Consider the following 68436-nt stretch of genomic DNA (forward strand, 5'->3'; position numbering starts at 1 on the left):
ATAATAACACTAAGGAGGTTTTTAGTAGAGTGAGTGAAAAAGATGAGGTTTGGAAGAAAAGGCAGTGTGTGTGAGATGATTCATGATGTCTGAAAGAGGTTAGAATATTTAAAAGTGTGCATGAAATAAAGGTGTATTGTTTGTAGATTAAGATTTAGTAGAATTAAAAAGGGTCTGTAGACTATAAATACAAAGAAAAAACAAAAGAGTTAGATTAGTTTGAAGAAACAGGAAATATGTCTCTGTGTGCCTGCTGTGTGAGAGGAAGTGGTGGTTGTGAGAGGAACTTTGCATGCCCATAAAAGGGAAACTCACTGTGACAAGTGTGCACCCAGAGAAGAGAGACAGGCGAGTTAAACTCTTGGTAGATGAAGCAAATGGAGGTTTTAAGAAAAAGAAATGAAAAGAAGATTAATTGTATGCTTTAGCGTGTTAATACAGGTGGACTTCTCTCAACCTGGAACTTTGAGTACAGCGACAAAAAAGGATAGAGTAACAATTGGGAAAAACAGGCCACTTTTTGGCTAAAATTTATAGCTTGACCTGCCAATTGGTCCTTCGACCCTGAGAAGAAGCTCAAAGGCCAGTTAATCTCTTGATGAAGACCAACAGAACATTGTGGACTTGGAGACTTAACAGCAGTCAAAAGACAGTGCAAAATGAAACATAAGACTGACTGACGACCCCAGCAGTAGCATGTAAGAAAGCACGTGATGCAACATGTACTGTGAATTACAGGCTGGGCAGTTGAACAGTGGGATAAAGAACTGTGGAAGAGCACTGGACACTGAGTGTCATATTTGTCATGCGGGGACTTAACCTAAAGGAAAAGACTGTAAAGAAGAAGACAACAGCTGAGTTGAGCCTGTGTTTGCTGGAGATTTGAAGGCCACACAGGACACTGTGAAGAAGAAGGACCAGTGTCAGGTGAAGCCGCACGAGTTTGACTGCGAGGATACAGGGTATGATTGGGTTGAAATTGAGGCTGAACTCATGATTGTTTAGAGATGTCCACCATGTCACAAACGAAAGAAGGTAAAAATAATGACAGAAATAATTGACAACTATATTAATGAATAGACAACACATACACAAATTGTTATATGTGAAATTATTTTTGGAAAGAGTCAGGAGTGAGAAAGAGTCGGCGATAAGATGCTTAAATTAAACCTTATTGTAACATACACTTGCAATGAAGAAAGCAGCTTACACTCAATTAATATGAACGCAAAGCCTTGATGCCATAGGCATTTTGTTTTTGTTTTTGTTTGTTTGTTTTGTAAGTTTGGAAAACAAATTTGTGATCATACTTGTGGATCACAGTGACATATAATGATTAGGCGCATGATTTAACAATGACGAGTTTTAGAGCTGTGAGCTATGAGCTATAAGCAATGCAAAGTTTTTCCTAACTTAAAAGTTTGACATATGTAAGATGTATGAATTCTTTGAAAAATAGGAATTGCCTAAAATTCCTTAAGTCAAAATGTAGTGTTGCATCTACAAATAAGAAAGCAGAAGAAGCATTCAGTAAGCTGGTTTCAGTGATGTTTTTGTAGACGGTTTAGCGACTAAAAATAGCCTAGGACGAAACTGTGTAGGTTATGCAGTAACTACAGAAGATAGAGTCATAGAAGCGAAACCGCTAACATCCTCATACCTAACAGCAGTGACACATGCATGTGAATTGCACGTAGGCCAAGATATAAATATATACACTGACAGTCAGTATGTTTTTTCGGCAGCATCACTTTGAAGAATTTGGCAGTACAGGAGAAATGGTTAAAGTTTGGAGCACAAATAGAATATGATCTGATACTTAAAATTTTGAAACTCACAAGGCAATCATCCATTTCACACCATTCACATGGACTTTATTGAACTAAGTGAAAGTCAAGGCTCTAGTGATTATAGACGTATTTTCAAGATGGCCAGAGATTTATCCAGTGAAGAAAGCAGTATCCCTACTCTGATAAGATCAGATAATGGAACACATTTTGTCAATGATGTGATTAGTAAAGTCTCTGAAGCACTAGGATTCAGCATGACAAACCATTGTGCTTATCACCCACAAAGTGCAGGGTTAGTAGCGAGAACTAACGGCACCATAAAACAGAGACTCAGAAAATATATGGCAGAAACAGGAAGACCATGGCCTGAATGCATAGGCCTAGTAAAATGTGGATGAGATTAACACAAGGCTCTCAAAAACTTACACCTTTTGAGGTTGTTCATGGGAGACCTTTTCCACTACCAGTGAAAAGTGAACCCTTTAGAAAAATCCGTCAGAGAAACGACTCTGGCAGAATGGATGGCAAAACTACTAGAAGATAAGGATATTGTTTTGAACAGTAAACTGCCGTACGAGTCTTCTCCAGTCTCTTGCAGGTTGAAACCAGGCGATTGGATCCTATTACGGGTGCTCCAGAGGAAAAATTGGAGTATGCCCCGATGGGAGGGTCCACACCAAGTGTTATTGACAACACCCACAGCCTGTAAAATTGCAGAGAGACCCTCCTGGATACATCAGAGCCACTGCAAAAAGGTTGAGGTCCCAGGAAGCCCCATCACTAAGGAGGAAGCACATTAGGAAGGCCTCACCTACGTTTGGTTGCTTCGGGGTGAGGGGGGTAGTGCGATTGGGCCCCCATTGGGCAAGCCTGCACTCCACTCTCTATCCGATCAACTTTAGGGCAGCCAGGTGCAGGTGTGATGGACCTATGTGCAACAATGTGAAGGGGAAGCCTCCTGGTTACCTTGACTACAAAAGCTCACCCTTACAGGATCCCAGCTGATGCCAACAGCAGCCGAGCCACGAGGCGAAAAGAGAAGATGGACGTATGACAACTTACACCTAATGGACATGACACAAGATCACATACATCCTTGGATGAAAAATGCCTGATACGGATATGTGTTTAACAGAACTACAGAGAAAGACTGTTTCGTCTGCTCTCACATGCCGAGCATTAACAATGCACAGAAAACACTGTGGAACAAGTACACTGATTCTGATCTCTGATCACACTTTCAGAATGATTTTTGCAAAGTGCACAACAACATCATCGTCATTCTGATTCAGGAAGAAACGCTGAACTTAAACAGTCTGACCACATGACTTCAGATTTTAAAGAGATTGTTGATTGTCGTTGGACTTTTACTGATTTTATTTTATTTTTCTTTATTTGAGTTATTCCTTGTTTAAAAGCTGTAACTTCACAGATGATAAGTTTATCGTTCACAGCATATGCAAATGTACTGGAATCTATGAAAATGATGAAGACTTCTTTTTCTGTTTGTTTCATGAAGATGAAGTGTAACTAATGATGTAGTAACTGAAAATGTGAAAAACAAGTAGTTACTCACTGATAAATTGTACATTTCATTTCTCTGATAAACAGGGCCGGATGTCAGAAGATAATTATGTTTTGATCAGCTACATGAAATGTATTCTTTATATTTATCAGTTAAGCATATTTCTACACGACCTTTTGCCTAGTAACCTGTGTGCTAAACTTCTGCAGATACTAACCGCATCCTGTTGTTCTGAACATTTAGATGTAGAAGAAAACCAAGCTCAGCGCTTTTACGAGAACATACAGATGTAGAAAAGGGGAAGTCCCGCTACTGGAGTGATGTTATCTATGTACAACAGACACACACACACACACACAACACAGACAATCTTGTATAAATAAAGGTCGCAGACAGTCGTGGGACGCAGTTCGTGCGTTCCATGACTGCCCCTCGCGAGTGAAAAACTTCTGCAGTGATGTGTTTTCTGACTCAGCCGTCTCAGCTGAAGAACGGCAGGGTGATTTAAAGAAATCCTCTGTCACTGCTCCAGGATTACAGACAACTTGACATTAACCAAACAACTGCAAATAATCTTTTAAATCTTACTTTACTGACCCTTTACTTTTGTCTAGAAATTTCAGGATACGTGGTTCAGTCCTTGCAGAACTCATAGGCCAGCAACTGTAATTCTGGAGGAGTGTCTACACAAAAGGCTTTATTCTATCAGGAAGAAGAATTCAGCACCAAATGAACACCAAGAAAAGTTCCTCTTGCCTGGTACTAGAAGATAGATTTGTTTCTGCTTTTTGCAGCAATCTAAGGTCTGTTGATGGCTGCTTCAAAGCATTTTTTGTTTGTGATGCAGGTTACTCAAAGTCATGTGCACAGGTTTGGGAATTCCTTCACACTGTCATCTACCCCAGGAATAGATGAATCCCAGGACATGAAACAAATATGATCAAATTAACGAGGGTTCATTTAGCTATGATGGAAGCGTAAAATGTTGCTCATAAAGGTGCATGAAATGATCTGAGAGGGAGATTCCCTCTTGCCACTTTTCCAAAGTGTTGATGTATGTTAAGTACTGAAAAAATTATTAATTCATCAGTTTTTTAAAGTTAAAAGTTTTTACATGTAATTTGTTCTGAAAACAGAGCCAACTTTACATAGCATGTCTTCATGTGTATTAACATGTACATGTACTCTAACCAAAGACTGATTTGAAGTGATGGATATAATATAGTGAATTATATACTTTATTTTTACTTGCATTTTACTATCTTTGATATATTTTGTATGAATTTAGCTGTCTATGTTCTATGTATCATATGGCAATAAAAATATTTTTTTGAGAAAATCTGTCTTGAATCTAGTTTTTGTATGCTGAATTTTATAGTAAGTAAAAATCTGAGCCCAAACGTTAATGGTAATATAACCATGTGAAGGGTTCTGAGTTTTTGACCTAACTTTTGGTAACCTCAGCTTTAAACATTGGTCAATTTAACCCAATGTTTGGATAGTTATCCTAACTCAGTGTGCTGTGTCAAACCAGTAACCCAACCCTGTTAAGTTGAAACAACCCAGCGTTGGCTTGGTCCATAATCGACCCAGCGTTGCATTACAAATTGGGTCATTTTTAACCCAGCATTTTTAGGGTGTATGTACAGGTATGTAAGGTGCATTTAAAACCCAGGAGGGCATGGAGCTACCTGCCAGAGAGCAGCAGGTAAGCGCATAGCCCCTCCTGATTGCCCTCAATGTATAAATGTCAAGAGATTTATTCTAAGACACTTCTTCAGCTGAGAAATCAGAGAGGAGAAACACATAGTTTTACTTGCAAGCAAGGGCAGTCACAGAGCACTCGCACGAGAGTGAGGGCTCAGGGACTCACGCTCTGCCACTGCCCTGGTCTTTATTTATACAAAGGTAATACAATAGTGAATATGTTTGTTCGTAGACAGAGGAATGTCAGTGTGTATGTGTGTGTGAGAGAGATTCTGAAGAAAGCGGCCCCTCCTCTTGTTAGGGAGTGGAGATAAGAGCGTTCAGCTCTCCTCTTCCTGGTAGGGAGTGAAACTGATTCTCAGCTCTTATTATCGCTGTGGGAACAAATTTATAAAACAGAACAAGTCTTGTAGTGAACAACAGTCTAAGTCATCAAAAGGTCAACATGCAGTATTCTATCATATGTAGACTTATATCATTAAAAGCTTATACTGACTACTAAGTACAATTTTCCATTGACAATACGTGTATTTAAAATTGAACGGCACCAGGGGTGAGGTTGTACACCCTATTGGTCTTCTGGATGCCGTGTATGTGTTATGAGAGTGTGAGTAATGTGAATGTCTAAGTTGTGGGATAAAATTGAGGCACAGGCAGCCAGAAGGGGACGGGGGTGGGGGGTTCCTCCCCTGCACCCTGGTGACCAGAGATGGGCAGTAATGCATAACATGTTACTGTAATCCGATTACTTTTTTCAAGTAACGAGTAAAGTAAGGGATTACTATTGCAAAAACAGTAATTAGATTACTGTTACTTTCCCGTAGGAACGCTACGTTACTGCGTTACTAAAACCGTGAGTTTTTTGTAGAGATGGACCGATGCGATATTACGTATCGGTATCGGTCCGATACTGACCTAAATTACTGGATTGGATATCGGCGAGAAATAAAAAATGTAATCCGATCCATTAAATATCAAAAAAGCACTTCACAAAACTTGCGACACGGCAAAACTCGGCTCATAACCGTAGCGCGTCGGAGCAGTATGCGTCACGTGATAGAGCGGCTGTGTGTATTTGTAGCCTCGCTAGCAAACAGGCATTTCATCTCCGTGGAAGTTATTCCAGAGAGAAGTAAAGCAAGTGTGTAAGTTCATCTCTGAATGTTTGTAAAGCGTTCCCATGTTAAGCTTAACAACCGATATATGGAGCGAGTGCCTCTCTCTCTCGCTCTCCTGCTGCTACTTCAATTGTGAAACTGCTTAATGATCAGCTGATCGGCTTTTCTGTCGCGAGTCCGTCTCTCTTCTTTGTTTTTGGCCCACTTTGCACCAGAAAGAGGAAACCAGCGGCTGAACAACAGCAGCAGGTTTAAGCTTGATAAGCTGTTGTTAGAATGTATTTTATATTAATTTCTGCACCAGGATCTTTTTCTACGCAGCTGACAGCTGGTAACTGTGCAGGGGCGGATCTAGCAAAGTTTAGCCAGGGGGGGCGATAGGGCATGAACAGGAAAAAGGGGGCACAAAGACATACTTTACTTTCTTATTCTCATTTAAACTATCTAGCTTTTAATAAATAATTATCTGAATCTTACACCCAAAGTTTTAATCTGATGTAAAATGTATAGAAGTCCATTACTGTATATAGTAACTGTTAAGTCTAATATACCCTAGTAAGCTATACTACTTTTTCCTTTGGGAAAGTACCATCTGTGAATTCTGCAATTCTGTTGAAGAAAGATGTTGAATCTATTTGATTATTCTTGAAAAATAATTTATTTCTGTGCATTTTGTTTCACCCTGCATCAAATTAAAGTTGATTACGTCGATTAAGCATCATGAGGTGGAGGATGGGGGTGGTTCCCTATTTTTTTTTCTTTTTGCTGGGAGTTTGCAACCCTATTAGTTAGGTTGCTTAATATTTCTGCTAAGTACTCTTTAAAATACCAGAATAGGGAGGATGGAGTAGGTTTAAGTTAGGTTTTAAGTTAGGTAAGGTTTATTAGATTGATCAGTGTTGCTGAACTATGAAATATTTTGGGCGCAGTGTATTTTTTACACACAGGTATAACAGAATAGCTTTAGTGTTGTTGTGTATTTAAACTTAAGTATGAACTTATACAAAATGCAGCAAGATATTAAAAAAAAAAGTTTTATTGATTAAAAAACACAATATCGGATTCATATCGGTATCGGCAGATATCCAAATTTATGATATCGGTATCGGTATCGGACATAAAAAAGTAGTATCGTGCCATCTCTAGTTTTTTGCGAGAATGTCTCATGAGAGTGACGTAAGCGAGTGCGACGTTCGTGAAAACAGCTGTGTGCAGATCAACAATGGATAATATATCAAGTGCGAGAGATAGTGATGTGTCGGTCGCGAACGAAACGGCTCTTAGAGCCGGATCTTTGAAGTGAACGACGCGAGCCGGCTCCTTATCGCGAGCTGTGTTTTGTTTTTTTTTCTCTCGCCCTTTTTTTCCGCTTCACTCCGCATACGAGCCTTGCCTTGCGCTGGGAAGAGGGGGGAGGGGCGGTAGTTACACTCTCAGTAGCACAGGAACAGAGCGGGAGGGAGAGAGAGAGAAAGAGAGCCAGAGACAACAACGTCACATTAGAAAGGTATAGTAATCATCCACAACTATTTTCAGTTGCAGATGATAAAGGATTCAGAAAGTTTATTCATGCAGGACTATATGACAGAGAATGTGCATCTTCTTTTTGTTTTCATATTTTAATTTATATTTAATTTTGTTGTGGTTTGCAGTGTTTTGTGATGTTTCACTTTAAATTTGTCTAAAAGGAAAAAGCTGAAAATTTAAATAAAAGTTGAAATGTGAATAGTTGGTTTTGGTATTATATGATTTATTTATTACATTTTATGTGGAGTGAATAAATAAACGTATATTTACAGTGGCCCCTAGAGACAAAGCAGCACATACAAACTCCAAAACACGTAAAAACTCCATAGCACGTACAAACCCCGAAGCACATACAAACTCCAAAACACATAAAAACTCAGAAGCATGTACAAACCCCGAAGCACGTACAAACCCCGAAGCACGTAAAAACTCCAAAACACGTAAAAACTCCAAAACACATACACAAGACAACAGAAGTGCTCCAGGATGCTAGGTGCAGTGTTGAGCTTTTGTTAACTAGTGGCTACACACGCCAGCAAGTACCAACGATGGTGTGGTAGTAACAGGTAAATTAACTTTTTTTTTTTTTAATTATTTGAATATATGTCTTGATGCATTCTCAATCATCCAGGAAAGTAAATCTCCAAAAGTTGAATCTGTTCATCTGGACGTAGCGTTTTGTGGGAGAAACGTTTCGTCACTCATCCAAGTGACTTCTTCAGTCTCAGCTGACTGCAGGTTTCCCCAATCTTATAAACAGTACATTTGCATAATGACTGAAACCAGCCCACTGAAGGAACAATGGGCTGGGAGGTCAGTTCCTTAATCATAATTATGCAAATTCTCATGACCATTGATCAACAATCACTGACCAAAACCCACTGATCAAAGAACACTGATCAATGGCCATGAGTACCATTCACAGAGAGTTGGGGAATGGGTGCAATCACAGCATTGTAAGATGGCGAAAGATGTACCCTTAGGCCCCCTCCTCGATTCAGAGATGGTCTTTCCCTTTTCACGTAAATGGCCTCCTTGATTCCGCGCTCAAACCAGCGTTCTTCCCTGTCCAGGATGTGTACATCTTCATCATTGAGTGTCCACTGGCCTGTAGGTGTAAATAGACTGCAGAGTCCTGGCCTGACGAGGTAGCTCTTCTGTGTTGTGCCATCCACTTCGCCAGAGGTTGTTTGGTTTCACCAATCGGGGAAACCAAACAACCTCTGGCGACCTCTGGCGGTTTCCCCCGATCGGGGAAACCAAACAACCTCTGGCGTTCATCCTGGACATTGTTGATCAATGGTCATGAGAATTTGCATAATTATGATTAAGGAACTGACCTCCCAGCCCATTGTTCCTTCAGTGGGCTGGTTTCAGTCATTATGCAAATGTACTGTTTATAAGATTGGGGAAACCTGCAGTCAGCTGAGACTGAAGAAGTCACTTGGATGAGTGACGAAACGTTTCTCCCACAAAACGCTACGTCCAGACGCTAGTCTTTGAATTTATTTATTTTCTGCTGTGTTTTACTTGCATCTATTTGAAAGAATGAGTGTAAACACAAAAATATATTTTATTTTATGTGCTGGAATGTGCAGACAATAGGTTTAAATGTTAAACAAATTTCTTCCAGTCAGAGAATGTTGCATATAATTAAATTTTTGCTTGATGCATAAAGTTAAAAGATTAAAACTAATAAAACAAGTTTTAAAAAGAGATTTTTCCATTTGATTACATTTTATATGATGGAGTATGCAGAAAAAGTAGAACTGTGCTGAAAGATCTATCACTTTATTACCTATTCAGGTTGTAAATCGTGTTTTTAAAAAGTAACTAAGAAACTAAGTAATTAATTACTTTTGAAAATAAGTAATCAGCAAAGTAACAGGATTACTTTTGGGGGGGAAGTAATCAGTAATTAGTTACTGATTACTTTTTTCAAGTAACTTGACCAACACTGCTGGTGACACACCGTTACCCCAAGGCCCTGCATGTGTGGGTGATTGTGGTGGAGCGGGAAGAGGGAGTCAGCTGGAGATGGGGAGGGAAGTTGAAACAACCCAGCGTTGGCTTGGTCCATAATCGACCCAGCGTTGCGTTACAAATTGGGTCATTTTTAACCCAGCATTTTTAGGGTGTATGTACATAATATCACTGGTGTTGTAAATAAACCCCTATCTGATTGCAAATTTCAGAGTCTTACCTCAGCATCCTTGACAGTTAGCAGTAATGCAAATGTAATACATGATTTTTTTTCCCTGTTTCCAGGAAAATGTTGCTAATGTTAGGATAATTGAATCCACATAACAGAGAGATACACAAAGTCACTCCAAAGTGCAGCACGCTGATGTTTCTCCACTCTTATCTCTGCACATGTGTTTTGACAAATCCTTTTTAGGACATTGTTTGCTTGGTTGTTGGATTTATTGCATCTAAAACACACCAAACAAGCTTATTAGCATTCTTAATCTTCTTTTTCCATCACTTTTCTCTCAAAGCTTCCTGGTTAAAAAAAAAAAAAAACTACACAAAATGTTTCCATTTTAAGATTACTTTTGCGTTTGATTCATAGGTTAAAGGTGTTATTTGCTTTAACTGTGTCACTCATCACCCCCTCATCTGACACAGACTCTACACAGATCCATATTCAGGATAACTAAATAAATTGCAACTTAAAAAGTATCTCTCTGAACAACCAATTCTGATGTTTGAAATTTTGAGCATTTTAATGTCATAGCCACCTTCAAATGTTTATCAATAATCCAGCTTTGACAACAGCTTTTGGTTTGTGAAAACAAGGAACAAATGGTAAAGCAACCTCTTTAAGATTTCAGAAAAGTAACATTTTTCCTAGTTCATAAAATGTGGAAAATTAAAAATCTTGCAAATCTTTAAGGACATTTGCATTGTGTCCTGCACTGGATGCAGCTATATTAATTTTGTAAGACTGAAGAGTATGAAGCATGAACAAACTGCGAAAATGAAAACACAGAAAGAAGAAAACACAAAAAGAGACTACTGAACTGGAAGGAATTCAAACAGATCAGATTTCATCTTGCTCAATATGAGGAGTGACATGTAGTTTAAAAAAAAACTTAAACACTGTCGAGCAAACTACCATTTAGCTTCAGAAATTGTTTTGAATCTGGTTTCAGTTTAAACACTGTTTACTGTTGTGGTTATGTAGCTCGTATAGTTCCTGATGATGCTGTAGTGCTATTTTGACTTACAGTTGTTGCTGTTGTTGTTGTTGTGGTAGAAAAGAGATGTTGTATCATGAGTGAAGTTATGTACGGCCTACCTTGGAAGCACAGTGTTGGTCTTTTAATGTGTAATAAAAGAGGTTGCTCCTCATACCATCTCTGGCATGATGATAATCATCATATGAATACTCTGCTAGTGTGACCTTTCACAGTATAAGAAATATTTCTTACTGGATTTGTGTCTTTTTGGTCTAAAACTAGATTTAACGCATAACCCACGATACAAGTTATTAATCACCCATCAGTATGTGGGAGCAGAATTCCTCCCTTCTCAGAATCAATGCAGGCAAGAATAGGACTTTATTTTGATGAGCACACCATGCAGCTGGTCACATGCAAAGACATAGTGGGGTCATACCATTATCTGTAAGAAGAAGGGGGAGATGTTCCCAAGACAGCAACTGTAGCGGTACAGGCCAGGTACACAGAGAGAAGGCGGAGCCGGATTTAAATGCAAGTGTTTTGGGAAAAAGTGAAGAAACGAGTAAAAGCGTGAAATGAGAAGCACCTGGCTTCATTTTAATGATACTGGGTGTCCGAGTGTCTAAATGAGTCTCACAGGACTGAATATTTTTTTTTAATACATTTTTATTCATCTACAATCATAATATGCAAATAAACATATACATCCCAAAGCACTTCTCAATTGCATTTCTTGGTTACAAACAGCCATTAAACTTTCGTCTTATGTAAATTAATTTGTATACTTAATGGCTATTTTTTTTCATGGGCACCATCACCAGGGGAGCAGAGGAAAGGAAAAAATGGGGGAAAAAATCAAACATTATCCATTGTCCATTATATGAAGTAACGGATCTAGCATCTTTTCCTAAAAAACACACAACATCCGTATAAAAAAATGATTTAATGCTGTAGATCAACTTACCACAAAAGCATATAAACATCTAGAGAAATAATATGCAACAAACACAGCAGTACTATTAATTCAAAATGCTCCATGTTTCATATAAGTGAAGAAAAAAAATACTGACATTAATTTTCAGGTGCTGACACTTTTTGAATGAATATCGTTTCACTGCCTTTTATACTTTTTACTCAAAGGACCTGTCCTCTCAGCATAGCAGTAACAAACAGTACAACAGTCTGTAATTTGTGCTAGATTTGTATAGCGTAAGCTTCTTTTTTACATTATCTGCAAAATAAGGAAAAAAGTTAGACACTAAATATTATTTCATCTTTTCCAACACTACCTGCATTCCAAATGTTGTAGAGGTGTGGGGTTTAGTGCAAACTGTAAATGAAAAAAAGTTGCACAAAATAGTTTCCAAACACAGGAAAAGTATTTTCAGTGTCTTTATAATTAAATTTGAGATATACTAATTCTTATAAACCTTTTATAAACAAAAACAAAATAAATATTTGCAAATTTGCATAATAATTTCAAAATTGCAAATACACTTTGCAAAATACAGCATGTGCATCAAAATAAACTATTTGCAACAGTACAATTTAAGTTTTAAGTTTCCCAGGAACTATACAGAAAGGCATAAAGTCAGACATGACTTTCAGTACCACCAGTGAACCTTTTGAAAGGGCCTGTAGTGAAAAGAACTACATATCCCGCAAAAGTGACCTCACTTCCAGTTTTCAAAGGTAATGGATGTGATAGTTCCTGCTGACAACGTGATGACATTTATTCCAACTGTGAACAGCTGATCAGATCAGCAAAGCGTTTTCTTGGGTTATATTGTTTTTATTGTTGCATGGGCTTTTTACACAATTTTTGCAAAGCCATTAGTGGAAGGAAACGGCGACCTGGGACAAGTTGAATGCATGATATGTAACTACAACTTCTCCTTTTTCATATGCAAAAGATTTTTTTGCTCTAATTTATTTGGTCGCAATTCTGCCGGGACTTAAAAATAGTTGCACAAATGGGATCACAGCCACTCCCATTTAGAAGGGCTAAATAGCTCTGTGTTTTCTGTGAGATATGTATACCAACCCAAAATGATCACAGATCCATCCTGGCTACCCCACTAAAAATTTCCTGGCTGTGCCAAGGCTCATGGAGCCTTAGAATTTTCATCATTTTTCTTCACGTTTACACCACTTTTGGCTGCATGAATGACATAAAAAATTAAGCTAGTGCAAGTCACTTAAATGATTAAAAGTCTTTATAGAAAATCTGTCAAGTTTACATAAACAAACCAAAAGAGTTAAATTAGAAATAGAACACTATATAGACGGTGCTGTGATGGTCTCTTGATTGAGTCTCACAGAGACTTCAGTGCTGTTCTCAGGAGCTGTAAGGTCCACAGAAAAGAAGTGCAATATTAATAAATCATTGTTTCATATCCAGATTTTGCAGTGTTAAGTGCTTTACAATCAAACTTTCTATTAAATATGAAAGAAAAAAAGCATATGCTATGCTGCAAAAATAATATAACTGAGCCGTGCACTGCAGCTGCTCACTGACTGATGAACTCAGCTTCTTTGAATTGCTCACCTTTCTTCTTTTTGTAAATAACAAATCCAACGGCAGCAATGCAGATGAAAATAAGAAGAACAACCACTGTAGCAATGACTGGAGCTGTTGTGTCAGAGGGATTCTCTGCTCAGTAAAAAACACAGAAGATAAAATGTGGTGATTAAGCGGGTTAGAATAGAAGAAGTCCACCCTGTATTCATCTAGCTACTATAAAAACCACATACTAACAGCTCCCCAAATGTAAATAAGCCAAAAATAAATAACCAAGAGAGACACTTTGATGAATTTTGAAATATAGAAGTTCCAAAATCACTCTCAGAGTTACAGGGTCTAACAGTGAAATTTAATATTAACCCTAGTAACAGTTTGTATATGATGAACCGCGAAAACACATCCATTGAAAATTAAATTAAACTACAATTAAACTATAACAAGTTTCTTGTTTTTCTTCTCTGTTGTGATCTTCATTAGGTTTTCTTATAGTGATAACTTCAAGATTGGAGTCCAAAGAAAAAAACACAGGACAAATGATTCAACCCACAGTATCAGCAGACAAAATAAATCAAATGTGTTTCTCCCAACTTAATCATTACCAGTTCTCTCTGCCCAGTTGGATCTGATTACTGTTCTATCCGGTTTGGTGATGATGTTTTTAACACCAGAGAGCTGAAACACACAGTTGTATCTGCTCCAGTCTTCAGGTGTGACTGATGAAACATTCAACTCAACACTCATCTGGAAAGTCCCATTATGGTTGGGGATGATTTCTCCAAGATCCACACCTTCATGAATCTCCTGGCTCTGTCCGGATAGAAACCTGTAGAGTAGCAGCTAACTGGAGAGGAGGGAGTCTTCTGGAGGAGAGACACTGATGGAAGAACTGGAGAGAGGGAAGATTGGAAACAGGTGGAGTGAGAATGGATGGAAGTAAACATGAGAGAGGAAAAATGGGGGATGACAGAAAAGAAGAACAAAGATAAAGACATTTAATATGACAATATAAAAGAAAAATATATTTTAAAAGAGAAGCATCCACAGTGTATATATTAGATGAAAAATAACACAGTAGCAGTACAAAATATGTGTGACTGGAACTGAAGAACCAATTGGAAAAAAAGAAAAAATATCAATATGCAAATCAAAAATTCAAATTACTTTAGTCATTAGTGTTAGGGGCTGGGTCTGTGACCAGGCATTTTGTAATTTTCTTATATTATATTGAATATGTGCTTACTTCTTGTATGGCTATTATTAGTTAGGATTTAGTTAAGTTTCATTTTAATTTAGGTTTCCATATACAGCCCCTTCTGAAAGTCTGTTCTTGTCTCTATGTAGTATGTGTTTAGTTTTACTCTTCCCTGTTTCCCCATGTTTCCATTTTCCCTGATCACCTCCTGTGTGCTTTTAGTCTGTGTGTTTTTCACTCAGAGGAAATTTCTTTTTGTTTTATTGTTTGTGTTGTCTTGATCTTATTGTGTATTGGTGCGTACAGTACTGATTTTATTTGCATGGTTTTACCCTGATATTTATATTGCATGTTTTCGTGTTGTTGCATGATATTCTTGTAATTCACTGTGGACTGGGTGGACAATAGCAGGCACCTGTTGAGGTGTGGACATGCTCTGAAGCGACCAATTACCCACCAAACTGACTTGTTAAAGGAGAGGGTGAGCACAGAGACGGAAGGAAGGAACTCGTGAAAGCCAGCGTGGGAAAAGACGGACCTGCTGCCTGAGCATGGGGTTCGTCGGGTCATTTGGAGACGGACCACCTAGCGTAAAGCCGTGACCCAGTCCCGACAGCAAGAAGGGCGACAGTGAGAGACGATGCGTATAATCGATAGCAAGGCAGAGGTACACATGGACGACGCAACAGCAATTCTTCCCATTGTACAAAAATAAAGCCAAAATATCCCGCTTGTGGGAGTTGCACTTTTGTAGCCATAGTCTGCGCAGTAGTGACTTGAGGTGGAGCGACTTCATCAAGCTCCTCACGCCCCTGTACACTTTTGACATAGCCTGGCTTCTCAAGTTTATATGCTGATGGGTTAACCGCAACTGATGAAACATTCGTACATACAATCCCATCACTATTATGAAAAAGACACAGCTCATCATCTTATAGTCGTACAACATCTGAAATCACATGAATTTGTTTTCTATTATATTTACTGGCTTATTGATCCTATTATTAGTCAAGCACATTAGAGGGCGCTGCTATAAATAGTAGTTGTCATCTGAGCGTGTACATGTCGCTGCTGTCTCAGCCTAAATTGGAGGTACTTGTGTTGATTGGTGTTACTCATGTTGCAGAGATCACCAGAGATTCCTGAAGTCTCCATCACGGCTGGTATGTGTCTATTTGGTGCCATATGTATTTTATTTCACTCAGTGGTAAACCAGTGTTGTTTATAGGTCGTAGCGGCAGAAGCCTCCTATGAGCCACTTTGTTAATAAATCGAGTGATGCCGTTTGATTGGTACGTAACTATATTCACAATCTCTGCCTTTTATTGTCTTTTATAGTAAATACTCATAGTATGATGCATTGCAGGAAATGTGGGCCTCAGTGGGCAGCTGATAGCCTTACAGCAGGGCAGCTACTGCTTTTCCAAGCTATGCTGACAGAACTGCTGCTGCTTTGTCTTCTCTTTTGAGTTTCCTTTTTGTTTGTCTTTTCTTTCCGCGTTGCTGCCAGCTCCCTAGAAGTGGACATTTTAGAGAACAGTGGAGACATACATGCCAAATGTGGAAACTTGTTGATGTACATGTTAATGAGCTCTATAATTCAATTAGAGCAGTCGGATGGAAAACGATTTGGCATCATGCTGTGACGCCAGCTGCTCTAGATCCAATGTTTAATTTATTTTGATGTATATTTGTCTTTTTTAAAGTTTTGATTTGTAAACTTTTGTTTTGCTTTACACTACTGGAAGGTGAAAGCAAACGGCCCGAACGACTGAACCTGGGAGGGAGAGAACAGGCAGAGGAAGGTCCATCCTGTGAACAAGGCTGGTGAAGGCGAGCAGGAAAGGCAGAAGGAGGCTCAAACGCCGGTGGTCCGGGGGTAGTCCTGGGGGGAAAACCAGAGTCTGTCAACCCCATCGAAGGAGGGCGGCCACGGCGAGGGGCCTGGGCCGGCACTACATTACTGTCCGGAAGAACATGTGCAGGTTTAAGTCTGTCAGCACACATAGTCTCCCTTCGACTCCCAAAATCCAAAACAAAATGTTTCTGGCCCGGTTTGATAACCCTGAATGGGCCGTCATACAGCGGCCGCAGCGGTGTCCTGTGGGCATTGTGCCTGACAAAAACAAACTTAGCAGTCTCTAAAGTCTTTGGAACAAAAGTGTCAGGCACGCAATGGTGCACCGGACCAGGAACCCGAAGTGAATGCAAAAGTGGGTTGAGAGATAGCACCGCTGGATCGAAGCAGGGGGGAGGGTTCTCGGGCAAGAATTCTCCAGGCACGCGGAGGGGCTGACCAAACACAAGCTCAGCTGGGGAAGCGCCGAGATCCTCCTTAAGCGCAGAGCGCAGCCCAAGCAAAACCCACGGGAGGCGGTCAACCCAATTGCCATCCTTCAAGGAGGCGCGAAAAGCAGCTTTAAGCGACCGGTGGAACCGTTCACACATCCCATTAGCTTGTGGGTTGTATGCGGTATAAGGTAAAATCTTGTGACTGCGGCAGAGGACCCACCAGATCGACATGCACATGATCGAAACGTTTGCCAGGTATGAAGAACTGCTCCAGAGGCGCCTTGGTGTGATGTTCTTCCGGTTGAGTGAACGCTGGCGCGACTTGCTGCCGCTACTCACCGCTATCTCTGTCGCTCGGATTCCTGTCCTGTTCCTGTCTCTGCGGCCCACCGGTGTTTCTGTCCGGCTGTTCCTGTCCGTGATGTGGCCTCTCAGGATCTATGCACTGTCTGTGTGGGTCTGGATCTTTATGTCATCGATCTACCGACTGGGCACTGGGCTCCATCAGTATACAGCTGATGAGCTCCTCCGGCTCCGCTTCTCCCTGGCTGCCCCACCGCTGGCTGCTCTTCATCTCCACACGGACATTGCCTTCCTCCCTCGCCGAAAGTACGTCCATCCATCGGGCTCCCGCCGGTATTTCCATCAGGATAATTCCAAGCCAATTCAGTCCTTCTGGTCCACCTCTGGTCGCTCTCAACGGAACCCCGGCAGGTCCGTTGACCACAATGTTTTGGCTAACCTGCCTAGGTCGGTCAACACTCTTATCCAGTCTGACAGTACTTCCGTCAACTTTGGCCTACTTAATATCCGTTCGCTTACGAACAAAGGACATCTCATCCAGGATCTCCTAACAGACCGTAAGTTTGACTTTTTCTGCTTGACTGAGACATGGCAACAGCCCAATGACTTATTGCAACTCAATGACTCCACCCCCCTGGGGTTTGTTTACACCTGCCAACCTTACGAGTCCGGTCGTGGTGGTGGCCTCGCGGTAATTTATCGCGAGAACTGGAAAATCTCGCCACTGTCGGTCCCTACCTACAGCTCCTTTGAATCTGTTGTTTGTCAACTTTCAGGACCCACTCCAACTGTCATAGCTGTCATTTACCGCCCCCCAAAATTTTATTCTGTTTTTATAAGTGACTTTGCTGATCTGCTGACCAACCTAGCTACTGTTTCCCCTAATATAATATTGCTGGGTGACTTCAACGTCCACGTGGATAACTGTGATCATCCTCTTACCAAGGACCTTTTATCCTGCTTTGATAGCTTCAGCCTTAAACAATACATAAATTTCCCTACCCACACTAAGGGCCATACTTTGGACGTAGTCTGTTGTTCTGGACTTACCCCCTCCAACTGCACAGCTGACGAGCTGCTAATCTCGGATCATCTACTTCTGTCCTTTAATGTTCACATGACTTTCTCTATAATTAACAATCCTCGTATTATTTCTTTCCGGAATATCAAGAATATAAATCTTGATATCCTTTCTTCTGCTCTCTCTAGCTGCTTGTCTCCTAACAATTTGGCTATTCAAGACGATCTAGTATTTTATTATAATCATAGCCTTAGTAGTATTTTGAATTCTCTTGCTCCACAAAAAAACAGAACTGTACTCTTTTCTCGCTCTGCACCCTGGTACACACCTGAACTCTGACTATTGAAAGCTAAAGGTTGACAGCTTGAACGTCTTTATAAGAAAACTGGCCTTACTATTCATAAGGATATGTTTAATAACCATGTTCTGTTTTATCAGGAATGTATCAGTCAAACTAAATCTGCCTATTATTCTACCATTGTCTGTTCAAGTGAGAACTCCACCAAGACCCTATTCTCTTTATTCAACTCCTTTAACAGGCCACCTGATTCTCTGCCTGCTCATCTCTATTCATCTAACTTCTGCGACTCTCTAATGCTATTCTTCACTGACAAAATTCATAAAATACTCCTAGATTTGGTCCCTAATGCCCAATGTAGCTCCTCTGTCTTAATTCCACCCCCTTCTCACTTCCTCTCGGTTTTCCAACTTCCATCTTTAACTGATATTGCTGATCTCATCCACAAATCAAAGCCTTCTACCTGCCAGCTTGATCCTATACCCACTGTCCTTGTCAAAGCCTATCTACCCCCTCTCCTTCCCCTCATATCTGCTATTATTCACTCTTCACTCACCAGTGGAACTGTTCCTGCTTTTTTCAAAGTTGCCGCCATTACCCCAATCCTGAAAAGAAAACAGGTCTAGATCCCAACAACTTTAACAACTTTCGCCCTATCTCCAATCTACCATTCCTTTCAAAAATTCTGGAAAAAATTGTTGCTTCACAAATCCATCTACACCTAACTGATAATAACCTTTACGAACAGTTCCAGTCTGGTTTCCATCCTCTGCATAGCACCGAAACTGCTCTTATAAAGATAACAAACGATCTTCTTATGGCAGCTGATTCTGGTCTCCTCTCCATACTTATTCTCCTTGATCTGAGTGCAGCCTTTGACACCGTCTCTCATCCCATTCTTCTTTTCAGATTAGCTTCTATTGGTCTCTCTCATACTCCATTAACCTGGTTCAAATCATACCTGTCTGACCACACTCAGTTCATTCAGTTAAAATCCTTCACTTCTCAGCCTTCTCCTCTATCTACTGGGGTGCCCCAGGGATCTGTCCTTGGGCCCCTCCTTTTCATCATTTACCTTCTTCCACTCGGACACATTTTTCGTAAATATAACATTCAGTTCCACTGCTATGCCGATCACACCCAGCTTTACCTCTCTACCAAACCCGATTCTACTCTTCCTCCACCCTCCCTCACCCTCTGCTTAGCTGAACTCAATTCCTGGTTCTCCTCCAACTTCCTTAAACTCAACAGCAATAAATCTGAACTTCTCCTGGTCGGCACTAAACGATTACTATCCAGAATTAACGATTTCTCTCTCACTATCAATAACTCGTTGGTCCCTATCTCTCCCTCTGTGAAAAGCTTGGGTGTCATTCTCGATAGCACATTATCATTTAATTCACATATCAATAATGTCACACGTGCAGTATATTTTCAACTCCGTAATATCAATCGCATCCGCCCTTTCCTCACTCCTCATGCCACTACCATTCTCGTCCATAATCTTGTCATCTCTCGGATTGATTACTGTAATTCATTATTATTTGGTCCCACACAAAAATCTATTAACAAGCTCCAACGTGTCCAGAACTCTGCTGCCCGTATTATTACTAGGACTTCTGCTCCCGGTTAAATTTCGCATCCATTTTAAAATAATCCTTTATACATTTAAGGCTATTCATTCCTCTCTCCACCATACCTCTCTGATTTAGTACAGATGAACCTCCCATCCCGGTGCCTCAGATCTTCATCTTCTCTTCTCTCTGTTCCTTCCACCCGTCTGATTACAATGGGGGCAGGGCTTTTTAGTTGCTCTGCCCCTCGACTTTGGAATTCCTTACCCCTGACCTCAGAAATATTAGTTCATTCCCTCTTTTTAAGTCCACTCTCAAAACTCATCTGTTTAAAATTGCTTATGTCTAAACCTCTGTAACTTTTATCTGTTATTCTTATTACTGTGTATATTTCCAGTTTTGTGTTTTTATTCATTGTACAGTGTCCTTGGGTGCTTTGAAAGGCACTATTTTTAAATAAAATGTATTATTATTATTATTATTATTTATGAACCTTCGCACGCTGGCAGGGAATGCACGCCGACGCCCATTCCTTAACAGATTTGCGAAGGCCTGGCCAAACAAATTTAGAGCTGACCAGTTGAACAGAGGCCCGGACCCCCGGATGAGAGAGAGCATTTACCGAGTCAAAAACTTGACTCGCCAGGAAACAGGAACCACTGGGCGAGGGCGGCCAGTGGAAACGTGGGTGGCTGTAGCTCAGGTGGCAGAGCAGGTCAGCCACTAACTAGAAGGTCGGTGGTTCGATCAGGCTGCTCCAGGCTGCATGCCAAATATCCTTGGGCAAGATACTAACCCCATGTTTGCCTACTGGTGGTGGTCAGAGGGCCCGGTGGCGCCAGTGTCCGGCAGCCTCGCCTCTGTCAGTGCGCCCCAGGGCACCTGTGGCTACAATGTAGCTTGCCGTCACCAGTGTGTGAATGTGTGTGTGTGAATGGGTGAATGACTGAATGAAGCGCTTTGGGGTCCTTAGGGACTGAGTAAAGCGCTATACAAATGCAGGCCATTTACCATTTACCATTAACGTCACAGACCAGGAAGGGACCACTGTCCTGCACGGGTCTGTCCTCCAGTATGAGGCCCGTCTGGGTGGATTTAAGCGCGAGGATGTCCAGGTCAAGGGTCTGATTGGCAGCCATGGCAGAGTAGTCAAGGAAAAAACAGTCAGCCACATGATTGGATTTACCATTTACCATTAACGTCACAGACCAGGAAGGGACCACTGTCCTGCACGGGTCTGTCCTCCAGTATGAGGCCCGTCTGGGTGGATTTAAGCGCGAGGATGTCCGGGTCAAGGGTCTGATTGGCAGCCATGGCAGAGTAGTCTATGCCGAGAAAGACGGAAGAAGCCAGCGCAAGGAAAAAACAGTCAGCCACATGATTGGATTTATCAGCCACGTGCCGAATGTCCGTGGTAAACTCAGAAATGGCTGCCAACTGGCGCTGCTGGCGTGCACTCCATGGATCAGAAACCTTGGACATGGCAAACGTCAAGGGTTTGTGGTCCACGTATGCGGTAAAGTGAAGACCCTCGAGAAAAAAACTGAAATGACGAGTCGCCAGGTGGAGCGCCAGTAGCTCCCTGTCAAAAACGCTGTAATTGCGTTCGCTGTCACGCAGCGTACGGCTGAAAAAGGTGAGCGGTTGCCAGACACCCAAGATTCGCTGTTCCACCGCTATGTCCAACGCATCGGTGGTCAACGAAATCGGCGCTGAGGGGGATGGGTGGGCCAGAAGGGCAGCATTAGCTAACGCTGACTTAGCATCAGAAAACGCTTGGATGCTTTCCGGAAACCAGTCAACTGAGTCCTTAGCCTTCTTACCTTTTAACGCCCCATAAAGGGGCTTCAGCAGATGTGCCGCTCTGGGGAGAAAACGGTTGTAAAAATTCACCATCCCCAAAAATTCCTGCAGTGCCTTAACGTTCGTGGGACGCGGAAATTCCGAAACAGCTCGGACTTTGTCAGGCAACGGAACCGCGCCCTCGGCGGAAATACGGTGCCCAAGGAATTCGAGAACCGGCAACCCAAACTGGCATTTGGACGGATTAATAATCAGTCCATGCTCCACCAAACGCTGAAAAACCTGACGCAGATGGAACATGTGCTGCTCCTTCAAGCTGCTGGCCACCAGTATATCATCGAGATATACAAAAACAAAGGGCAGCCCGCGCAAGACCGAGTCCATCCGCTGGAAGGTTTGGGCAGCACCTTTCAGGCCAAACGGCATGCGCAGAAACTCAAAAAGGTCAAAAGGTGTAATTACGGCGGTTTTGGGGACATCCTCCACGCGCACGGGAACCTGATGATATCCCCGTACCAAATCGATCTTCGAAAAAATCGAGGTCCCCGCAAGATGGGCGGAAAAATCTTGGATGTGGGGAATGGGATAACAATCGTTCTCTGTCACATTATTAAGACGGCGGAAATCCCCACAAGGTCGCCACCGACCATCAGATTTAGGCACCATGTGTAACGGAGAAGCCCGGGCACTATTTGAACGCTGCACAATGCCCAGACGCTCCATGGTGGCAAATTCTTCCCGAGCGACAGCCAATTTGGGAGGGTCGAGGCGGCGCGTGCGCGCGCCCGAACCCCGGGGGCCCTACAGTAGTTACGTAATGCTCCACCCCATGCTTCGTCACAGTGCTCGAGAAAGTGGGGACAGTGAGTGAGGGAAACTCAGAAAGCAAACACTGAAAAACGTCACCTGAATCTACTGAGCTAGCATGCACCACGGGCTGAGCACCCCGAGTCAAACAAGGTAATGAGGAAAATGATACAGCATCAATTAAACGTCTGTTAGCAACATCAACCAGCAGTCCGTGAGCACAAAGAAAATCAGCGCCTATTATAGGCACAGAGCTAGCAGCAACAACAAAGTTCCACTGAAAGTCACAGTCATGAAAGCAAACAGTCACCAACCTTTCACTGAAGGTTTTGATGGGAGAGCCATTAGCCGCTGTTAGCAATGGCCCGCAGCCCTCAGCTAGCCTGTCCGAGCCAGCCGGGGGAAGAAGGCTCTTCTGTGAACCGGAGTCCACCAGGAAACGCCTCCCCGAGCATGAGTCCTCTAAGAAAAGCAGCCTTTCCTTGTTGCCAGCGGTCGCAGCTGCTACCGAGAGCTGACATGCCCATTTCCCTAGGTCTGGAAACTGCAAGGCGGGAGACAGCGCCGTGCCTTCGCTCCAAAACGCTGGTGATAAAAGCAAAGCCCTTTTCCGCGGTACCGCCGTGCAGCGATTCTGGCCACCGTGGACGAGTCGGAGGGCCCCTGAAGCATCGGTGTGGGGGCGGGGGAAAACGAGTCCTGAACAATCGCCTGGACGCCGAAACTCCTGGTAGCCAGGAGGATGCCTCTTTCGCCAGGGAGCGGTAATCCTTCGTGGCCAATAGCGGGGAGTTGGCAAGGCCAGCACGCACTGGAGCCGGCAGCTGTCGGAGAAAGAGGTGGGTGAAGAGAAATCCTCTGTCGTCCGCGCCCAGCAAGGACAGCATGCTCTCCATGAGCTCGAGGGCGGTGCCGTCACCCAGGCCCGCGAGGGAAAGGAGTTTCTCAGCCCACTCAGCATCAGAGAGGAAGTAACGCCGCAGCAGCAGCGCCTTGAGGGCGGTGTACTTGCCTTGGGCTGGGGGTTCCCGGAGGAGAGTCATCACGCGGCGGGTTGACAGCAGGTCAAGTGAGGCCACCACATGGTGGTATTTAGTATCGTCGGCTGAAACTCCATGAAGAGCAAACTGAGCTTCTACGTGCACGAACCATGAAGGAAGATCGTCAAGCCAAAAATCCGTCAATTTAAGTGCCACAGCAAATGCAGCTATCGGCGGAGATGAAAGTCCGGCGGCAGCTGATGCTTCCAGGCCGGAGCTGGCTTCGTTGTCGAGCCTTAGCATGTTCGCTACAGGGGTCACCAATGTGGAGGTATGTAACAACGACAGGAGAGGTCTCAGTGTCTCACTCCAACTTTAGTAACTGACTCTCAGAACTTCACATACAGTAAGCGCCAAAATCTCCACCCCAGCACTTCCCTTCAACTTGGGTGTGAGTGGAGCCACCTGGTGGTCCGCCACAGTGTAATGTTATAAATACTTGGATAATCCTCAGAGGGTCCGGATTTTTACATAAAGATATTTTACTCAGTCCTGTAGAAAGTTATATATTTAAAAATATATGATCCTCTCTGGTTATTCTGGTATGAATGACTCTGCATTACTTTATGGTAAATAGCACACTATTGGCAAAAAACAGTGAAAGAATTCCAGATCAAAAATTTTTAGTTCAACGTACAAGTGATGACCTTTGACCTTCATCGGGTTTTATTTAATTGTAAGAGATTACATGTTCTCTTCATGCAGCCGCGTACATTCAGTGTTTAAAACAGAAACTGCAGGTCTGAAATCAGCAGGTTTCTGAAACACCCAACTGAGGTACTGTTAATGCTGATATATAGTGACACAGTTACATGGGTGATTAATCCTTTTGACTTTTTGTCTCTAACTTTATCAATAAAACAGCTGCAGCTTTCACTGACAGCACATGTGGTACTTTAACCTCTGTACTGTTTTCATGAGTTAATTTTGCAGTTAACATGTGAACATGTTGGATGATCTGTCTGCTGTCACTTGGGCTGCCACAAACGATTATTTTGATAGTCGACTAGTCACTGATTATTTTTGCAATTAGTCGACCAATCACATCATGCATCCATTGGACGTAAAACGTACAGCTTATTGCACCATCTGTTCTTATATAACTATCATTAGCTTACAGCTTGAAGTTAAGGTATGTGCTAACTAAAAATAAAGACATGATGATAGTCTTTAATCAAATTTGCAGATTGTCTCGGTGGAGCTTAATAAACTCGGCCATCTGCTCCTTGCTATCTAAAATATAACAGGACACTGGCGTAAATTTTAGACCATCTCACACTTCTGTTTAATCAGTTTTCTGTTTGTTTGTCTAGCAGTGTGAAAACTATAAGTTTTCAAACTATAAGTTTTCACACTTCTCAGTTTAATCTCAGCCAAACCGATTTCATTCAGGAACAAATAAAACACTAAAAAAGCCAAACAATAACTTTTTTAAGTTATCTAAGTGACATATATATCATGTTTAACCTGAGTAGCCAAAGACCACAGGGTCCGAAAACGATGTGCTGGGAGTTCACTGTTCTCGCCAGCTCTAGTGAACCTTGAACCCCTGGCTAGCTATCGAGCAGGTGGGTAACAGACGTCTCCGAAAAAGTCAGGGCACTTTTGCAAATATGTGATGTCTTGATAAGTCGAGCAGATATTTGAAGTTTACACAGCTACATTCTTGCCTGAAAATATGTTCAAAGTTTATTTTGTGACCCAGAAAGAGTAATAAGAGTAATATTAAAACTAAGTAGCTGCCGCCATTGTTAGAAACTGGAATTGGCTGGGCCGCGCTATGAATTCTGGGATAGCTTGGGCCACGAAGGATACACCTGACGCATCCTTTAAATCTGGGGGAAAAGAGGCCGCATTTGGATGAGTCTTTGAATTTGATGACCCTTCGTTGCCTCGCTGTGACATGATAGGCCACAAATGCGGCCACTGAAGGATACTGCCCCTAAATTTGGACAAAGCTACGATACCGGAGACTGCTTAATCCTCTTCTTTGGCACTTGGCGCAGCTGGCATCCTTGTACATGCAGTGCTGCCATCTTCTGTGTCAGTCTGTTATTACACTCTCAAATCCTACTACTTACTAAATTAGTCGTCGACGATTTTGAAAGTCAAATTGTGACTAGTCGACTAATCGTGGCAGCTCTAGCTATCACTGGGTGGTGCTGAGGTCTGAATCTGAGGGCAGCTCCTGTAATCACAAAGTGAACATAATCACCACAAACTGAAATATAAAATCTACCTCTCAAATCTAAAGTAAAGCTGACCCTTCCCTGTTCTCACACACTCAGGATCTACTCTTCTACTCTTACATTTTTTCAGTTGTACAATTCTGCTGACACCTGACATATGAGCAGTTTATTTAAAACTAAAAGGACAAAGCCTTATATACTATTTAAACAACATATATAAACAGATTTTCCAGTATAATGTTTACCTTTGAATTGTTGGCGCTTTGTTAAGTCAAGTCTCCAAAGATGAGATGATGGAGCAGGTTTCAGTCCTGGTTCCATCTGCTTCTGAACCATGGTCACCAAAATATGGAGGTATTATCAGCAGTGTTTAAGCTGCTGCCTGAGTACGGATATTATGAAATATTAATGCTTCAAATTATCTCTCTTAAAGGACGTAACCTGTACGGAGTACTGCACATTTAACTTTGTGAACATACCTATGGGCTCAAATTGTGGTCATAAATATTTCGTACTTTTTGTGAACGGAGTTTTGTAACCTTGTAAACCAAAATATCTGAAAATGTTATGTCTGTGCTTCTATAGATGAGAATTTGTGTGTGTGTGAAAAAGATTTGTGTTTGTAAAAAATATTTACACAAGTTACACATTTTTTTTTGTTAAGGTCCGTTTACAGATACAAAGCAAAAACCTACGTGTAAAACTCTGCACTCAAGTTCCCTACATGTGTGTGAGTTTCAACTTATGAGTGTGAATTTTGACCCATTTTTTCTTCCTTTCACTTGATTGGTCAATGTCATGTCAATCACAAATTTAACAATCCAGTCAGAGAATAGATGGGTTTGGCTGTCGGTGGGATGCTTTACTGAGCTTTAGGTCCTGGAAGGTTAAATGCCCTTTCACATGCCAGTGTTTTACTTCATCACCACAAAGGAAAACTGTTTGTGTCTCAGTTCGATTATTTTTTTGTACCACAGGTTTACATGCTTATACAGGGACCTCCTGAGCCTTTTCAACCTCGGGGTGGGGGGGGTGGGGGGGGGGTGGTGGTGGAAATGACACACTCTTCACTAGACAGGATACTTACAAAGCTTTCTTCGTTATGAATGAGCGATACATGTTTTAATTAACTTTTCAAGATAATACCACACAAACTCTTGTAGAGGATACAAAGTCAAAGAAATACGTGCTTCGAAACGACAAGGAGCAGCACATAAAGCTGCTGCACAAAAAACGACAGAGTGCAGCGACCAGAGCAACAAAGTTTGGATCCTTCGCTCTGAGTTATCGGTGAGCGCAGCGCATGCTGCGTCCGTTGTGAAAGGGCCGTTATGCTGCACAGTGTAACTCACAGCAATTGTCCCGGGTTAGCCCTGACTTTGTGTTAAAGTAATACTGAAGTAATAATGGTATTTCTGACCACTGGCATACCACAACTTTATCCTTTCAACAGCTACCGAAACTTAAGGGACCTAGCTTGCATGAGTCTTATGGGATATTCGTATAGAGATCCTACAGCTTCAAACTGTATTACCCGTCTAGCACCTGAAGCTCAGTAAAGCACCCCACCGACAGCCAAACCCATCTATTCTCTGACGGGATTGTTAATATTGTGATTGACATGACATTGACCAATCAGCTGAAAGGAAGAAAAATTAGCTAGGTCCTGACACCTAGCTAACATCTCAGGGCCTAGCTAAGTTCGTTAGCTACGGATTAGCTTACAAACAGATTTAACTTATCGAAAAAGTGCGTCGGGGCCTCAGGTCCCCGGGTTGTCCAGTTTACTGAAAAACACCTTAGCGTGTCAGGATAAAACAGTCGGTCGTGGTTTTGTGACGTAAACGCTGGAGCTCCTCTCAGCGTCCCCGCTCTATCTGCCATTCCCGAATACAGATACGCAAGTTTCTCCGTAACTGCAGCTGCCAGTCAAAGCTGTTATGATGACATTGCACCCCAATTTAACAGCATAATAGTAGTAATTAGAATCAAACTTATAAGAAAGGAGACCCCTTAAACATAAATCAGCATGATGAGAACTACTTATAATGAAAGAAAGCATCTTTGGATCTATTTTTGCATCTATTTTAGTCTGACCCCAGTCCCATCTGCTCACATGGAGGAGGCGAGGTTTATAAACTATACTGCAGCCAGACACCAGGGGGCGATAGAGATGTTTTGGCTTCATTTTTGGGGAGCTGTTGCATCTTCAATGTTTTGTACATTGATCCTACCTCACAAACCATCCTACCGGTTGTTTCTGCTCATGTGCTGTGCATGCGCACAACACAAAATTAAATGGCAAACCATCCTATCTTTGTGAATATGAGCTACAAGTATATTTTGACGGGTAAAATTAAGTCCCAAACTGTCCTGCCTTTATGAATATGAGCTCTGATGGGTAAAGTTAAGTGGCAAACCATCCTACATATTTAAATTTATGCTGGGATTATTGTGTGACAGCAAAAATGTGTATAAACTATGTACGGTAGGATAGTTTGGAAAGGTCGCAGCAGCTGTGCCAACAACATTGCTGGCAGTGTCTGTCTGTTTCAGGCCGGTGCTACGAGGGAGGAAGTGAGAGCCCCAAGTGTTGAGTGCGGCTGGGCTGTGAGGCGACACGCCCATCAGAGAGAGACAGGGCTGAGACAGGAAGTTCCTCCTTGGCTTTCTTGCTGGCGTGGTCTCTATTTTGGAAGAGGAATTCCTCTCCTGTTTTTAAATATAATTAACATTTGCCAGAGTGTGGCAGGAGAGTGGCAGCACCAGACTGTGGGGGGGAATAGTGTATGAGAAACATTGTATTGTATTATTTCTTGAATAGTGTATACTTATTCCTGATGAGAGAGATTTTAGCATACAGAGAACATTTTTATTGCATAAGTGTCTTTTAAAATTGTGTTTAATTTCATTTTTTTTCTTCATTATCTGGAATAAGTGGTGTGTTTAAGACCTGCTAAGTCTCTGTGCACTGAACGCGTATTCACTTGCTCCTCTCCTCCTTGTATGCGAGAGAACTTTCTGGTGGGACATTTACACCTACCAGCTTTAGTGGCTACATGTTTACGTTCATTCCTCGTCAGGTCGTCTGTTGTGTTATATGCCATGTTTTCAGGCTGTCATGTTTCATGTCCCAGGTATTCATGTAACTCATGCCAGGTTTTTTGATGTTCAGTTCTAGTTTACCCAGTGTAGGTTAGCATTTAGTTTCTTATTGGTTCGCCTTGCCCTTTGTTTTATAATGTTTATATAGCCTTATTAAACAGCTCGCCTTTTAACATCAAGTTTTGTTCCACGTTCCTCTGTGTCTCACAATGCAGTCTGCTTCTGCTTACTGTGACAATTAGAGGCAAAGAGTAACAGTTTTTCAGCAGCTTCTGCTGAATGCTATAAAAAGGTATACATATACCAAGTTCAGTCGTAAAGCTTCTTTCATGTATGTTTGCATTACTGCCATTTGAGGCCACAGTTGGCTATTCACTGGAATCAGAATCAATACAGTACAGTACAATTCTACTGAAACCTATGTGGAGTCTATGTTTTCAGGGTGCGTCTGTGCATTTTAAGGGTGAAGCTTTTTTCTGGTTGTTTGCACATTGTGGATAAACCTTTTGTCTGAAGAGAGATACCAGTGTGATTTGGCCAGGTTAAAAGAGAGTAACTTTCACGACATGGAAAACTTTAAGCTCAACATAGCTTCTAGTGCGCAGTAGTGCGCATGCGCCAACCAGCGTGCAGCCTGTTACAGTCGCTCCTGCTTTTTCTCTTAGTTTAGCTCTGTTTTCTTACGTATTCTTTTTTTTCTGACTTGTATTTTCATCCGTTTATTATCTTTACTCAATCATGTGGATTGAGAGAGTTTTTGTTCTTCTGGTGGCCGTGAAACTTACTTTTATCAAGGAACGGGACCGCGGCACATCTCCTACACGCACGGACTGTTTACTCCAGAGATCAGCTGATCGCCTTGATGCCGGCCGGCTCGCTGGCCAGACCCGCAGAAGTACCAGCTGAAATTTGGAGGAAAACACATCGGGGATGCAGAGGTCAAGGACAGAAAAGTAGAAAGGAGACGGTGAGACAGCGGAGACTCGAAGCGAGGAGGAGGTATAAACCGTGTCTGCCGTCTATCATAATCGTTATCGAATAAGATCGACGAGCTCTCAGCACTGGTACGGAGTCAGAAGGAATACTGAGAGTGTAGCATGATGTGTTTCACTGAATCATGGATGCACCAGGACATTCCTGACGAGAATGCTTCCGTGGAAGGATTCCACACTGTTCGGGCGGAGAGGGACAGCATCGCTAGTGGTAAGCGGAAAGGAGGTGGGCTTGCTGTTTTAGTTGACAACCGGTGGTGTAACCCTGCCAACATGACAATCAAAGAAAGGATTTGTTGCCCGGACATTGAACTGTGTGCTGTTGGACTCAGGCCGTATTATTTACCCAGGGAATTTTCTCACGTCATCTTGGTGGCTGTTTATGTTCCTCCCTCTGCTAACCCCACAGCTGCATGTGACACTATCCACTCTGCCATAGCCCGGTTACAGACTCAGCACCCGAGTGCCTTTATTGTAATCTCGGGTGACTTCAACCATGTATCACTGGACATTCAGACAATATGTGGACTGTCTGACCAGGGGAGAAAAAATTCTAGACCTACTGTATGCTAATGTCAAGGATGCATACAGCTCCTCCTCCCTCCCCCCACTTGGTAGGTCAAATCATAACTTGATTCACCTCACCCCCCGCTATGTGCCAATTGTGAGGAGGGAACCTGTGACCACGAGGAGCGTTAGGAGGTGGTCAGAGGAGGCCTTAGCGGAGCTGCAGGGCTGTTTCGAGGTGACCAACTGGGAGACACTCTGTGAGCCTCACGCCGAGGACATCAATGGGCTTACTGAGTGTATCACAGACTACATAACTTTCTGCACCGACTCCATTGTTCCAGCTCAGACTGTTCATTGTTACCCAAATAACAAGCCGTGGGTGACTAAGGACATCAAAGCCCTCCTCAACGACAAGAAGAGGGCTTTCAGAGGGGGCAATAAAGAGGAGGTGAGGAAGGTCCAGGTGTTACTAAAGGACAAGATCAGAGAGGCTAAGGACAATTACAGGAGGAAGCTGGAGTGGAAACTCCAGCAGAACAGCATGAGAGAGGTGTGGAGGGGCATGAAGACCATCACTGGATTCGGGCCAACCAACAGCAGGGGAGCTGAGGGAGGTGAGAATAGAGCAAATGAGTTGAATCTGTTTTTCAATAGATTCGACACCACAGTGTCTGCTCACACCCCCACAACCTCACCTGTAGTCAGCCTGGAATCCAGAGCCACACCACTGTGCCAGCCGCTCTCTTCACATGGCGCTGTTGCCTCCTGTGAGATTCCTGACACCCCTCCCCGACCCATCACCTTCACTCAATACCAGGTTGAGAGGCAAATGAGGAAACTTCACTCAGGCAAGTCTGCTGGACCAGACGGAGTGAGTCCCCTCGTCCTCAAGACCTGTGCCCCCCAGCTGTGTGGAGTCTTTCATAAACTGTTTATGTCTGAGTCTGCAGAGGGTACCAGTGATGTGGAAGACATCATGCCTCGTCCTTGTACCAAAGACGCCACGTCCCAGTGGCCCCCAGGATTACAAGCCCGTGGCGCTGACCTCCCACATCATGAAGACCCTGGAAAGGCTCATCCTGGACCAGCTGCGACCCATAGTAAGACCACATCTGGATCCCCTTCAATTCGCTTATCAGCCTCGTCTCGGAACTGAGGACGCCATCATCTACCTGCTCAATCGTGTCTACACCCATCTGGACCAGCCGGCGAGCACTGTGAGGGTCATGTTTTTTGACTTTTCTAGTGCTTTCAATACCATCAGGCCAACCTTCCTGGGTGATAAGTTAGCAGTGATGGATGCTTCTCTGGTGTCCTGGAAATTGACTGTAGAAAACATAGACGACGCGACTCCGCCTCCTACCATTGTGCAAAAATGAAGCCAAAATGTCCCGCTTGTGTAGGCTGCCATCTTGCAAATTTGGAGCCAGAGTCTGCGCAGTAGTGACTTGAGGTTGAGCGACTGTGTAACGCTCCCGCCCACACACCCGCTGGACGTGACTGCAAACACGCCCCCCTACACTTTTTATGTAGCCCGGCTGCTCGAGTTTTTTTGCTGGTTTACGGGACTGACGACTCGTTTAATTAAGGTAAATACAAACATGTCACTGTTATAAAAAAGACACACAGCTTATCATCTTATAGTTCTAAAATCACTCTGTTGTCAATTCGTTAGTTAGATTAGCCGCTAGCATATGAACTGTGTTGGAGGCTTGTTGCTAGCTAGGTAGCGATGCTACACACCTGCTACTCTTAATAGTCTTCAACACTTATGTTTTTTTATCCATTTTAACACAGCGATGAGATCATCTGCACACTCTACAGAGGCCCAAAGTTACTGTTAATATCAAAAATATAATGCTGTCCTTTGAGACTTTAACATAAGACTGTGAGTGTAATAGACTTGTACTCAAGACCGCCTAATCCGAGACCAAGACAAGACCAAGACCAGAGGATATCAAGACCAAGACAAGACCAAGACCAGAGGGTATCGAGACCAAGACAAGACCAAGACCAAGACCAAGTTGAGACGACACCAAGACCGAGACCGAGTCGAGACGAGACCAAGACCAAAACCAAGACCGAGACAAAAAAAGTCTTTAAACTGCAGCCAGATGCTGCTTCGTTTCCGGGTGTCAGGCATATTTATGTGTTTTGCTTTCGCACAGCCCTCCTCACCGCTGTCTACTGTCTCACTCACTTACTGAGAGAACAGACGACGCTCCACTTGACTGTCGCGTCTCTCCCTCTCTGTTTTTCACATAATGATATTATCCTATATCCTCGCATGTTATTGGCCACAATATGGAGGGATTGAAGCATAACTGAGCCACTGTGTGAGAGCTGAGCAGCGAAAGGAAATTAAGTGAGGGTAGAAATGACTGAAAGACTATTAGGCTCTGTTTTGAGTTTTGTTCAAAAAAGAATGACTTCATATAGGAAAAAAAATAAATATCACATATGCAGGACACCTTAAACTAGTTTTTTAATTAAGCAGCAAGGCAGAACAAAGTCGGGCCTGTATCAAGACACAGGGACTAAACCCCAATTCAACCAGACCCAGAACTGATCCGAATTAAAACAGGACTACAACAGTAACCAAGACAGAACCAGAATCAGAACTAGATGATAGTAGCACTGAAAATCATCATAGACCTGCACTACACTTATTTTTTAATTCTACCAAAGTACACTACTTAGATTCTGAAAAGTTTATATAATTATTTAGCCTTGTTGTGCAAACAAGCCTGCATAACTTAATAAATATAGAATTTGAAAAGTTACAAATGGTATCTAAAAAGAAACAGGTACTAGATACATGTTCTGATGAGTTTTGGCAAACAACCATTTGACTGACATGTGTGTCTCACCTGCTCTTGTTCCATCTCTGTTCTGTCCTCATTCTCCTCTCTCTCCCTCTCTGCTCCTCTCTCTCCCTCTTTGTGCTGACAATCAAGCCAAACACCAACATCATCAAATATACAGTTGAAACCAGATATTTACATACTATTCAGATAAAAACACAAACACTTTTTAATTGTAACATCAAATCAGACTAAATGTTTATTTTTTAGATTGATAAATATAAAAATCATATTTGTTAACTTTAAGAGTAAAGAGAGAAACTATCTGTATTTCTTAATTGCAAATGGCACCAAATTGTGTTCAAAATTGAGCCACACTTATGGAGCTCCACAGTTTCTTTTCCTGGTGTTTTGTTGACATCTCTTGATTTTCACATGTCACAGAAACAGGCTCTGTGTTTTGCCTTATATGCATCCACAGGTGTGCCACCAATTTACTCACATGGACTCTACTAACCTATCAGAAGCTTCTTAAGCTCAGAATGGAATCGTCTGGAGTTTTCTTATTAATTAACAATAAACTTAGTGTATATGTACTCCTAAATTTGATGAAAGTGATTAAAATAGACAGCTCCCTCTTTTATTCTGACATTTAACTAATTCAAAAGATATTTCAACATTTATTTATCTAAAACAAAAGTTTACTCTAAATTGATGTTTAACAGTAAAAAATAGTTTTTATGTTTTCTACCTAAAGTGTATGTAAATATCTGGTTTCATCTGTGAATATACTGCTGTGTATTGAAATTCCTCTTGTTTTGCATAGATATACTGAACAACATACAAAGCATAATATATAAAATAACATCTACCTGAGTTTTTTCTTTGAAAGAAGCTTCTTATGTCCATTGTTGTGTTCATCAGTACACAATTGAAACCGATTTAGAGAGTTTGTTTAGCCGTGGAGGGTAACAACTGAAAACATGAAATGTAAGCTAAGACTCTCTAAAAAATCAGCATTGTTGTTCGGCTTTTTATTGATCCATTTGTTGATTCACTCGAAGAGTAAGTAACGCAACCAACTGATCAGTTTGATATCAGTCTTGTGTGATACACCGTCATATTTACATTATTAGTTCAGTACGACCTGGTACCTGGTCAAACTTAAGCTGTCCTCTGTCTGCAGCAAACTCGCAGGCAGCAGCTTCTCCCCCCTCGCTCACATGCGTGCTGTGCTCAGTCGCCCAGTGCCTGAGCTCGGATCATACCAAAATTAGGGGGAATTTACGACGGTGCCCCATGCTTCTGAAAAAATGACCCGGGCTTAAACCCAGTAAGCCACCCCCCCGCTCCGCTGATGGTTGACTCCAAATCTCCCGAACACTATGTCGATTTGAGAACGGAAGACCGAAACAGCGAGACCAAGACCGAGACCAAGACAAAAGTCCGTCGAGACCAAGACAAGACCAAGACAAAAGTCCGTCGAGACCAAGACCGAGACCAAGACAAAAGTCCGTCGAGACCAAGACGAGACCAAGACCACGTAAAAGTGGTCTCGAGACCAAGACCGGTCTCGAGACATCCAACTCTAGAGTGTAATGGATCTAAAACTGTTTAAATCTTCAGAGCCCTCTACAGCCTGGTAACATGGAGACTTTAAAAACATCAGCAGAACGTTTCAGTAGTGTAGTGTGATTTGTTCTTTTCATTTAATAATAGAGTCCATATTATATCAACAGCTACATTCACTCTGGACAGAAACTAGTGAGGGGGACCATCAGGACCAAGCTGGGTTTCCTGGGTCCAGAGGTTTGGAGAAACTTCTTCCCTTTCTTTCATCACAGCTGTCCTGTGCCAGAAGTTCTGTTGACCCGCTGTAAGAGGCATCATTTAAGAAACACCAGGAAGACTGAAGCTTATCACATTGATCAAGCAGGACTCATGATCTTCACCAGCAGCTCCCTCACAGGGAAATCTTCAGCACTCCTCCGTAGGCCCGCCCCAGGAGATGGATAAACCCAGCATTTCATGAACACTGTGATGGAGACCTTTGGTTTGTGTAATGTTATAAATACTCAGATACTCCACAGAGGCGCCAGACTTTTACATAAAGATATTATATTCAGTCCTGTAAGTTATATATTTACAAATATATGATCCTCTCTGGTTACTCTGGTATGAATAACTCTGAATCACTTTATGGTAAATAACACACTATGTGTAAAAAAACTGTGAAAAAAATTCCAGATGACAAGTTTGTAGTTCAACATACAAGTGACGACCTTTGACCTTCATCAAGTTTTATTAAATTGTGTCAGAGAAAATCTCATATGCTCTACATGCAGCTGAGTACATCAAGTGTTTAAAACGGAAGCTGTGCAGGTCTGAGATCAGCAGCTTTGTGAAACACCAAACTGAGGTCCTGTTAATACTGATGTATAGTGACACAGTTACATGAGTGATTAATCCTTTTGTTTTTTTTGTCTTTAACTTTATCAATAAAGCTGCAGCTTTCACTACAGCATGTGTGGTACTTTAACCTTTACACTGTTTTCATGAGTTAATTTTGCAGTTAACATGTGAACATGTTGGATGATCTGTCTGCTGTCACTGGGTGGTGCTGAGGTCTGAATCTGAGGGCAGCTCCTGTAATCACAAAGAGAACAGAACCATCACAAACTCAAATATAAATTTTATCCCTCAAAATTGAAATAAAGCTGATTCTTCTGTCCTCACACACTCAGGATCTGAAGTTCTTCTCTTACATTTTTTCAGTATTATAGGACTCTACAGTACTTTAATCCATAGTTCCTGATTAATGAGGAGTACAAGCTGAAGTACAAGCTTTTAAAAATATGTTACTGTCTTTACAGATGTGGCAAGAGACTGAAAACATGCTATTGTTTGCACATATTTAATATTCACCTCTGCACAGGAGCTGCAGCAGGGTGCAGCCTGTTGCTTTTACAGTATAATACTTGTAATAAAAGTACAGTAACAGTAATTAGTGACTGAGCAGCCCGGGGCGTTTCTCTTGATTTCTTTAGTAAATTCATTCACCTGCACAGATTAGCTAAACAAACTCTGACAGCCGAGTGCTCATTTTAGCTAGCTAGGTCTCAGGACCGAGCTAAGGAGGGTAGTTACGGATTAGCTTACAAACACGTTTAACTTACCGAAAAAGTGCAGCGGGGCCTCGGGTCCTTCTGTCGGGTAGTCCAGTTTTCTGAAGAACACCTCAGGCTGTCAGGTTAAAACAGTCGGTTGTGTTTTCGTAGCGTAAACGCTGGGCGTCCTCTCAGAGCCTACGCTCTATCTGCTATTCCCGAACAGAGATACACAAGTTTGTCCGTGAGTACAGCTGTCAGTCAAAGCTGTTATGATGACGTTTCACCCCAATTTAACATCACCGCGGTAGGAATTAGAATCAAACTTATTGGAAAGGAGACCCCTTGGACATCAATCAGCATGATGAGAACTATTGATAACAAAAGACAGAATCTTTGGAAAAAATTATCTAAGGAGAATTAATTTATTTTAGTCTGACCCCAGTCCCATCTGCTAACATGGATGATGACATATACTGCAGCCAGACACCAGGGGGCGATAGAGACGTTTTGGCTTCATTTTTGGTGAGCTGTCGCGTCGTCCATGTTTTCTACAATCAATGGTCCTGGATTGTTGATTACCTGACAGGAAGACCACAATATGTACGTCTCCCACAGTGTGTGTCTGACAAGGTAATCAGCAACATAGGGGCACCACAGGGGACTGTCCTCTCCCCCTTCCTCTTCACCCTCTACACCACAGACTTCAGCCACTGCACAGAGACCTGCCATCTTCAGAAGATTTCTGATGACTCTGCGGTGGTTGGATGCATCAGCAGGGATGATGAGACAGAGTACCGGGCTGTGGTCGACTCCTTTGTCACGTGGTGTGAGCAGAATCATCTGCAGCTCAACGTGGCAAAGACCAATGAATTAATAGTGGACTTCAGGAAGACCAGGAAACACTTGACCCCTGTTTCAATCCAGGGGGTCAGTGTTGACATTGTGGAGGACTATAAATACCTTGAAGTACACATTGACAATAAACTGGACTGGGCTAAAAACACCACAGCACTTCACAGAAAGGGCTAGAGTCGTCTCTATTTTTTGAGGCGACTGAGGTCCTTCAACATCTGCCAGAAAATGCTCAGGATTTTCTACGAGTCTGTTGTGGCCAGTGCGATCCTTTATGCTGTTGCATGCTGGGGGAGCAGGCTGAGGGTCGCAGATGCCAACAGACTCGATAAACTGATCCGTAAGGCCAGTAATGTTGTGGGGATGGAGCTGGACTCTCTCAAGGTGGTGTCGGAGAGGCGGATGTATATATATATGTACATATATATGTGTGTATATATTGTACTATTCTTAGTTAGTGTATTGTCTGTCTTGTTAATGTTTGTTTATAATGGAGCACTGTAACAAAAAATAATTTCACCCAGGGATCAATAAAGTATTCTGATTCTGATTCTGATTCTACCTGTTTTCTTCAAGGAGCTGCTCCCGTAGTTCAAGAAAATCTTCAGTTCCTCTGGATAAATTGTACTGATGGCATTTTCAATGTATTTAACTAGATCTCTGTAATCATTCATCATCTGTTCATTAACTTGAAGTTCTGGTTTCAGTGCGATCATTGTCTTTGTCTTTGGATCAAATTCAAAAAAGCCTTCTCCATTAAAACCTATCTGTAGAAAGCCTGCAAGCTCTCCAGAGTTTTCATTCACATTACAGCCAGTCATAGCCTGCAAAATGTGAACACCTGGAAATGGAAAGAGAAACAAAGGTTGTAATGGTATGTGTTAATTGTATATTGATGCAATTTCTATTCTCAAAAGTCTACATTGTGTTCATTGACCCTAACAGGGAGCATGGATAATTTAAAAGTGTTATGTGACTATTTTTAATGGAAGATTAAGATTTTTAATAATTAAATAATTAGAACAAGTAAATATAAATATAAATATATATAAAGGAGGAATTATGGATTGGATCAACTGGTCTCTGAATGCAATTGACACCCCTTTCTCAACGAGAAGTTTGGGCTTGGGTGAGCCTGAGTGGTGAAGATATCTACCTATTCGGAACCATGGTAACAGGGTTCTTACTGATTGGAGCTGGCTTGGCCCTGACTTATCGAAGAATTAAGAAAGCGGAACCGGCTGTTCAAACCCCCACAAGGCTGCCCGCTGGGATTGGAATGATGGGAGAGGCGTGAGTTTCTCAAAATGGGCTCATTGAGTCAGGATAAGATCTTGGAGAGGCTACGGCTGCTGTGAATACTCAGAATAAGATCTCTGACTGCAGACTGGATACATCTCGGAAGGGCTAGCCCGGAATAACATCTCTGGGTGCAAAATTGGATGACATCTCGGGGAGGCACACTGCCGTGAGTTCTCAAAAATTGGCTCCTTGAGCACAAGAAGTGACAACATCACAGAACGCAAGTATGGCGAAGCTCGCGGCTCTCCAATGGGAGATTGAGAGACCAGTGTTGGACTAGAACAGCTTTGAAATTCATATGAGCTGTTCGCACTAAAGTAAAAAAATAACATCACTTATGCGGATACCCCTTTGGCGCCAGCTGCAAGGCCGGAGCTGAACAAAACACCCTGATAACGACTGTGTTTAGTCTGTTCCTTCCCATTCCATGCAAGGCCACCTGGGTTGGCTGGAAGACTGTTTACTTAGCCTGGCAGGGCGAAGGACACTGTCTCAGCTGAACTCTGGACACGCACACACATACATATACTGATACTGATAAGCACTCACCGACGCATCACCCTCCCTACCCCGGATCCAACGCCACCTCCAACGCTTACCTCCCCTCTGATGTGGACATCGGGTCAGTTGGAGGCGCAGTCGAAAGATTGCAGCGGTCCCAGATCAGATGTACACACTGGAACTCTTTCCCATGTTGCTTGTCTGTGTTTATTGTGCTATGGTGTGTTGATATCTGTGCATTCCTGTATTATCCTTTTGTGTTACACATTTCGATGTTTTTTTCCTCGCTACCTAGCCTGACCTGTCTCCCCAATGTGATGTTTGTGTATTGTATGTACGGTCGGCAAGGTCTATCATCTCGGTTGTGGGCAAAAGACCTGCAACTGACAAATAAAGGCTATCTCATCATCTCATCATATGTTTTACATCATGATTCCTGGTTTCAATTAAGAAGGACAAAAGTAAGGCTCTAAATCTTTAAAATAATTCAATATTTTTTCTGAATTTTATATTAATCAGTTTTGTTCAGATACATCTATAATAATATGACATAATTTATCAAAGAAAGTACCCCACCTTCACTTTGGTTTAACATCTGCTTCCAATAAGAAATCGAGTTTTTGAAAATTTTTGGCTGATGCTCAAAACAACTATGAGTGTACTTCAACAACAATTGAGAGTTGTTGTCAAACATTTTTTTCACCCACTCCTGTCTTGGTTCAAACATCTTCTTGCTTGCATCGCAATAAAACACCTCTGTGTCATCAACCACTGCAAAAACTATATGCTCTGAGATTTTTGGGACTCCCCAGTGTATTCCGTTACAGCTACCGTTTAAAAAAGTGGTATTCAGAATACAGTTACTTTGTTGAAATAAATGGATTACACGGCGGTACTTCCCTGTTTCATATTGTTGCGGGTCCGGACTGTTTGGGTTTTGTTTGACAGCTATGTTCTGTTGTTCCAGGCGGCAGCGTTAAGGTTGCCATGGTTACAGGGTGACGCTCTCTCTCTGCGTGTTTCCTGGGTGAGAGGGCTTTATTGTTGTTGTTGTGCTAAGCTAAAAGGCAGAATGCAACAGGCATAGCCCTAAAGAATGTAGCCTGATGGGCAGTGTAGTCCGTGCTGCAGCGAGAATGGACTGCTATACTCGTTATGTGTCTGTGAGCGAGGGAGGCAGAAAAAGGAAAAGTCCGAGCTGTCACGGAGCAAAAACGGGAGCTGGAAGTATGTAAATATAATAATAACCACTGCAGCCAAGAAGAGTGCCTAACAAGCCCAGCTGTAAGTACGCTATTAAGACTCAACTGTATCTGTGTTGGTGTTTTCCTCCGGAAAAAATAAGTTCCGTTGGAGCAGCCTTTCAACGCCTCTCTCTGTCTCTGTCAAGCAAAGTTGACCCAGACAACAAAGTAAAGCTAGTTTTCAGCTACCAGCCCGACACGGAACCCGCCGTATTAGCCAGAGGTCCCTTTACTACGGTTCGGAGCCTCGGTCCTTCAGTAACAGTAATAAATCACAGCAATAGTACATTTACGTAGTTGTAAACAGCATGATAATATATTAAGTAATCCAAAGTATTCAGAATACGTTGCTCTCATTGAGTAACGTAACGGAATACGTTACAGAATACATTTTGGGGCATGTATTCAGTATTCTGTTATTGAATACATTTTAAAAGTAACCTTCCCAACACTGCGCACTAGGGAGTTACAACACGGAACGCACTGGGAGCAAGGGACGAGGACGATTGGAAAATTGCACTTTTGAGTGAATTGTAGGACTTGCCTGTCTATTTCACTGTAAATAAACGCACTGTGTTTCTGTGAAGAAGAACCGCGCCTGGGTCCCTCTTTTCCGTTACAATAATAGTGTCTACATTAGGGCTGATTAAGTCTAATTAACAATAAAACCTGACAATAGAGGATCTTGATCTTCTTTGATAAGGGTGTGTGGCCAAAGGATTACATGATAAAAACTGTCATAAATGTTTGTGAACTAGATTATTTGAGACTTTAACAATGGGCATGAATGCAATTTTGAGCTTTTAATGATGTTTTTAGGCTGGGTTATTTTTCCAAAGTTTAGTGAGCGTATGAGCACCAATTTAAATGTAATGCATTTCAGTGAGAAGGATTCACCATAGCCACCAACAAAATAAAGCTTAACTGTGTTATTTTATCACAAACCATGATGTTCTTTCTAAACCTAAGCCAGTATGTCTAACCTTAACCAAGCCCTTTTAATTACATAAGCCTAACCAAATCATGAAAACATATTTTAAATAGAATATTTAAAAAGTACAAAACGTCTGTAAAAATATTTTATTTCATGTTTTTAAGAGTGGAAAATATTACTTTAGGTTCACACATGGGCACAAATCAATACGCATGAGAGAAATGTGTATTGAGGAACATGAAAAAATAAAATCAATAGATCTAAAGTTTGTGACTTTTTCATGAACTGGCATGAAACCAGTTTGTAATATTCGGTTGGAATCAAATGTGGGTATTTTTTTTCTTTTCAGTGGTAGGAAAAGGAAGTTCTGTGCAGGTTTTTGTCCTTTTTTGCTACACATCTTTTTTCTGTAGTAGCAGTCTTACTTATGTGTAGTTTGAACAACATAATTCCTACACAAAACAAACATAAACGTTTAGTTTATTACATAGAAGAATAAGGGAGTGAATGGTGCTGTAAAAGCAGGTAGAGTTTTGGCACAACTTAAAAAAGACAACTGAGAAATCAAGATCATTATCATTTACAAAAAAATGGATGGGTTAAGTTCTATGTCTCATCTTTATATCCTCCAGTCCGTAATTTGAGCCCACAGCATCTTGGAAATGTCCGCTTATCCCTCTGCATTCCTTCACACATAATTGTTTCTGTCCAGAAAACATGTCTTCTACCCTCTGGAAACATTAGACTACAGAGCCTTTACACGTATAAGCATAATTGTGAATGACCACGGCAGAACCGGGTGTGGATTCATGCTTTGTCGCATCTTTATTCAACCACTTTTCCAACACTGTACACTTACACTGTACACTGACAATGGGCTGCAGCTCTTCCACTGCTAGCCACACACATCAACAACAACCCCATGACAGGACCCTACACCACTTTTAAGCTGGTGAGGCATGATTGCGATGCCGCAATTTAGTTGCATTTTACTAAATCTTGCCAAGTAAATCTGATATTTTTTGATTGTGGATCACAGTCTTACCTGCAGATGCAGCGTGACAAAGAAGGAACAGGATCATTAGCTTCGCCACCATGTTTAGCGCTTGGAGTTAAACTGAAAAAATAACAAGACTCAGTTGATTTTATGTTGGTTTTACAGATTTGTTCAGTTTGAAGGTATTTCCTGGTTCAGGTTACATTTTCAGGTATGCTCAACTTCAGCTGAAACCAAACACAGCCTTAACTCTAACTCGTACTATTTAAGTTTGACTGTCAGCAGCCTCTTTTCTTTTAATAAAGAGGGTTAAAACTTGTTTGTACCTGTTTCTGCTTGTGTGCACGTGTGTGTGTGTGTGTGTGCGCGCACATGGGTGGCTAGCTCACAGAAAGCAAATGATTATGATTGAGTGTTGATGACAAAATGAAATGAATACAGATTAAAGAAAGAATCACTAAACTGCTAATAGTTAAGTTAGTGAAGCAAATTATTAAACCAACCAGCAATAACGTATTACTGATAAGGGTGCTTTAAATTTTTCATTAACAAATTGTATGTATGAACTTACACTAATCAGGCATATTAAGACCACTGAAATAATTAACACTGATTATCTTTTCATCATGACACCTCTTAGTGGGTGGGATAGGTCACGGAGAAAGTGAACATTTTGTCCTCAAAGGTGCTTTGTTTGAAGAAAGAAAAATAACTAAGAATAGGAATTTCAATAATTTTGAAAATGCCGAAATTGTGATTGCTGGATGATGGGTCATCTCCAAAACTGCAGCTCTTTTTGGGTGTTCCTAGTCTGCAGTGGTCAGTATCTATCAAGAGTGGTCCAATGGACCACAGGGCAGTGGGTCAAACAGATGGTGGGCAGGGTGCAAGGGGTCACCTGTGATGGTCGTGGTTTTCCTGAGACAGGTGGATCTGGTGATGGCCTCCAGGGATGGAGGCACCCAGTGATTTTGGGGGTGTTTTTATTACTCTCTGTTCAGCCTTCCCGTTCTCAGTAGTGGCCATGTCAGAGTGATTGAGGCAATTTTGTGAAGAAATCTTTGATCCAGGAGCAGGTGGCAGGGAGGACATGGAGGTGATCCTGTTTGGTGGTGAGGATGTCTGGGATTATGGTGTTGAACACTGAGCTGTAGTACACAAAAAGCACCCTCACGTAGCTCTTCCTGTTCTCCAGATGGTTCAGTGCTCTGTAGAGGATGATGGCATCCTCCGTGGACTGATTTGCTCTGTAAGCAAACTGGTGGGGGTCAAAGGAGGGGTTTCGACAGTCTCTAATGTGCTGAGACACTATCCACTTGAGACAAAGAGGCTGCATAGCTGCAGACCAGTCAGGGTCCCCATGCTCACCCCTGCCCACTGCTGAAAGTTCAGTGGGCAGGAAAATAATGAGCATGTTAGCATCAGACCTGGACGACGAAGCAAAGAAAGAAGGTGGCCTGGTCTGATGGATCAAGTCTTCTTTTACATCATGTGGATGGCCAGGTGCATGTAAGTTGCTTAGCTGGGGAACACCCGGCACTAGATGCACTATGGGAAGAAGGCAAGCTGGCAGAAACAGTATGATGTTTTTGGGTAATGTTCTGCTGGGAAACCTTGGGTGCTGCCATCAATGAGGGTCTTACTTTGAAACACACCTGCCTAAGTATTGTTGTAGACCATGTACAGCTTTTCATGGAAACAGTATTCTCAGGACACATTATCCTCTTTCAGCACCCTGTCAAAGAACATCTAATTCAGGAATGGTTTGAGGAGCACAACAGTGAGTTTGAGGTGTTGACTTTGTCTCCAAATTCCCCAGATCTGTGTGTAGGACAAACAAGTTTGATCCATGGGTCCCTGACCTCACAACCTTCAGGACTTAAAGGATCTGTTTCTAACATCTTAGTGTCATATACCACAGCACACTATCAGGAGTACAGTTGAGTGCATGCTTTGACACTCAGCTCTGCTTTGATTTGAACTTTTTCTGGGTTGTGGGCCACGCACAATAGTTAGCAATGAAAGAGTCATTGTTTAAAAAAAATACTTGATAGACGAAAACTTAGATTGAAATCACACAGAACAGAGGCTGATTGGCTTACCAAAGGCAGTAAAAAATGGCTGGAATACAGTAGTAATATCAGAGTTTGACAGCATGGAAAGGCAAGAGAAAGAACAGACAAGAAACCCAAATGCCCAGGAATGCAGCCACATAAGTGACTACAGATCTTCTTTGTTAAACCTCCAGATTTCTTCATTATCTTGAGCACATCTACTTTTGAGCAAAACAGAGGCAAGTAAATACCTGCGTTATCTAGTTATTCTGGTTGAAAGTGCACTGCTTGGTTAGCCAGATGGTCATTTTTCCAAACCTGCAGAGGAGAGGTGGAGATTATGGGGGTAGGTCATGTGATACTGTGCAAGCAAATGGTGACACTGTGGAGAAAGGTAAGACAATAAAGCTCTGGTATTTATATAAAAAAGAAGTGCACATTACAATAACAGGTGCCTGTGTGATAATGAAATGTAGCAGGTTATAGGACCTGTTTCAAAAGGGCTTGTCATCAGAATCACCCCCCTCCCCCAGGAACGTGCACCGAACTCAACTTTTTTTTCTCTAAGGTAGATACCAAAATACCCACATGCCCACATGCAAATATAGATAAAGTTGTCGACATACTTTAAACACTATTCCTGTCATTACTTTTGTTTGCAATGTATGATTTAGGAAGTTGTGTTAAATTAAGTACATTTCTTTTCTGATGGCACCATATAATGTAACATTAAAGTTAAGCCAAATTAGGCCAAATGAAAGAAGGTGTGTGTATTTTATTGTGCATTTTCCTTAAAGGAAATCACTTCCAGGAAGTCCTGTAGTCTTGTCTGTGAAACAGAGACCATTGTCTAACCATTGGGTTCAATGTGGACTCACTTTCCATTATCCACATTGCTCATGGTTTATGGTTATTTTCATAAGATGAGTTTTATGTCTAGACATTAAAGTGTTTAATTTTTCTTTCTTTGTTTTTAGCACCTCTTTTGTTTTTCTTTTTTTTTTTTTTGAAGTTTTAAATCTTAGAGTGAGCTGCAAGACAGTCTTTGGGACCTGCAGTAGATTGTCTTAATGTGCTGCCCTGAGGTTTACTATTCTTTGTAAACTGATTTCATCTAAATCTAAGCAGATGTTTCACAAGTTGTCTTGATAGCTATATTTCCATCCTTTACACCAGGGCTGTCAAACATTACATGGTGGGACACATACGGCACACTTTGATCTTAAGCAGGCCAGACTAGTGAAACGTCCCTTTCCGTCAGTGTAAAGAAGTTACATATTGAAATGTTTTTCTACATGATAAAGAAAAAGCTGCTGTAACGAAGAAAGAAATCTGTCAGCAAAACTCTCTGGACTTAAATTGTAGAAATAAAGGTGCAAAATTACAGAAAATAAAAATAAAATTCTGGTAGCTAATTTTCCAAACTGGCTAGTTTCTTTTGTTTTTGTTTGTTTGTTTGATTTTTAACTCTCTTAAAAAAAAAAAACAGAAGCTTTTCTGTTTTTTTAAAATATCTTTTTGCTAAATCTCTTTACTTGCTCTTTAATCGTTTGCTGTTTTAGCTGTTTGGTGGTTGTTGAAATGTTTTTTGTGAGCTTTTACACCACCCAAAAAAATTATTGGCTGCCATTTGCCATCCCTGGAGGCCATGGAGATTCTCCTGTCTAGGGATGGGTACCGGTGTCCGGTGCCATGATGGCACCGGTTCTGACATAAACGGTAGTAACCAGACCGAAAAGCAGTGCACATTCCGGTGCTTTATTTCGGTGCTTTTTTTTTTTTTCCTGAGCCAATTCTAGCCAATCATTTTACTGCAACAAGTGCTTTAAGCTGATACTGTGATACTGTCAAAGGAGGTAACACCTCGAATCCGATGAAACACCTGGCGACGCATAGCGGTTTTTTAAAAGCCGAGAAATGCGCCGTGTTTGATAGCTTGCTGCGAGACCTCACACCGAGCACATCTACTGCGGGTGTGGTGCCTGTTATCGGACCCGGAGTTAGCAACATCCCCCAAAAACCCGAAGAGTAGAGTCCTGGCCCCTAGCCCTGCCAGTGTAGCAGAAATGATGACGATGATGATGGCAGCAGCAGCTGTTCTTCTCTGTGTGAGTAGCTTAATGTTGTTCGTGTGTAATTTATGTTGAGTAGGCTAACCACATTATTACATTAATGCATGTAAGGTGAACTAGCAAACACCGTCGTAGTTACATGCGGTAGTCTTCTTGGTTGACGGCAGATACTCCCTTCACCCTGGCCAAAGAGGCTAAAATGACCAAAGAAAAAGTTGAAAACAGCTAAACATGAGAGGTTTTTGGACAAAGTTTGTGTTTTTTCAATTGTTAAGCACTGCTTCCAGCCAAGAGTGATACCATATATGCCCTATAGCTGCAGAAAAGGCTAACATTGTTATCTTTTTACAAAAAAACAGCTGAACATGAGAGGTTTTAGGACCAATTTTGTGTTCTCCATTCTTTAAGCACCGGTTTGAGCACCGTTTAAGCACCGGCACCGTTTCAAAAGTACCGGTTTGGCACCGGTATCGGATAAAACCTAAACGATACCCATCCCTACTCCTGTCTCAGGAAAACCACGGCCATCACAGGTGACCCCTTGCACCCTGTCCACCAACGTTTGACCTGCTGCCCTCTGGTCGGTGCCCCTGGCACAGCTGGACTGGCCATCGGGAATACTGGACATTTGCCTGGTGGGCCCATGGTGATTTTTCATTTTTATGGGCCCATATTTTGGACTGGGACAAAAAATCGTCCGGGCATTTTGACTAGAGACCGGCCCACCAGGTATTATAGGAAAAGCCATAAAGCCTTTGAATGAAAACAAACGGTGTTGTGACAGTGATGTACATTGTCTTGTTGGTATATGTATGATTTCTAGGGATGCACCTATACGATACCGGTATCTTGTATCAGCCTCGATACCACATTTTCTAAAGTACTTGTACTCGTTAAAAGTCCCCCGATATCGGGGACCAATACCACGGTCTGAGAAATGTCTCTGCTTGAGCGGCATGTAAGGGGTTAATCACAGGCGCCGAGTGCCCACCCCCAGGCCCCGGCTGCAGCTCGGGGCTGGGAGAAGGCAAGGCAAAACATATCAGCCGTGTGCAACTATTTCAAAGTGAACGAAGACGCGAAAACAAAGGCGGACTGCATATAGTGCTCAGCGAAATTGTCCAGTGGAGGCTCAAAAGGTAGCACATTTAACACAAGTAATTTAATCAAGCACCTAAAATCCCAACACGACAATGAGTACAAAGAGTTTACCCACGCTTATTTACCCACGCTTATTAGCACAGAGGAGCATAGCTGATGCTACAGCAGTGGGACGGAAAATAGTTGGGCATTTTAAACATTCCGCCTTAGCCTACTCCCGCCTCGAAGACATCCAGGGACAGCTCAACCAGCCAATAAAGAGACTGCAGCAGGACGTACAGACGCGCTGGAACAGCACGCATTACATGCTCCAGTCCCTCATTGAGCAAAAGCGAGTGCTGGGGGTGTATGTGTCCGAGCATGAACTCCCTGACTATCTCACCGCTCACCAATGGGCTCTTATGGAGACGACTGTTGCCATCCTCGCCCCCTTTGAGGAACTAACTAAAAAAGTGAGCAGCTACGATGCACTAGCCTCTGATGTCATCTCAGCTGTGACTGTAATAGTGAGACTTCTAAACAGAGAAACAGACGAGAACCACGGCGTCAAGACAATGAAAGCAACTTTACTGGCAGCTGTCAAGAAGCGGTTCAGTGACGTCGAGACCAACCCACTGTACTTCACCTCCACCATACTTGACCCAAGGTAAAGTCTGTGTGCTATAGGTATTCAATGATAAACTACAGTACTAAATGTAAGATTATTTTACATCTGAAATATTATATATTTGTAACTAAAATACACAAATACAAATGTATGCAATATATATAATATGAAATACATTTCCCTTATTACTACCAGAAAGTCAAATGGCTGGCATTTGTCACAGTGGTTTAGGGGAAACTAAAATCAGTCCTATTTTTCCACATATTAATACATTTATGAATTTTGTGCAACAACACTGCTCCAGAGGCCAAGCTGCACCTGAAGCAGGAGCTGCAGATGATGTCCAGAGCTGAGGCAGAGGGGAGTCGGGCAGAAGCTGCAGAACCTCCTGCTAAACTGTTCCTCAAGGCCCAGGCCAGCACTAGCAGCAGTCTAGACACTGTATTTGACAACATCGCTAAGGAGCAGCCCCAGGCAGCACAGCCGCTGGTAGCAGGTGAGCTCGACACATACCTCGGAGAGGCCCCAAGCCCTCGTGAAAACAGTCCTCTGAAGTACTGGGGTGTCAACAAAATCAGGTTCCCCACTTTGGCTAAAATAGCCCGTAAATACCTCTCAGCCCCATGTAGCAGTGTGGAAAGTGAAAGGCTTTTTAGCTCAGTGTCACACATTATAGATGAAAACAGAAACAGTCTGACTGCTGATAATGCAGAAAAGCTACTTTTCTTTTTTTTTTTTTTATAATTTTTTATTTTTCAATAGACATTTAGAAACAGACCTTCATAGCATATACATCACATGGGGATACTTCTTGCATCTGTTGTCTGCCCTTATTGCTGAAATAATATTTTAGTTCATATCCTGTTTATAAAAAAAAGAAAAAAAGAAATAAAAAAAACAAAAACAAAAACAAAAAAAAACTTACAGCCATACCAACAATTGAAACAAACAGACAGAAAGAAGAAAAAAAAAAAAAAAAAAAAAAAAGAAAGAAAAAAGGAGGAAAAAAATAAATAAAAATAAATATGTACTAATAGGGAGTGATCTTACTCTTACATACTCTCATACTTCATAACTACTGGTTTGTGAAAGTAAAATCTGGCCTATGAGGCGTGACATATTTGACCCATTTTTCCCAATATGATGTAAATTTATCCAATTTGTGATTAACAAAAGCTGTTATCTTTTCCATTTTATAGATGTCCATTGTGATGTCCATCCATAGATTTATGGTTGGGCTCTCCGGTGATAACCATTTTCTGGTAATACTCTTTTTACAGGCCACCAGCAAAATATTTACTAAATGTTTATCGCTTTTCGGCCATTCCTGAGGTACGTGTCCAAAAAACATAGTCTTACTCTCAAAGGGTATTTCACATTGGAAAGAAAAGCTACTTTTCTTAAAGCAAAACCTGCCACTCACTTTTCTCTCCATTAAGTGAGTTGTCCACAGTTCTATGTTGGTGGATGTTGTTAGTTTATTCAAATATTGTGCACTAAATAGCAAAGATGTTTATTAATGCCCCTTGTGTTGTTCAAAGCGGCAGAGTTTACAATAAACTGAAAAGAAAATACTTGAGTTGCACTGACACTGTTTAATTTTTTTTTCATAATTATTTATTCTGTAATATGTTGCATACAACATGCTTTTCATTTTAAATAAATGTTCTTAATTCCAAACCAGTCCCTTGTTTTCATATCTTAAATATGATCAACCTATATCTAATAATCAGCTATGTACCACAGGCCTTCAAGCTGGCTGTAGTTAAACCTTTACTTAAAAAGCAATCTCTAGACCCAGCTGTCTTAGCTAATTATAGGCCAATCTCCAACCTTCCTTTCATATCAAAAATCCTTGAAAGAGTAGTTGTCAAACAGCTAACAGATCATCTGCAGAGGAATGGCTCATTTGAAGAGTTTCAGTCAGGTTTCAGAGCTCATCTCAGCACAGAAACAGCTTTAGTGAAGGTTAGAAATGATCTTCTTATGGCCTCTGACAGTGGACGCATCTCTGTGCTTGTCCTGCTAGACCTTAGTGCAGCGTTCGATACTGTTGATCATAATATCCTATTAGAGCAATTGGAACATGCTGTAGGTATTACAGGTACTGCGCTGCAGTGGTTTGTATCATATCTATCTAATAGACTCCAATTTGTTCAAGTAAATGAAGAGTCCTCTTCACACACTAAGGTCTATTATGGTGTTCCTCAGGGTTCAGTGCTAGGACCAATTCTATTTACATTATACATGCTTCCCTTAGGCAGCATCATTAGAAGACATAGCATAAATTTTCACTGCTATGCAGATGATACGCAGCTCTATCTGTCCATGAAGCCAGGTAACACACACCAATTAGTTAAACTGCAGGAATGTCTTAAAGACATAAAGATCTGGATGGCCGCTAACTTCCTGCTTCTTAATTCAGATAAAACTGAGGTTATTGTACTCGGCCCTGAAAATCTTAGAAATATGGTATCTAAGCAGATCCTTACTCTGGATGGCATTACCTTGGCCTCCAGTAATGCTGTGAGGAACCTTGGAGTCATTTTTGACCAGGACATGTCCTTCAAGGCACATATTAAACAAATATGTAAGACTGCTTTCTTCCATTTGCATAACATCTCTAAAATTAGAAATATCCTGTCTCAGAGTGATTCTGAAAAACTAGTTCATGCCTTCATTACTTCCAGGCCGGACTACTGTAATTCGTTATTATCAGGATGTCCTAAAAACTCCCTGAAAAGTCTTCAGCTAATCCAAAATGCTGCAGCAAGAGTACTGACAGGGACTAGGAAGAGAGAGCATATTTCTCCTGTTTTGGCTTCCCTTCATTGGCTTCCTGTTAAATCCAGAATTGAATTCAAAATCCTGCTCCCCACTTACAAGGTCTTAAATAATCAGGCCCCATCTTATCTTAATGACCTTGTAGTACCATATCACCCTATTAGAGCACTTCGCCTCGCTCTGCAGGCCTACTTGTTGTCCCTAGGGTATTTAAAAGTAGAATGGGAGGAGAGCCTTCAGTTTTCAGGCCCTCTTCTGTGGAACCAGCTTCCAGTTTGGATTCGGGAGACAGACACTATCTCTACTTTTAAGATTAGGCTTAAAACTTTCCTTTTGCTAAAGCATATAGTTAGGGCTGGACCAGGTGAACCTGAATCCTCCCTTAGTTATGCTGCAATAGACGTGAGGCTGCCGGGATTCCCATGATGCATTGAGTTTTTCCTTTCCAGTCACCTTCTCACTCACTATGTGTTAATAGACCTCTCTGCATCGAATCATATCTGTTATTAATCTCTGTCTCTCTTCCACAGCATGTCTTTCATCCTGTTTTCCTTCTTTCACCCCAACCGGTCGCAGCAGATGGCCGCCTCCCTGAGCCTGGTTCTGCCGGAGGTTTCTTCCTGTTAAAGGGAGTTTTTCCTTCCCACTGTCGCCAAAGTGCTTGCTCATAGGGGTCATATGATATGATTGTTGGGTTTTCTCTGTATTTATTATTGTGCGATCTACTGTACAATATAAAGCGCCTTGAGGCGACTTTTGTTGTGATTTGGCGCTATATAAATAAAATTGAATTGAACTGAATTGAATTTTGTTTTTGTTAAATTATAGGACTAAAGCTGTTACCTGTAAATTTAAATCATGTTTTTATTAATAACTCGGTATTAGTATCGGCGAGTACGGAAATGCAAGTACTCGTACTCATACTCGTTTCCAAAAAAGTGGTAAAGGTGCATCCCTAATGATTTCTATACATTTTACATCAGATGAAAACTTTGGTTGTAAGATTCAGATAATTATTTATTAAAGCTAAGCATTTGAAATGAGAATAAGAAAGAAAAGTTTTGGGGGTTTTTTGCCCCCCCCCCCCCTTTCCCTGTTAATGCCCTACCTGCTCCCTGGCAAAACTTTGCTAGACCCGCCCCTGCACAGTTACCAGCTGTCAGCGACATAGAAAAGGATCCTGGTGTTATTTGTCTCTCAAAAACAATTCATAACTTCCCTTCAACTCATTCATGTCACCTAAAAGGTAAACCTGTTTCTCCATCACCTGTTCAGCTCTGATGATTCAGTAAGGACATCTCCTGGTTTCATCTTCATGTTTCCCTCTCACATGCAGTGATGGGAAGAATGGCGTTACAAGTAACGGCGTTACTAACGGCGTTACTTTTTTCAGTAACGAGTAATCTAACTAGTTACTATTCCTATCGTTACAACGGCGTTACAGTTACTAACAAGGAAACGCGGTCCATTACTATTTTTCAACAAACAGACGGTTGACGCTGTGTTCAGCTTACCGCATCTTATATCAGCTGCACGGAAGTAGCTGTAAGTAATCTGGACGCTACAGCTTTAAGCAGCTGCGCGCTCCCGTGGACGGTAATCACGGTCACTGTCTAGCACAACACCTGGAGCTCAGGGGGCAAAACAATCGCATGAGTGCTGCTGTTTGACTGAGGAAGAATAAAGTAGTCGTGGTAAGTCAATCACATGACCACTTAAAGACAAAGCAACAAGGTGATATATACCAGTTTATAAATTGTGTCGATAGGCCACGTAAAACCAGAGTCATGATAAACAATATATATGCAGCGTTTTTTCTTCAATAGTTTCGCCACGTTAGCGCTAGCAAGCACTCTCTGCTTATGAGCAAAAAAACAAAACAAAACAAAACAGGGGAAGTTTTAGGAGTGACGGAGAGAGAGAGAGAGAGAGAGAGAGCAGAAAAAGAGAGAGAGCAAGTTTTGAGATGTGAGAGATTTGTGACGTTTAGCGTGTTTGAAGTGTGTAGTTAATGTGTTGTCTTGTGTAATTAGTGTGTAGTGTGGTGGATAGTTTTGTGTTGTGTGTCAGAACAATGAAGCGACTGCTGTCTCCAGGTAGGAACAGGAGTGATACACCTGCTGCTGTCAGACCTGCAGGTATCAGGCTGTGATGTTCTCCTTTGTACTGGACAGAAAATATTTTTTTGGAGTGGCACAAATAATTTGTGTGCCATCTTATTGAAGAACAGCTGATTGTTCTGTAAATAGTTTGAAATGGTTATTTAAAAAAAGGGTAAAAGGTAAATGGATGCAAATAACTTTGTTGTTTGCAAAACTTGTGCATAGTATTTTAAAATTGACCATTAATATTTGCATTGAAAGTTATGATTCATTAAACATGTTTATGGCTGTTACAATAAAAATATAACTTTTTCTACTCTGATTTTATGTTTTTTGTCTGATTTTAGATCAATTCTGGTTGTACAGTATGACAAAATGAGAACATAACTGTAAATTCAGGCACGTGAGGTTGTGCTAAAAAGAATGATACCAAACAAGGCAAAGTAAATAGTTTTTAAAGGTAATATGTGGAGGGAAAATCAAGAGTAGTAAAAAAATGGCCAATTATACCCTGGACCCCAGAGGGTTAAACATTTTTTGTTTTTTTTAAAGTAACGCAATAGTTACTTTTCCAAGTAATTAATTACTTTTAGAATATTGTAACTCAGTTACTAACTCAGTTACTTTTTTGAAGAAGTAACTAGTAACTATAATTGAATTACTTTTTCAAAGTAACTTGCCCAACACTGCTCACCAGATATCCAAACCAATATCATGACCAGCAGCTTTTACAGCTGTGGCTCCAGCAAACATCAGCTGATACTAGAAAGTAATATTGAATACATTCTAACAACAGCTTATCAAGCTAAAAGGGGCTGCTGTTGTTTAGCGCAACATCCACTGGTTTCCTCTTTCTGGTGGGCGACAAACAAACAAGCGAGAAAAGCAGATTAGCTGATCATTGATCAGTTTCATGATTGAAGTAGCAACAGGAGAGGGAGGGGGAGAGAATGAAGAGGCAGCTGTGCAGCGTAAATACGCAGAATAACTCCAGCTTTGTGTCTTTTTTTCCATTCTAGCTGAAGTACGGGACAAATCGCGTTCCTTTTCACCTCAATACTATTTTCTTCTGTTTGTCTGTGATAAGATTGCTTTCAGAGCCGTTGCCCAAGCAGGGGGGAGGGGGCATCCAACCTCCTCGGCTGTAATTGGTCCAGCCCAGAGTCGATCATGACCAATTGGCCAATCCACCACCTTTCATTGTCAATACCATTAAAAAAACACAAAAAAACAAACAAAAAAACAAAAAACATGGGCCCATAAAAATGAAAAATCATCAGTCCAGCTGTGGAGCAGGGGCGGATCTAGCAAAAATGCCTGGGTGATTTTTTTGTTCCAGTCCACCCCTGCCCTCTGGTCAATCAGGTCCCATACCCCACCCCTGCCCACCCACTTCACAAATCATAGCCATGGTCTGAGTAACTTTCACCACTCAGGCCACTCAAATATGGACTCTATACTCTCTTTCTTTCTCTTCTTTCTTTCTCTTACTTTCTCTTGTTTTGTATATCTTTCTCCTGTTTGTTATTTATTTTTTTCTGTCTTACTACTTATATTCTGGTCTGAGCAGCTGGCATGGAGCACTCAATATTTCTTTGTACATGTAAAATGACAACAAAGGGCTATTCTGTTATATTCTATTCTATTCTATTTTAGCTGAGATTCTGACATTTCTATGTATACCACACGTGTCTATATTTACATAACACTTCATGACACGACCAGCAAATAAGGTGCAAGTACCTTGTACTTACGTGCAGCAGGTTAATTGTTTATTGTTTAATTACTTTCTGTAGTATACACAGTTTTACACAGTTAATGAGACTTTTAACAGGATAAATAGATGATTATGAAAGACACTTTGCCAAAAACTGATTACAGCTTCATCATTGAAATGCAGCCAGATGTTGCTCATTTTACTTTTTCACCCATTACATCTGGCTCCCCGTCTCTCCATGTACCTGGCCTGTACCACAACACTGGCTTCAGAAATTCTGCCCCCCTTCCTTCATTCATATAATGGTATGATTCCAGTCTGTCTTTGCATGTGATTGGCCGCATGGAGTGCCCATCAAAATAAAATCCTACCACGCCTGCATGGATTCTCAGCAGGGCTGAAGATTTGGCTCCCACATACCAACGGACCATTAATAACCGACATATGAAATTGGCCGTACATTTGACACCCCTGCACTAGACTAACAGTATATTGTTTATGCTGTTTACTAGACTGTATAAAGTTAGTGTGAAGTTGGAATTCAATGAATGAATCTGAGCATCATCAGCTCATCATCAAATTCATCTCTGCTACCCTTTGTGTAATCTAACTCTGACTATAAACACCACAGCCACTCCGCTCGTTCCTCTTTTGTAGGGCTAACTATATGCTGAAGTACCAGTTTATAGACATCTGTCCTAATTCCCATGCTGTGCCAAACCAACAAACAAACAAAAAAACGAACAAAGAAACACTGGCCACATCCCCTGGTGATATACCAATAGGATTGCCCTTCATGGGTTACTGTTTAGGCTCAAATTGGTTAGCCTGTTCTGAAAATGTAAGGAGTAAGCAGCATCATGTGACTCTTGTTCTGCAATAAATGAAGAAATGGAGTGGAGCCTACTTAAGGCAGAGAAACAGGTCACAGAGAAAAAAAAAAAGAGAATTAGAAATATAAATAAAATAAATTTATTGCTAATATTAATACATTCATTGCTTTTGTTTTGCAGAGGTATGACCAGGATCATGATAACGTGCCTCTACCCCACAAATATAAAGTGTATAAAGTTGAGTACAGTAGGCTCCAAAATATAATTCAACAGTATATGTTAGATGTATTTGATATGACTCCTCTCAACTATGTTCAGTTTTATGTTTCAGTAAGCTGAACGTAATACAGACTGAAACTGTCACGGCGGTGGAACGGACTCAGGCGCAGACTGAGGAAGCACGGTTCAACAATTCTTTATTAATCACACTGGTGCGCTATGTACACGTGAGGGGGGCATCAGGGTCCTGGGGATCACAGGCTGGGGAAACACACTTCGCACTCGCTCCGCTCCTGGCTGATCCAGGGTAACCTATTTACACAGACGAGGGTAAGTGGAAGGCAAGCACGGGAACAACAGAATAGCAATGAAGCCAGGCAATACTAACGAGGGTTATTCAATATTCCAGCGACGAGTAGCTCAGAACCCCAGCCTTAAGAAGAGCCAGAGATCAACTGCAAATCACTCGAGATCAGCTGCAGGTGCGTGGGCCAAGGGCGGGAGCCCAATCAGAGCTCGGCCCAGGCAGACAGGTAGGAGAGAGAGAGAGAGAGAAACAACAAACACTTGTGGCCACACTGGGCTGGCCGGGGAGGCACAGGGCCCATGACAGAAACTGGTGAAAGTATTTCACCTTCTCAAGTTATATTGATCACTAACGCATTTATATTCAATATAAATGACCATAACACAACTCGTTAATCATTATTAGGCATGAATGGAACCCTTTTTTGTAGTTTAGTGAAAAAGTCAGATGTTTGTAATTTTTAAGAAAATCCAACATTATTCATTCAATAATTCTGGAAATAAGCAAGGACTATGCCTCTCTATGCCGCATATTTATTCATTTTGTATTTGACTACTTGCAGCAATAAAGCAACCAGCACAAAATCAAGTAATTTACCATTCATTAACAAAACAACACATAAGCAAGTAACACTCAGATTTTGTTCCTGGCATGCTTCAGATGTTTTGCTGTTATTTTTTTTATTTTGTTCACTGATTGTTTTTCAATGGTAAAACATGTTTGGTTAATGCCTAACAACCAAATAGTCATTGCATAACATACATTAAATTTAATACTTGTTTTCACAGAAGAGTGATGATTCTAGTGCATGTGTACAGTGAAGCAGATTAAAAAATCAAATACATCTAAACACAGACAGCTGGAAAAAAATTTGCACTAATCTACAGCAGGTGTAGCAACCTGTTCAACAGTGGTCTTTAAAATGCTCTCAGTAATTGTAATGAGTTTTTAATGTAAGTCTTTGAACTGTAGAAGCTGATGAAGCATCCAGAGGAAAGCCATACAGAGAGTGGAGAGCAGAACTGCTTGCAGGACAGTCACATTTGATTTAGTCTCTCAGCCTGCTCAGAGCCATTATCAGGCACTGTAAGATCAAAAACTTACAATCAGGATATTTTCAAAACTTTTCAAAGGTGTAATATGCAGTGACTGGTGGTTTCTGTTTGCAAACTTGCCCCTGCTTCCCAGTTAAACATAGAGACGATTAGTTATGGTCAAGCAAGCAAGAGTACAAATAACAAAGATGATTTGCACTGGCAAAAAGTCATAAAGGTTTTGCTTTTGCATGAATCTGTGCACGTCTTAAAATGTAATCCTTTAATGTCTTTAATGACACATCACATCTCACAAATTACATATACAATACAAGCAGGTTTTACTCACTGGGTGGAGAATATGAAAGAAGCTGAAAAGCTGAAATAAACAAAAAAAAACTTTTAACAGTTGTTAGATTTTTTTCATTTCACGTGCATTTTGTGTGCCTCCGTCATCTATTGATTTTTGTGTTCCTCTTTCCTGTTCAGAATGAAGAAGCCCATTTCAATTTCTATTAATTTGATTGGTTTGTTCTCACATCATTATTATACTGTCATGGTCCTGTGTCTCTAAAACTCATACTCTCATTTTAGATTTTGGCCATTTGTAACCAAACTCATGTGACAGTATGGATTCACGAATTCAAAAAATAAAAATATATATTTTTCCCATTTAGATTTCTCACCTTTCTTCTTTTTGTAAGCTACAGATACCACAGCTGCGATGAGGATGAAAACTAGAACAACCATTGCAGCACTGATGAAGATCACCATGTCAGTGGGCTTCTCTGATGAACAAAATATTTCAACACTTGATATATGTCAATAATACAGTGAAAATGTGTTCAGGTATTAAAGAATGAGTTAAAAATGAAAAAGAAAGGACCTGATAGTTAATGAGTGTCTGAGTGAAACAACAACACACAACTACTGCTGCTCCATTACATTTACTCTGATCCCAGTTTTAGCCATGACTTATATTGCATGTTTATATTTATTACTTGTCACAGTTGGAGTAAGCCAAGTGTGACAATTTGAAAGCTCAAGAAAACCAAATGATATTTTCAAAATCCCTGCAGGTTTCAGTCTTACCCCGATTGGTCCTGATCACTGTTTTGTCCAGTTTGGTGATAATGTCGCTACTAACTCCAGAGAGCTGAAACACACAGTCGTACCTCTGCCACTCTTCAAGTGTAACTGATAAAAGTTTCAGATCAACACTCATCTGGAAGGTCCCGTCATTGTTGGGAAGGATCTCTCTTTGGTCTACACCTTCATGGATCTCCTCTCCATCTTTCCTCCAGTACATCACGGCTCTGTCAGGATCGAAACCTGTAGCATGGCAGCTGACTGGAGAGGAGGGAGTCTTCTGGAGGAGAGACACTGAAGGAAGGACTGCAAAGAGACAGGTTTTTGAAATTTACTCTAAATTTCAAAAATTAATACAAGAAGGCAATATGAATTCTCTTTTTTACTAGATGAGATTCTATAATTCTACCTTCTGTCTGCAGGAAGTCCCTCCCATAGTGCACATATTTCTTTAGCAACTCAGGGCATTTAGAGATGAAAAAGTTTTTATTGTATTCCAATCGAGTTTTTTCAGTATTCCATCTCATTTTGGTGATGACAGCCTGTGGTTTTGGAGCAATCCATGTCACTGTCTGCAGGTCAAAAGCTAGAAAGTCTTCTCCATCATAACTAGGGATGGGTACCGGTGTCCGGTGCCATGATGGCACCGGTTCTGACATAAACGGTAGTAACCAGACCGAAAAGCAGCGCACATTTCGGTGCTTTATTTCGGTGCTTTTTTTTTTTCCTGGGCCAATTCTAGCCAATCATTTTACGTTTCCGAGGAAAGTAGGCGGGCCCAGGTATGTATGTTCTTTTAGAGCAGAGCTACACATTAAAAATGCCCAAGGCGAAGCGGTCAAAAGTCTGGCTGTACTTCGTAGCAAAGCATGCAAACTCAGCTGCCTGCAACAAGTGCTTTAAGGTGATACTGTGATACTGTCAAAGGAGGTAACACCTCGAATCCGATGAAACACCTGGCAACGCATAGCGTGGTTTTTTTTAAAGCCGAGAAATGCGCCGTGTTTAGCTTGCTGCGAGACGTCACACCGTGCACATCTACTGCGGGTGTGGTGCCTGTTATCGGACCCGGAGTTAGCAACATCCCCCAAAAAACCCGAAGAGGAGAGTCCTGGCCCCTAGCCCTGCCAGTGTAGCAGAAATGATGACGATGATGATGGCAGCAGCAGCCGTTCTTCTCTGAGTGAGTAGCTTAATGTTGTTCATGTGTAATTCACATTGAGTAGGCTAACCACATTATTACATTAATGCATGTAAGGTGAACTAGCAAACACCGTCGTAGTTACATGCGGCTGTCTTCTTGTTTGACGGCAGATACTCCCTTCACCCTGGCCAAAAAGGCTAAAATGACCAAAGAAAAAGTGGAACACAGCTAAACATGAGAGGTTTTTGGACCAATTTTGTGTTTTTTCCATTGTTTAAGCACTGCTTCCAGCCAAGAGTGATACCATATATGCCCTATAGCTGCAGAAAAGGCTAACATTGTTATCTTTTTACAAAAAAACCGCTAAACATATGAGGTTTTCTGACCAATTTTGTGTTCTCCATTCTTTAAGCACCGGTTTGAGCACCGTTTAAGCACCGGCACCGTTTCAAAAGTACCGGTTTGGCACCGGTATCGGATAAAACCTAAACGATACCCATCCCTAATCATCAAAGATGGCGCCGGTGTACTTGGCTTGCCGTCCGTCTCGCCGCTTTTTACCCTCCCTTTTTCCCTTACCTTCCCTTATGGACCTCGGCTCTGTGTTTTTTATCTTTATTTTTCTAGTCTTATGTTTATCTAGTGGTTGTGGACTGATTACATATGACAGGCAAACACTTTTAAATCTTCGTACTTTCCATTCGTTTCGGGCCGTCCCCTGCTGGAGTGTGGGCAGCGCTAACTTACCACAACTGGATTCGTCCTGCGGCTTCTCCTACCTACCGCTTCCTAGTTTCCACAAGAAACGCTACAGGAACCGGGGAAGACGGAGTGGCCGTCGCGTCCGTCTCAGGGCCTTTCTCAGAGCCAGAATTACGGACCATGTACATGTTAATCTGGATACGCCATCATTTTTCCCTCCTCCTGGATTGCCCGGACGCTAAACTGCTTACTTGTCGCTGGATTTACCCGGCTGATCACCAAGCATCTGCCCGCTCTGCGACACGCTTTCCTACTCGGATTTGGATAACATCGCGCCGACAGGGAGTTTGTCGAAGCAATCTATGCACTCTGCGTCGTGCTTCTAGAGGTGACTTAGTACCCTGGCCACGGATGGCACTGCTTAATGTCAGGTCGCTTGTAAATAAGACCTTTGTTTTAAATGACTTATTCTCTACTAGTGGCCTTGATGTTTTATTCCTTACAGAAACCTGGATTCGCCCTGGTGAGCTCATTCCTTTCTCTGAACTTCTTCCTTTGGACTGTGCCTTTTTTAGTTCACCGAGGCTTTCTGGTAGGGGAGGTGGTTTAGCCTCGGTTTTTAAAAACGTATATAATGTTCGGCAACTTTCCTCACCTAACTTTGCTAGTTTTGAAGTTCAGTTATTGGAGATGTCTGCTTCCTCGACCACTTTATGTGTGTTGGTCTATCGACCGCCCAAATATAACAAGTGTTTTATCTCGGACTTTGCCGATTTCTTGGGTTCTGTTCTTTTTAAATATGATTCTGTTCTTATTCTTGGTGATTTTAACATACACATCTGTTGTAAGGATGACCTGCTTGCTAAAGACTTTCTTGCTTTAATGGACTCTTTTAACCTCCTTCAATGGGTAAATGAACCAACCCACGTTAAAGGCCATACTTTGGACTTGGTTTTTACGTATGGCCTGGATATTTGTATTAAGGATATAAATGACGCTGGGATATCATATCATTTTCTAATTTCCTTTGATATTGGCTTATCTGCCGCTGGACTGCACCCTGGAGCTCTTTTTCTCGTCCGCTCACGGCGTACTCAGCTCTGAAGCTGTGTCAAAGTTTGCTGTGTCTTTTTAGATTTGGCGCCTATAATTCCTGACTGTTGCTCAGTTCGCTCATCTGATGGTTATGCTGATACTTTGCTATCATTATTTTCATCTACCTCTGATTCGGCTGTACCTGACGACTGTTCGGTTGATGGTTGTGCTAATATCCTGTTATCTGTTTGTTCTTTTATTCTTGATTCTGTTGCTCCCATCAAAATGAAGCGCCCTAGAACCTACTCTCATTGCTGGCTAAATGATACTACACGTGCCTTCACGACGTGTCTGTCGCCGTGATGAGAGGAGGTGGAAAAAGATAAACTTCAGGTTTCTTATGATATGTTACGGAGCAGCCGCTCACAGTTTCAAACTGCTGCTAGAATGGCTAAGGCATCTTTTCTTTCCAAAGTTATTTTGGCTAATGATCACAACCCCCGTATGCTATTTAAAATTTTTAATTCTGTTGTTAATCCCTGTCCTGATATGCCTTTACTGTATTCACAAGCTCTTTGTGAGCGTTTTCAAATTCTTTTTTTAGATAAGGTTTCATCCCTTAAGCTTTCCTCTTCGTCTGCCTCTTATCCCGTCTTTTCCTCTGAGTGTAATTCAACTTTTCATCAATTTGAGCCCGTGTCGCTTTCGAATCTGAAGCAGCTGGTTGATCAACTGAAAAACACCAATGCTGTGTTTGATACTCTCCCATCACGCATTGTTAAGGGCTGCTTTGATGTAATTGGACCGAGTATTTTATTCTTAATGAATTTTTCTCTATTCTCTGGATCTGTCCCACTGGCCTTTAAGCATGCTGTAGTCCAGCCTATTCTGAAAAAAAAGAATCTTGATTGTTATGATCTTTTGAACTATCGACCAATCTCTAAGCTTCCGTTTCTGTCCAAGATCCTGGAGCGACTAGTTCTCTCTCAGCTTCAGGCGTACCTAGACGCGAACAACATTGCAGAGAAATTTCAGTCTGCCTTTAAGCCACGTCACAGCACTGAAACGGCCTTGCTTAGAGTTCTCAATGACCTATTTGTAAGCACCGACTCTGGACGCTCTGTGGTCCTGGTTTTATTGGACCTTTCCTCTGCTTTTGATATGGTTGATCATAAAATTCTTCTACTAAGACTTGAGCACACTGTGGGTATAAGAGGCACTGCCCTCAACTGGTTTAAATCTTATCTCGCTGACAGGTCTTTTTCGGTTAATTTGGGCAACTTCTCATCTTCCTCGGTACCTGTACGCTGTGGTGTGCCTCAAGGATCTGTATTAGGCCCTATTCTCTTTTCGCTATATCTGCTCCCTCTTGGAGCAATTTTTGAGAAAGTATAATATTGCCTTTCATTGCTATGCTGATGATATACAGATTTATTTTGAGATTACTGATGATCTTGCTATGTCTTTTCACTATTTTCGTGAATGCATGTGTGAGGTTAAAGATTGGTTCAAGAGTAATTCTCTTGTCCTGAACGAAAAGAAAACGGAGATCGTTGTGTTCGATAGTAAAATCCTCGCGACCAACTGTGTGCTGCTCTGATGCCTTTTGCTAGCTGTCCTTCTGATTATGCCAGTAATTTGGGCATACTACTGGATAGCTCGCTTAAATTTGACAAGCAAGTGTCTGCTGTTGTGAGGTCTAGTTTTAATCAGCTGCGCCTCATTTCTAAGGCTAAGCGCTACATTCCGCACAATGACCTGGAAAAACTCATTCACGCATTCGTGACTTCCAGGTTGGACTACTGCAACTCTCTTTACATTGGCCTTTCCTCCACCCTTCTCGTTAGATTGCAGACTGTCCAGAATGCAGCGGCACGCCTTTTGACAGGCAGCAGGAAGTTTTCTTCCATCACTCCTGTTCTTGCTGGCTTGCACTGGCTTCCAATTAAATACCGTATTCAATTTAAAATATTACTTTTCACCTACAAAACCATTAATAATTTGGTGCCGAGCTACCTCAATGAGCTTCTCAGGTTACACACTCCTGTCTAGGGATGGGTATCGTTTAGGTTTTATCCGATACCGGTGCCAAACCGGTACTTTTGAAACGGTGCCGGTGCTTAAACGGTGCTCAAACCGGTGCTTAAAGAATGGAGAACACAAAATTGGTCCAAAAACCTCTCATGTTCAGCTGTTTTTTTTGTAAAAGATAACAATGTTAGCCTTTTCTGCAGCTATTGGGCATATATGGCATCACTCTTGGCTGGAAGCAGTGCTTAAACAATGGAAAAAACACAAACTTTGTCCAAAACCTCTCATGTTTAACTGTTTTCCACTTTTTCTTTGGGCTACCTTTTTGGCCAGGGTGAAGGGAGTATCTGCCATCAAACAAGAAGACAGCTGCATGTAACTACGACGGTGTTTGCTAGTTCACCTTACATGCATTAATGTAATAATGTGGTTAGCCTACTCAACGTTAATTACACACGAACAACATGAAGCTACTCACGCAGAGGAGAACGGCTGCTGCTGCCATCATCATCCGTCATCATTTCTGCTACGCTGACAGGGCTAGGGGCCAGGACTCTCTATTGGGGGATGTTGCTAACTCCGGGTCCGATAACAGGCACCACACCCGCAGTAGATGTGCAGTGCGAGGTCTCGCAGCAAGCTATCAAACACGGCTTATTTCTCGGCTTTAAAAAACCGCTATGCGTCGCCAGGTGTTTCATCAGATTTGAGGTGTTACCTCCTTTGCACAGTATCACAATATCAGCTTAAAGCACTTGTTGCAGGCTGCTGAGTTTGCATCTTTGCTGTGAAGTACAGCCAGACTTTTGATCGCTTCGCCTTGGGCATTTTTAATCTGTAGCTCTGCTCTAAAAGAACGTACGTACCTGGCCCCGCCTACTATCCTCGGAAACGTAAAATGATTGGCTAGAATTGGCTCAGGGGAAAAAAAAGCACCGAAATAAAGCACCGAAATGTGCGCTGCTTTTCGGTCTGGTTACTACCGTTTATGTCAGCACCGGTGCCATCATGGCACCGGACACCGGTACCCATCCCTACTCCTGTCAGAGCACTTAGATCTGCTACCGAAATTCTTCTGGAGCAACCTTGTTCTCGGCTGAAGTCTCGCGGTGACCGTGCGTTTGCTGTAGCTGCCCCGGTCTTATGGAACAACCTTCCTGTGTCTATCCGGGCGTCTGACTCTCTGCCTCTGTTTAAATCACGGCTGAAGACTTATTTGTTTAATCTTGCCTTTCCACCTAGTTAACACTTGGTGTGCGTTGGTACATTTTTATCCGTTATGCTTGTGAACTACTTTTATATCTTATGATTGTCAAAGTTTTATAATTGATACGTGCCAGGTCCTTTCTCTTTTCCCTCCCATTTCCCTTTTCCTATTTTATTTTTGTTAAGCACCTTGGTATACCCTTGGGTTTTTTAGTGTGCTTTATAAATAAAGTTTTATTTATTATTTATTATAACCATATTGATTAAACCCATTAATTTCTCCAGTCTCATCATCCGATTCACAGCCATTCATTCTTTGCAAAATATGAACACCTGAAAATAGAGACAGCAACATTAATTGCAATAATCAAGTGAGAAACGAGCAGATATCACACCTAATCGATGAAGAAACAATGCAAACACAAAATCAAAGGCTCTACACCTGCAAGTGGTACAAAAATCAATCCATCAGCATTGAAGATTCTTATTTTTTTCCCCTCTGGCTTCTGGCTACTAGTCAACCTGTTTGCCTATTGATCCTGCTAAACTGTTTTGTTAGTTAGTTTGTTTGTAACTAATCCTCTGCACTTTATGATTCACTGTCTTCCATGTGTCACCTTCTCTCTCACACACATTTCACTCATCCCCAAAATACCCCTTCCACCTTCCTAACATATTCTCTTCTCGCTTTAGTATATTTTAATTTCTATCGTTGATCATCCTAACCTGCTGCACATCATTTCCAGCTGAATCTCTCTGCCTAGCTGATAAGGACGAACTAGTCCTATCGCTGCTGCTTATCTGTTCCACTTGCACTTGCGCTACAATTCAGATGATTTCAGTTTGTGTTCCTGAGAAGGAAAATAGTGGTGCAACTGTTTCTATTACAACATCTCATAGGTTCAAGGAATTTCAAACAGGACACCCTCTCACGTCAGTTCTCTGACATCAGCCAGCCTCACCCTATTCACGTGGGGTTCCTAACGTGGGATTTGGAGACCATTAGAAAGGCTCTGCGAGATGAGCCTGATCTGAGTTCCAGTACCCCAAACCGTTGCTATGTGACACTCTGCTGTGATCCACTAGGCTCACACCACCCAGTTTCCCTGTCACCATGGTTTGATAGAAACCTCTCACTGCTCAGACCTTACTTCTAGTGTGATACTCTGGAGAAAGACGTCAAGGACTATGTGGCAGCTTGTTCCATCTTTGCCAGAAATAAAAGCAGCTGTATGCAATAGAGAAAGATCATGACCATGCCCTCTGTATACCTACAATAGAGCCGGTAGATCTGGACTCAGACCAGAGAGGCTTTGCTCACAACCACCAAACAAATTAAGATGTATGCCGATTCCCACAGGACTCCCACTCCTAGCTTTGTAACTATTCAAAAGGTATGTCTTTCTGCTAAAAACATTCCTTTACCATCTCTAATTTATAAACTTACTCCCATTACATTGGACCGTATGAGACTGACTCAGTGATCAGCCCCTCTGCAGTGAAACTCAAGTTGCCTCCATCTCTACAAATTCATCCTACATTCCATGTCTCTGAAATCACACCTGTTCAGTCTAGTCCATTATGTCCTCTGTCCAACCCACTACCACTTGCCCATCACCCGGCCTACACCATCAGCCAGATTGTAGACAGCTGACATCGAGGCATCACCGGTTTCTCATTGACTAGCAAGGATATGTCCCGGAGGAGCATTCCCGAGTACCCCGTTCTTTAATCCTTCACCTTCCATAAGGTCTGATTTTTCAATCAGTCATCAGTAGTTTTTTGAGTAATAACTGCAACAATGATAACAACAAAGAGGGTAAATACCTCCAACATGCAAAAACATTTGACAACACAGCATGCAATTAATTTGCACAAATGTAATATGGTTGATAGTGGTGACTCTTAAAGTGGAGCCAATGAGAACCAAATGAGAATTAATAAAGAATAGTTTATTTCCCCCAATTGACAAACACACCAAAGTGGGACCATTTATGCCCAGAAAAGATAACTATACGTGTTTTAAGTTTTCCACAGATAGAGTAAAATATAAGCTGGGAGAAATTGACCCAAGTTGGTGTTCTGTCACCCAGACGGGGAGAACCGCAAACAATGTAAGTGACGCAACCACTCTAATTGGGACTTGGGTTGTATATTATTGTGGGCACAACACTCTTTTGGTTCGTGTTCCTCTGGGAAGTGTGGGGACGTGCGCAATGGTGAGACCAGGAGCACCACTCACGCTAATTGGAAACCAGGTAAAGGCTATTCCACAGCACAACACACGCACATTGACAGCTAGGCGCAAAAGACACATTTTGGTAAAAAGAGGAGCTGAGGGAACACATGCTTATGACCCTAGGATGAATTCGCCAACCTGGATCAACTCCATTGGAGTGCCCAGGGGGGTTCCAAACGAATATAAACTTGCCGACCAAATAGCAGCCGGTTTTGAAAATCTTCCAATAGTTTCTGCTTTCTTTCCAGTGACCCCAAATAAAAACGTAGATAGAATCAATTATGTTCATTATAATGTGCTGAGACTCTCTAACCTTACCAGAGACGGGATGGAGGGGTTAGCGGAACAGATGGGTCCGACCTCATTGATGGGAGTGCAAAACAGAATGGTCCTTGATATGCTGTTGGCAGAAAAAGCGGGCGTCTGTGCTATGTTTGGTGATCAGTGCTGCACCTTCATTCCAAACAACACTGCTCCAGATCGCTCAGTGACTCGAGCTCTGGAGGGCCTGAAGAGCTTGTCCAAAACCATGCATGAAAACTCGGGAATTGACAATCCGCTGGAGGGCTGGATGACCTCGGTGTTCGGACAATGGTTGTTGTCTCATTCCTTGTGCCATAGGTTTGATAGAGAAGGTGATTACGAGGGCAGTGGACTGCCATTTTTATTATTTCCATTTTATTATTTCATTTTTATTATTTTCATTTTACTATTTCCATTTTCATTATTTTGTTATTGCTATTGCATCATAATCATATAACAAGCATTTGCATTGACGCATTTATTGAAGTTATTGATATTACCTTAAAGTTTGCATTAATTTCATGTTAACCTTTATTTACTTTATTTACAGGTGCCTGTATAATCATATGATAATCTGTCATTGCAGGTGCACCTATGATCATTTTTTATACACATTGCATTCTGTGGCTTTTAAAGGAGTTGTGGCTCAGTCGTCATTTGAGGGTCTAGAGCCTTTGGCTAGCGCTATGATTAGCCAATCTACTGTGAGGTTGACAGGAGCTAAGGAAGAATTGCACACGCTTACAATACATTTGTATCCTGTTGTTCTTTATTATTTTATTCATGTATACCTTTTATTTATTTTAGTTTTAAGCAGTGGTATTAGATTGAAACATTTGCTTAATGCATTTTTACATTTTGCATTCTTATACATTTTACATAGAAGTCAAGATTGTTACACACATGAGGAAGGCCTCGGCCTGGTTGCATAAGCAGAGAGGTCAAAGAAGGTGCAAAGCATTAGATTGAAACAGGTATTAGATTGAAACATTTGCTTAATGCATTTTTACATTTTGCATTCTTATACATTTTACATAGAAGTCAAGATTGTTACACACATGAGGAAGGCCTCGGCCTGGTTGCATAAGCAGAGAGGTCAAAGAAGGTGCAAAGCGAGGGTAACACACACCCCCCCACACACACACATACAGTAGTGAGTTCATTTTGTAGGTGAAAGTTTAAGTATGTTTTGCTAGGGTTGCAGTTTTTATGTCTGTGTACATGACGGTTTGATGCAAGTGCAGGATGTCCAACAGCTATGCTAGAGCTGTGGTTGCAGGGACAGCACCTGGAAGAAGATGTAAGCAAATGTTCTTTTAAAATGTGTCAAAAGTTAACTGAATGTTTGTGGTTTTGATTTGACGTATGCTTGTATTGTGTTTTTCTAACGCTTGAGGGGGCGTTCTAATACCCCGATGCATAAAACTGTGTTCTGAAGTTTTGGGGATGAGATTTTGATGCTGTCTGCGCACAGGGTCAGCTCATTCTCCCACGCTTGTTCATTAAAATCATCGTTTGACTTCACCTCTTGGAACATTGTGGTTACTTGCATTTCCTCCTGCATCTCTTCCCAATATTTTGAACCTTAACAATAGCCATGCATTAAACACA

At 41.7% G+C, this 68436-nt stretch overlaps 1 protein-coding gene and 1 pseudogene across 1 annotated transcript; both read right to left on the minus strand.

Moving 5' to 3' along the window:
• Window positions 1-12783: 12783 nt before the first annotated feature.
• On the minus strand, window positions 12784-39678 carry LOC116330630 (annotated as a pseudogene).
• Window positions 39679-57079: 17401 nt separating this feature from the next.
• LOC116330631 (HLA class I histocompatibility antigen, alpha chain F-like) lies at window positions 57080-58454 on the minus strand. The gene is made up of 4 exons (XM_039607599.1): window positions 58169-58454; window positions 57763-57864; window positions 57426-57455; window positions 57080-57126 (listed from the first exon to the last, which is right to left on the minus strand). Exons 1-4 carry the CDS (start codon window positions 58383-58385, stop codon window positions 57080-57082), a joined length of 396 nt encoding a protein of 131 aa, XP_039463533.1. The 5' UTR covers window positions 58386-58454.
• Between the last annotated feature and the right edge of the window lie 9982 nt (window positions 58455-68436).

Source organism: Oreochromis aureus, unplaced genomic scaffold, assembly GCF_013358895.1.
Source record: "Oreochromis aureus strain Israel breed Guangdong unplaced genomic scaffold, ZZ_aureus HiC_scaffold_101, whole genome shotgun sequence".
Lineage (NCBI taxonomy): Eukaryota > Metazoa > Chordata > Actinopteri > Cichliformes > Cichlidae > Oreochromis > Oreochromis aureus.

Bases quoted from the DNA above. Each gene is read 5' to 3' on its own strand.
- LOC116330631 (XM_039607599.1), bottom strand. From the start codon at position 58,385: ATGTACTGGAGGAAAGATGGAGAGGAGATCCATGAAGGTGTAGACCAA. The intron at 57,456-57,762 runs GTGAGAAATCTA...TGTTTATTTCAG, and splicing joins AGCTTACAAAAAGAAGAAAG to CTTTTCAGCTTCTTTCATAT. The intron at 57,127-57,425 runs GTGAGTAAAACC...TTGATCTTACAG, and splicing joins TCTTTCATATTCTCCACCCA to TGCCTGATAATGGCTCTGAG.